Below are 68,043 nucleotides of genomic sequence, written 5' to 3' on the forward strand. Positions count from 1 at the left end.
AAGAGCAACAATTCCATTTAATGTTAAAAAATCATTATTAGAGTACATATCAAGAATATAAGTATCCAACGACTATAATAAAATTTTCCTACGTTAACATACGAAAAGTTCTATCGTAGATAAAAGGTAGTATTTTTGAGCATGTTGTTACGGCTTTTGTCTCTAAAATAATGAGGCTTTGGTAACACTTTTTTCATATTATTAATAATTATTTAAATTTTATTATTGAGTATATTATAGCACTTGTTTGTAATTACAAATGATTGTAGCTAATCCTTTGTAAATGCTATAAATTAGTTTTTTCATAACATTTTTAAACTGTTATAGTTTACTTTTTTGTAACGTTTTTAAAATGCCATAGATTTGTAATCTATAACATTTTTAAAATGTTGTAGATAAGTTTTTCATAACATTGTTAAAATGCTATAGAATAATTATCAATGAAAATATAATATGAGAAAATGAGAAGAGAGAAAAGTTTAAAAAGTGTTAATTAATAATTCATTTGATAGGGTCAACATGAAAGTTAAATAAGGTGAAAATGATAAAATCTATAAAATATTAATGGGTGCATTTGGTTTCATATTTCTACCCATATTCCTAATCTTATTCCCCAAATATTGTTTGGCACATTATTCGAGAAATATTACTATATTTTTTTAATTACTTTTAGACTCCTTAAGTTTATTAATTTCATAAATACCCCTAGAAAAATGTTTAAAAATTAATAAAAACACCCCCACCGACGCATACTTGCCAGATTCCAGAAACTACCGTCGATGATAGCCAAAATCTGTCACAACGGCCTACACCACAATCGAAACTGGTCGGTAATTCACCGATCTGGTCGGAAAATACCAGATCTAAATGGCCGTCGTTGACGGTCAAATCTTAGCCATCATTGACCGACAACGATGACCAATATTATTCCTAAAATTTTATTCAAAATAATAAAATAAATGGATCCAATGTTTTTTTTTTAATTTTTGAAAAGTTTAATGGGTTCAATTGAATCCACAACTCATTATATGATTACGTGCCTGCTCGTATAGGGTAACAGTTATAGTAATGTGTAGTATAATAAATTAAACTCTGTTATTACTGACTATTTGTGTATAAATTCAGTTTCTATTGAATTAAATCGTCATTTAGATTCAACATCGGACAGAATATTATCTTCAACATCGGAGTATAAAATATCGAGAAAAGAAATTTTAATTACCAGAGGAAAATGGATCCAATTAAAATCAGATTTGACAGATGACAGCCTCTCATCAGCTCACAGCATGCATGAAGTCCACGTTCATAGACCACGTGTCACGGCCATATCATTTGATAAACGGAACCCTCCTCAATAAGAGCAACTTAATTCTAACCTCACCGATCACAATTAGACGAAACAATGGCATCAAATCTCACCCCAGCATTTGCCTACACGGTTTTGTACGTGAAGGACGTTACAAGATCAGTAGCTTTCTATGCAAAAGCCTTTGGTTACTCTGTACGCCGCTTAGATGAATCGCACAGGTACAATTACAAATACAAATTATGCATTTATTTTAATGTCATTTTTGGATTAATTAATTATATAAATACGTAGATGGGGAGAACTCGAGAGTGGACAGACAACGATTGCCTTCACCCCTCTGCACCAACACGAGACCGATGACCTGACTGGTTCGGTCCAGACACCCAAGTCCGGCAGTGAGCGACAGCCGTTTGAGGTTTGCTTTGCTTATCAAGACGTTGATGCTGCATACAAGGTATTTGTTTTGGCACATAATATATGCTTCATGAAACGTGAATGGAAATTTGGATGTTGTTACTCATGTTTGAATTAATGTCTCACACGAATGTCTTGTTAATTTTAACTAGTATTGTGGTTTGATTTGAATCAGAGGGCAGTGGAGAATGGTGCAGAGGCAGTGAGCGAGCCAGAGGATAAAGAATGGGGGCAGAAAGTTGGGTATGTTCGTGATATAGACGGGATTGTTGTCAGGCTGGGTAGCTACGTCCAAGCACCGAAAAAGGGTTGAATAATTTAAAAATGAGAAATTTCAACATTTTAGCAAATAAAGAATGTAATCTCCTATGCCTCCTTAATGAAGAAAACATAGTGGCATGGCAGGTTTGTAGTAATTGAAAATAAACATTTTGTTGCTAAAGAAATTAGTTCTGATAACAAGGAACTAAAAAAAACAAGGAACCCAAAAATCTAATGAAAAGAGCAAACTTCCATGACCGTTGACCAATCCGTAAAGAGTTAAATTTCAAGTTTTTATTATACCACATCAGAATTTAGTATTTAGTGCAATATGAAGATAATTTTGATCAATCCAAGTCTTTTTGAACATATCCTTGTAGCTAGAATGTTAAATCACTGTAATCATGAAGTGAAGAAGGTTGCATTACAATCTTAAGTATTCATACAACTGAAACAGAAACTTTCAACAGCAATTTTGTGGCCATAGGCCATCGAGGATATTCAGCCGTGGTTGGGTATGTGTTTTAGAGAGGTTACAAAAGCCAAAAGACAAAAAAACAAAAAATCCGCTGGCTTGTGAAAGGGCAAACCATCCATAAGGCAGACAACAAACTTACTCGCAAAACTAAAGACAAAGAGTCCATACTTGAAGAACAAAATCCAAGGTAAATAGAAACTAAACAGATGACATCAAATGAATATGAGTCAACAAGAACGACCTTTTGCCATCAAATCTATGAACCAAAGCGCTTTTGAATACAGAAATGCTTTGGTTATTACAGTGACTTGATCATACGGAGAAAAAAGTGAAAGAGATATGGGTGTGAGAAACTTCAAATGGCACCATTACAAGGACCACCCAGCATATATTAACTCAGTTGAACCAGTTCCCCCACACAATAAATCAAGACATTCCTGGTACACATGAAGTAGGTAGAGAAAAAGTGCCTGCAGTCAGTTTATAGCATTTCTTGCGATTTTCGCACACAGCGGCTAACCTTTTTCTTGAAATCGTCTCTCCTATCTCTCCATTCCTTCTGCAAATTAAAAAGCAAATACATGTCTCAACAAACAATAAATTAAATTAATACCATAGTCAACTTTGCTACAATCACGCAGGCCAATAATGTCAAATAATCATTAGGAGGAATTGCTCAACATTCGAAGCAACCATTAAACTTGTAAAAGGATTCATCCACACTTAAAAAATTGAGATGGGATCATGATTAAAATACTCCAAGATCCAACTGGCCTCATGATGTAGGTTTGCCCACATATATCATAACACAACTCCCAGCTCAAAAAGGAGTAAGAGATTAGATAAGCAGACACAATCTATCTGAAAGAGCCATTACATCATACATTATTTTGAATGTTAATAATATAACTTCATTATAGTTGAATCTTAAGAGGGAAGAAAAGATCATGCCACAAGGATAAAGAGGCGAAACAGAAGCAGAAAGAACCAATAAATATATACTGAAAAAGCAAACTGGATTAAAATAAAGTGCATAGCAAGAGCACATAAGAAGGCATCATGAAGACGTAATGTGGAAGAAATCCCAATTGAAAAACCCATGTTATAAAGAATCATTACTATCTCTCAAAAACAACAAAAATTCTATCAACAATCAGTCAGGCTCACTGTTAATAAGCAATCTTCTAAATTATAGATCAATAAATAAACTGCTAAAAAATGCTTCATCAAACACTTTCAACACAGGAAGTTTCTTTTGAAGTGCCATGAAAAGCACTCCCCAAATACAATCATCCGCCTCTGGTGAATAAAGAACTGCATACCATCATAACACTGAATATGAATTCTTTGCAAAAGAAATTTAACACACAACAAATGCCATTTCAGAGATGGACTAGCAAATAACAAAAGTCTAAAAATTTAATTAGGAAAATAGTTATCTCAAGCAAGTTCATATATAAGGTAAACCATCAACGTCAAAACTAGAAGTTAATATCCAAGGAGGCACGACGGTTGGAAATCTGAGAAAATTAGCAAACTATGCACACCAATAAAGAAATCATCAATTGGTTTGTTTTGTTTCATACCTAAGATTATACACTATAAAATCTTCCACCAGGTGATGCCATAACTTCAGAGATACTTAAAAATACACAACATATATCGACAAAATTAACTAAAAAATTGACCGATGGAACAACAATTAAATTCAGTTAAGATCTTCATTTTCAAGAAAATCAAAAGAAAAAACAAAATGAGTATATTTAATCAAAAATTTACTCAATTTGCAGATATAAATTATGTGAAACACATCTCTCTGACCATTATAAAACTAATCCTCCCATTCAATTTAACTTAAATTTATTGTTTCAACATATGATCCACCAGTTATAAGTTTGGTTCACCATCGTCATGTTGGCCACTTAAAACTTTGTATGTCCACAAATCACGAAATTTCTAATGATTCATGCATGAATAAATAATAGAATTCAGACAGCTGCTGAAAGAAGTAAAAAGGTAATCATGCTGAGGGAACCAAAAAAAAAACTGAATATTTTAATGTCAGGAAAACCATAGATAACTTACAGCAGCTTCAACATTTGCAGGAGATTCGTCATTAGGACTGGAAAGCATTGATATGATACTCAAAACAATACTTTCAACCTATCACAAACAACCATTCGAACATTAGTGAATTCATGATCATCGTCCGAAATTGATGTATAATAGCAGGAAAAACACAAAAAATTAACAATTTATTAGAAACTATTAAAGCTTATGCAAGCAAAAAAACCATTACGACCGGACCATAAGCATATAGATCCAATCTTAACAAACTGCTCCCTTTTTCTGGAAATTAGAGTTAGCATGACCATAAGCTATGTGCTCTGTAATTTGGTTTCCCTTTCAAAGTAAAAACAACAGCATAGACTATACCTTTATATTTTCACATAATGCATTACATTATGTATTCACTATTTCCCCAAACCTTCAACAGTTTCACCTCCTCACTTTCCCATAACAAAATCTTTTAAAAAAATTTCCAACCTTTTTTTTTACTGCATACAATTTTAATCTGTTAGTTTAGTCATTTTTTTATCTCCAGCAGTAAGCCTATTCCAGAAAATCTGAAATTTTAAGCTACATGCCACATATTCATAACATTCAAATATGCACACAATAACCGTTTCCGTTATGAAGGCACACATGGATAACGAGTTAACATATAAAAGACATACAGTATGGACGGGCATCCAACGCTCACTTGCAAGCTCATAGCCATTAGGGTCATCGCCCGGAGGATGAAGAATTGATATGCACACACGCCCATCAGGATATACTGGAGTTCAAGGAAAAAAAAAAAAAACAATTCATGCAATGATCCAAATACAAGTAAAAGATTGACTATACCCTTGTTATAAACAATAACTGACCATTAGGATGCCAAATCTCTGTGGTAAACTTCACTGTAGGAGGGCTATTAGGATAATTTGATGGAAAGCTCATAATGGCATTGAAAAATCCCCCCTCACTGCGTTTACAATAAAGACCAAACATCTGAAAATTCAGTCCTTGAAACAACTATCTTAGACAATGCTGTCATAAATGTCACAACCACACATCCAGAGAAGCAAATTCATAGAAAGCTCAAATTAAAAAATCAAGACAAGAAAAAAATCTAAGTTACAACTTTTTCAACAAAAATATATATCTAGAACCAACAAACATTAAATATTTTGGTAGTCAGTAATAGCCTGAAGTCACAGCAATTCACGCACATCCAGTATAGTCTCTCCACATGACAAAACTACTGATTTTCACATCCTCCAAACAAGGTTTCAAATGAACCAATTCAGACTGAATTTCACTTCAGATAATAGAACTTAAAACTGTTAACATTCTCCTTTATTTTTCAACGTCAAGATACAAGGACATGAAACACCTTACAACCAATAATTTGATAGTTCCAAGTATCAAAAATAAGCCAAACCATATCTCAAGTATCACCCATCTATAAAACCCTGAAACAGCAAAAGCAAATTAAAAAGTTACACTTCCCTAAACAGCAGCTAAATTAGTCAAGATTTGACTACCAAATAAACTACTAATACTTGACACCAAATCATTTGACAAACCGCCAATAAGAATAACCTTAAAACAGTACCAAGAACCAGCTATATCCAAAATTAACATCTAAAAAAAATGAAAGATCCGTTAGCCACTAAACCAAGTAAAAAAAAAAAGAACCCAATCTCAGCAGTTGAACCAACAATCTCATCAAACACAATCATCCAAATTCATACAAAACCCACATCAAAAAACCCTTGAAACAAAATCTTGGAGCAAATTAAAGAGCTAAAAGCACATACTAAAGAGTATCTGGCGGTCCAATAATTGTAACACTCCATTCAAATATATTAGTCTCATCTACCAAGCCAGCCGAGAACCCAGCAACGGGGTTCTTACAAAGATCTGCACACACGGTAACCGATCAATCAAAATCAAGGAAAAAGAAAACATATATAAAATCTTGATCAAAATGAATCGGTTTCTTTGACTGATGGATACCTTTAAGTTGTTTTTGGAGGAGGAGGCTTGCTTGAGATGCTGCCATGGATTTTATTTTAGAGAGGAGAGAGCTGAAATGGCTCTGAAAATTGGTGAGAGAAGGAAAGAGAGGTTACAATAGCGGACAGTTGTTGGCATTTATAGATAGAGCTTTAGGAGAGAAGGTTCTGATTTCTGAAAACGGACTCACGTGGGAGTTCTAATCGTCTGCGATTACTTTTTTTAGAGTAGTGATTATGACCAATAGTATGAAGGCACGTATGTATATTTTTGGATGGGGCGGTTGGCCAATAGTGAAAGAAAGATTCATTGGTACTTCAATGGGGACAGTGGGTTTTTACCGTTTTGATTTCAGCTTCAGTTTTGTCGGGTCCACTGTCAAAGAAAAGGAAAAGTTGAATTAACTGTTGTAAGGTGGCCTATGCCTTATACGACCAAATGATAATGTCATATGTGCTCTTTAATAATTAATTATGGAACTTCTCTTTGATCAACCACCACTGGTGGCTTGAATTTAGGGGTATAAACGAGTCAAGTTAAGTTGAGTTTTGGGTTNAATGGGGACAGTGGGTTTTTACCGTTTTGATTTCAGCTTCAGTTTTGTCGGGTCCACTGTCAAAGAAAAGGAAAAGTTGAATTAACTGTTGTAAGGTGCCTGATGCCTTATACGACCCAATGATAATGTCATATGTGCTGTTTAATAATTAAAGATGGAACTTCTCTTTGATCAACCACCACTGGTGGCTTGAATTTAGGGTATAAACGAGCCAAGTTAAGTTGAGTTTTGGGCTAATTAAGCTCGGTTCATTTATTACAGTTTTGAACTTGAGATTGAAAATTCGAGTTCGAGCTTGAACTCGAGCTCACAAAAAAAAACTCTCCAGTTCTACATTTTTTTGCTTTTCCAATTGAGCATTTCAAGCTCCAGGCTAAGTCGAGCTGAAATTTGGCAGGCTCAAACTCAGCTCGACATTGTAGCCAAACTGAGCTAAGCCGAGCTTGAGCTTTTACCTACTCGGCTCGGCTAATACCCTTAAGCATGATGGTAAAATAGTAAAGGGGTCTAACATGAGTTATTGAGTTCGAGTCCTTTCGGACACTAATAGGAGTGACCACTGAGGGGATTTACACAATCGTTCACTTCGAAGTCCCGGAGATTAATTGAGGTACGTGCAAGTTGACTCAAACACCTTCAATCACCAAATATATATATATATATCCTTGTCCAACCACTCGGCCGCCCAAGGGCGGTTTTGAATCCTTGTCCAACCACTCGGCTGCCCAGGGGTGGTTTTGAATATATTCAGTTGAAACTTCCTAAGCTTAAACTGTGCATATTTCCTCCAAATTCCATTATTATTCAAAACTCAAATCAATTCATAATTCACATTCAAATATGATAAACCATTGCAATTATCGATCAACTTTTTGAAATTTTTTTAACTCACGGATTAGTGGTCATTTTTCTCGTTTAGTAACTATTTGGAGGAGTTAGTAATGATTTAAGGTTAACAATTTATGCGTAAACCATGTTTAAAATTACTTGGGTCTTGTTTTAAATGAAATTTGAGGCAAAATTATGTGGATTTGGTGCGAAATTGTTAGGCTTTTGGTGTGTCATATGTCCACAAGTTTCGCACGAAGACAAAGGATGTCGCAACTAGCGCCCAACTGAGTCAACTGACGGTGTCGGGTGAAATAATAGTAGATATTTTATACAATATTTTGTGACTATTGTCAACATCTTTCTTTCGTACATCAATAATGCTTGAGTTACCGATTAAACTATCGATTTGACATATTGATTGAGTTAAATTTTGAAATTTAGATAATTGAGACAGGTGGGTCAGTATGTGAAAATCAGTAGCTTAATCGGTAAATGTAGTATTATTGTTCGTACATTATTTAGGCAATGCATAATAAAGCACAAATGGTCGCTCTTTCTTTTTTTACCTGAAATGCACTACCCAAATGTAAATCTCCGCATAACATATATATAGATATTATCTCGTATTTCCTATTTAATATAATTTCTAATCAATTTATGGTTTGAGATGCACAGAACACATCTACTAAATACTTACAAATTAAACTTTATTTGTAAATTTTGATGCATAAAACGAATTGTCTCATTATTATACTATTTCGTTTACTTTTACCAAGTGTATGAGTCAAAAATCATAATAGGCTTCACCAGGTTCGAACACAAAACATCTATACAGTATGGCTCAAGACCATGATCCAATTCCGGTTGAGTCTAAGTTAAGATCCATAGTACAAGTTAGGCCATTACACCAACCAAACTACTCACAAGTTAAATCATCAAATTACTAAAGCCTAGCCCCAAATTGGGCCTCGTCATTAGCCCACTTAGGCTCAAACCCATCGGCCCATGGCCGTTCCAATGAACCCAGGGTTTTATCCATATCCTAATTCATCGACACCCTATTTTATCTACATCATAATACTTCTAAGATCCTAAATCTTACATGAATTAGGATTCTTACTCCTACAAATGCAAGTGAACCAGAATTTTCTTTTTTATTGAAACTCTACTATAATAAACTCAGAGTTCTACTAGGATTCAAGCTCCTAGGCTCACTATATAAACAGAGGTCTGACCTCTCATTATTCACTCAATCTCAATGCCACCTATTTCTCTTAACGTTCTTGCTCCCAAGAACTATCGTAGTCTTCAACAAGACTCTAGTAACCTTTCCTCCCCTTAACCCTTACTAAATTGCCTTTCCCAACCTCACTGCTGACTTAAGCGTCGGTTTGCCTATGGTAGACTCCACATCGATGTTCCCTGTGAGCTTCACGCTTAATTCCACTTAATTATTTGTGTGTGTAGGTCATCAGTAGCCTTAATCTCATAGGATTCGTCCATTATGTAACTGTAGATTTTACCATCTACACCAAGTTTAATAAGTTAATTAACTACTTAATATATACAAGTAATCATTGATTTAAACTAATAGTAAAAAAACACTTTTTATACTTTTAGTGTTAATAACTTAAAATTATTCAATTTTTTTTTTATCTTTTCTGTATTTTTCTAATAACTAAACCAAATTTTAAGTTAGAAGTAAAAAACATCCACTAGCTTGTGAAAGGACAATAACAATGAACTGACGAAAGTCTATTTACTATAAACGGGCGTTCACCTAGGATTGACGCCCGTCCATCATTTAAAATAAAAAAAATTTAAAACAAAAATCATAGACGCCCGTCTATATATTATGGATGGGCTTCCCAATTAGATGGACGTCTATCCATTATTTAAATTAAAAAAATTTACACACAAAAATCATGGAATGGATGAACGCAACGCAATGAAAAGTCTCAACAAAATTGTAACAACAATAAAAGTATATTGGGTGGATCTTGGTTTCATCAAAGGATCAGAAGAATTCCCAAACTATATGCTTTTGATTATAACTGAACAAGATGTGAGAACATCTCCAATGGTGCTCTTTATTTTGAAGAACATCTTTCATATAAATAAAGAGTACCTTCATTAATTTTTAAATATAAAGAACATAATTTTTATTCAAATCAAATAAACTCTTTAAATTTAATGAAGATGCTCTTTATTTTTTAAAAAGAGGCTTAATGGGAGAGAGAATTAATAAATAAAATGCATAGGAACTTGTAGTTTATTAATTAAAATTAGGATAGAGAATAAAATTTGACTCTCTAAATATGGAGAGTCAAACCTACTCTCTAATTTATATTTTAAAGATAAAGAGCCTATTGGACTTTTATTTTTATGAATAGACTTTTTATAATAAAGAATTTGGATCATATAAAGAGTCATTTGAAGATGCTCTGATGTGGATAAAATAAAGCTTTGCTCTCTGTACGCATGTATTGACTAGTTAATATTTCAGACCATAAAAATATAAAATAATCCTACTGCTGTTCACGATGTTCATCAAAGGAAAAGATTCAAGGCATAACATAATCAAGATTTTGGTTTTAAAAATATTTTAATTTAAACTATGAAGGCGTCCATTCTAGGTGGACGCCCATAGTAAATGGACTCCCGTCTATTGTTATTTTTCCATGAATTAGAATCCATTTAAAATGTACGGGCGTCCAATAATCACGGATGGCCGCTCATTCGCGAAATATTTATTAATATGCTACATGGTTGCATCTACTCAGTTGACACATCGTTCGGTGTAAAATTTCAATACAAATCTTTGGTGTCCGTAGCATTATTGCACAATACAATGATACACCAAACATGCTGATATAGTATAGTATTATAGAGTACTATCCTATAAAATACAATATTGTTGTATGATCTAATTTTGAGAGTATCTTTTATATAATAATGTTTTATATATATACAAAGTTAACATTTCTAAAATAATACTACTCTTATAAAATGTATATACAAAATATATTATATAAAATGATGCGTCACAATATATGTTTGAGAGGGTAATTAAAAATATACTATTCATATTTTTACTAAATACCGCAAATTCTCTTCTGTCTTGATTCAAGTTTTATTTATTTGTTTATTTGTTTCTGTTTTCCGTCTGCTCTTACTTTTCCCTAATCTTATCTCATTTCTTAATCAACTACAAATCTCGAACTGCAGCATGCCTTATATAGCCAAACAACATAGTCAACTAGGCCGCTGCATATTCTTATTAGGATTATTTTATTCTAACCTCCTTTGTTTTGTTTTGTTTGTGCAAGCTCGCTCCCATTCCATCTCCCCAGGTTAATCTATGGCGGACGTGAAGATAATATTACCTAAAAGCAAAATAAGAAACAAGACTATGAGATCTTCGTTTGGTTTTTCGGAGTTTTTAATAAAGAGATTGAGTGTTTGGTTGGAGAGAAAATTAGAAAACATTGACAAGTGCCAGAAAGAAAACACAAACATGAAACTATTTATGATTAGATCGAGAAACAGATGTGTTTTGAATTATTTTAGAGGTTAATAATTAAATTTGTTTGTTGTACGAGAATAATGATCAAGTGATTGAAAAAATCTACGGAGAGTCATCATTTATCACGGACCTTCAAATATTATTTTACTCTAATTGCACGGTTATCATTCTTTCACAGTACTTCCAAATCAAGCCAAAACAAAAACAAGAACTGAAGTAAATCTTGTTCCAGATTCTTGTTTAAGCAGGGAGGGATTCATGGAGAGAAGTGGTGTCCTGTCTGAGTGGACGTGAAGACCACGCAATCTTTATCTGAAAACCACACCATTAGAACAAATCTTTATCTGGAATAAACAATTTATGCCCCCATTGATATTTGAAGCAAAAGCTGATCGATTTCTAATATCGGGGACTGTTAACTGTTTAAGTGCTGTATTTGCAAACAATAAAGAACGGCCACCAAAATGCTATTGGGCCTTTGGTCCACAAAGAATCCAAGGGGGTACGAGCTTTAATGACCTTAATGAACATGCGAATAAAGCAAGGTAGGATTAAAGAATATTATTTTAATTTAATCGCAAAAAGGAATACTATTTGATAGTTTTCCTGACATAAAGACCATTCAGAGGGAAAAAAACACTACTTTATTGTTAAACTCAATGAAGCATATCGAATTAAATACTTTTTGGATCTCTTGAAAGCAAAAGTTTTATCCACTTCATGAATGTTGTATTAAATATGAAAGCCATAAATATAATAACAATAAATATTGGTTCCACGATATAATCCCATAAACTTTATTTCATAACTATAACGTGGTAATTCATAATTGAACAAGCAAGATCCGTTGTGAGCTATCACGTTTAAATTGTGAGAGAAAATTTATAAGATTAGATTATAAAAATAGTATTACCCATATAGTGAAACCCTGTGATATGTAAAATTAAAAAATATAATAATAATCTAAGAGCTTATATAGAATTCAAATTTACTATATAGAATTGTACATTGGGATTATTATTTTTGTTAATTTCATAAACTACTAAATTATATTTATATACAGTCACGTTCATGCAATTTAATTATATTGTCTATATATTTGTTTTAAAATTAAAGGTGCATCTCCTCTGAGGTTTGTGTTTCTCTAAGTGCCACCACATGAGCTTAAAATAGCAACCTTGACCTCTCCTTAGATTTTAAAAATTCTCTCAAACCTCCCCTCTGCACCGTTTGTTAACAGTATTTGTTAGGTCTATTATATTTTCCTTAAGATTAAAGTACATAAAACCCCTATAAATATATAAATATTAAAAAAAAAAAAAACACTCAAGTATATATTTTTTCTGTATTTTTAAAAACATTAAAAAATATTTATATTTTATTTTAGTGAAATTAGGGATAAATAAGGTATTTAATTGGTTTGGGAGCTGAGAGCAACTTGGTTTTATTGGCAAGGGATCGAGAACAATTTTCAATATCTAGGACCATTTCCAACCACAAACACTAAATTGATACAAGTTTCACACCAAATTGGTGTGATTTTTTGTGTATTTCATTATTGCATCTCCAATCCATTGCATCAGATATTACAAAAAAAAAGAATATTCTATTTTTTTTCCATTAATAATCAATAATTAATCTATTTCACTAATATTTTTGTATATATTAATTAAATATTTTTATTAAATAATAATTACTTTGAAAATTATACTAATTTAATAAAATTAAGCATTTATTTAATCAAATAAATATTACATTTAATNTGTGCTGAAACTGAACGAAGTGGTTGTGCCAAATCCGAAAGATTGGTCTCATAGTTAAGAAAATTTGTTATCTTTATTGACTTTTTAGGTTTCAAATCATTTTGAAACTATCTACTATATTTATGACTTATCTTTGAACATTAGAAACTCTGAAATTAATGGAAGTAGGCATAAACTAACCTCAAATTATTAAAGAAAAAAAAAAAATTGGTTGTGACCCTGGCACCAATTATTTGAACAGTGACGTGACGTGACAACTGGCTGTGATGAATGACATGGGATAAGTGAACCTTAAACATCTCCAACTATAAACACCAAATTGGCATAATTTTTAGTATATTTTACTATTGCATCTCCAACCCATTGCACCAAATATTAAATCAAAAAGAATATTTCTTAAAATATTCTATTTCTTTTTCAACAATTAATTTATTTTACTCGTTATTTTTGTATATATTAATTAAATATTAAGAATGATATTTTTATTAAATAATAATAACTTTGAAAATTATGTTAATTTAATAAAAAGTAAGCATTTATTTAATCAAATAAAAATTACATTTAATATAAAAAAAAATTACATCTAATATAAAATGCAAAAAAAAAAAAAAAAAAAAACACCACAAAAGTAAAATTTCATATTTATAGTAATTTAATTTTCCAAATTAGTATATTCTTCCCACAAATAATCAATTAATGTATTTCAAAGAGCATGGTAAGTTTATGTATCCTTGATTTGTCTATGTCGAGAAGGAAAATTTTGAAATCGGACTTTTTCATCTACAACAATTTCAACTTAAGGAGTTGACGCTTCCATCTTATTTTCAATCGATGCATCAACATTATGATCATTTTTTGATTTTTCATTATTTTTTGAATTATATAATTATTATGAATTTATTATTATAAATATAAATATAAATAATAATCAAATTAACATAAATACGAATAACAAAAATAAGAAAATAAAATACATTTTATAGTATATGAATAGTGTCACACCAAATTGATTTAAGTGAATAGTATCACGTGTTTGGCGTTGGGTTAGAACACATTTTTTACACCATTTTGGTGTTTTGGCGTTGGGCTGGAGATGTCTAAAGGGCTTTTTAATATAGATATACAGAGGGGGTTTAGGGAATTTTTTATTAAGACAAAAACAATAAACCTAACGACAAACAATAAACGGTAGACAGGGGGCGTTTGAGGGAGGTCAGCGTGATAAGCCTAAAATTAAAAAAAGTAATGATTTAGCTAATTCTGTATTTTAGAAAGATTCATTATTATTTTTAAAACTTCAAACATGCCTTTAATTTATTTTTTAAAATTCAAATCTCAAATAATGCTTAACTCCTTGTTGATGCTTGATTTTGGACACTGACGACTCGCACGTGCAAAGTGCTAAGAAAGTCTTAGAAATTACACGTGATTGATCTATGAGATTGGAATATGGTGCTGAGATTATATATGTTGCAGAAAACATAAATAATAGACTAACAAACGAGGTTTTTATAGTGGTTCGGATGCTTAAAGCAAATCCTACATCCACTGTTATTTTATATTCTCTGGCTATTTTGTATGATATTGCCCATAAGACATATAAAGATGGAGAAATATTTTGTTTACAGAGAAAAATAATGAAGTTCAAATCTATGTCTAGCTCTCATATGCCCAACCTCCATTTTTGTGAAGAGAATTGTCAATTTATACACCTTTGAGGTTAATGAGTGTTTTGCAAGTTGTCTTGACACATGGAAAACTCTCATTCATTCATCTCTTGAAATGAGATAGGGTTGGTATGAATATCTTTGAGGTGATATGGGGTTGGCAACTAGTACAAAAAAGACATTTATTGAGCTGACATCAGCATGACTTTTCAGGCATAATAGAAGCCCCCTAGTTTTTGGAGTGCGAAATCACGCTTCAAAAATTTAGGTCTTTGATCTGAATGGCTATTGCACTATAGGCTGCAATCTCGAACTGAAGAGCTCGAATTATGTCTGGCGCGATCGAGTGCTGAGAGCTAAGATTGCGATTTGAGAGCTTGGAGCGATCTGAAGCTAAGCGCGATCTGATAATTGACATGAAATGTCCAGTAGATGAGTTCCTAGAGGGAGCTAGCGTCAGAAGCCCAAACACATGGCTTGGAGGCCTTAAACGGATAAGCCAACTTAAAACAGCCATAACTTTTGATCCGAGAGGAGTTTTGGAGCCTGTAAGATATCCACGAAAAACTTGTTCCGAGCTCTACGTCGTGGGGAACTGGGGAACCTGGTTGGGCCCATTTTCAAGGCCAAAATCCACCATTTCGGCATGTCTATTTTGAGTTTTCTAGACGTTTTTTCTGACACCGGCAGCTGGTCGCAACCTGAGAACTAAGAACTGATCGCGATCTGAGTTGAGAACATGACCTAAGGCTGTTTGCAATATCAGAGCTAAGAGCTGATCACGATTTGAGAGCTAGGAGCTGATCACGATCTGATAGGAGCTTGACCTGAGAGTCTGAGGCATGCGATCTGAACGATCTAATGCACAATCTTAAGTAAACGAGTGAGCTTATGAGCTCAATCAGAGAGCATAAGGAGCTCGATCAGAGAGCAAAAAGAGGCCGATCAGAAAGCACGGAAGGAGTTCGATCAGAAAACGCGAAGCTTGATCTGAGAACACAATGAGTTCGATCAGAAAGCACGAAGCTTGATCTGAGAACTCGAGATCAACGATCTGGCCACTCGATCGGAGAGCTAAAGATTAGCGATCTGGCCACGCGATCGGAGAGCTAAAGATCAACGATTTGGCCTCTCGATCTGAAGCTAAAGATCAGCGATCTAAGCGTGCGATCCATGAGATCGGAGAGCTAAAGATCAGCGATCTGAAGCTAAAGATCAATGATCTAAAGTTGAAAATCAAGACGATCTGAGCGTGCTATCAATCGATTTGTCCACATGATCGGAGAACTCCGATGCGTGCGATCAACGATCTGACCACGCGATCTGAGAACTCTGATGCGTGCAATCTGCGATCTGATCATGCGATCAAAGAACTCTGATGCATGCGATTTGCGATCTAGCCACGCGATCTGAGAACTCTGATGCGTGTGATCTGCGATCTAGGCATGCGATCGAAGAACTCTGATACGTGCGATCTGTGATTTGGGCACGTGATCTGAGAACTCTGATGCATGCAGTCTGAAGCGGAAGATCAACGATCTGAGTGTGCGATCAGCGATCTGGCCATGCGATCTGAAGCTAAAGATCAGCGATCTTCAGCTTCAGATCAGTAATCTGAGCGTGCGATCAACGATCTGGCCATTCGATTGAAGAGCTAAAGATCAACGATCTGAAGCTGAAGATTAGCCATCTGAGCGTGCGATCAGCGATCTGAAGCTGAAGATCAAGACGATCTGAGCGTGCGATCAGCGATCTGGCCACGTGATCTGAAGCTAAAGATCAGCGATCTGAAGCTGATGATCAAGACAATCTGAGCGTGTGATCAACGATCTGGCCACGTGAGAATAGTATCTTATTAAATAATAATTACTTTGAAAATTATACTAATTTAATAAAATTAAACATTTATTTAATAAAATAAATATTACATTTAATATAGAAAAACATTACATCTAATATAAAATGCCACCAAAAAAAAAAAATAACAACACAAAAGTAAAATTTTATATTTATAGTAATTTAATTTTCCAAATTAGTATATTCTTCCCACAAATAATCAATTGATGCATTTCAAAGAGCATGATGAGTCTCTGTATCCTTGATTTGTTTATGTCGAACAAGAAAATTTTGAAATCGGATATTTTCATCTACGCCAATTTCAATTTCGAGAGTTGACACTTCCATCTGATTTTCAATCGATGCTCAACATTACGATCATTTTTTTTATTTTTCATCATTTTTTTAATTATATAATTATTATAAATATTAATATAAATAATAATCAAATTAACATAAATACAAATAACAAAAATAAGAAAATAAAATACATTTTATAATATATGAACAGTATCACACCAAATTGGTGTAAGTAAACAGTGTCACGCGTTTGGCGTTGGGTTGGAAATGCCCTAAAGAGCTTTTTTTAATATAAATATACATACGGGGTTTAGGGAGTTTTTTATTAAGACAAAAACAATAAACCTAACGACAAACAATAAACAGTAGAGAGGGGAGGTTTGAGGGAGGTGAGGGTGATAAGCCTAAAATTAAAAAAGTAATGATTTAGCTAATTCTGTATTTTAGAAAGATTCATTATTATTTTTAAAACTTCAAACATGCCTTTAATCTATTTTTTAAAAAATCAAATCTCAAATAATGCTTAACTCCTATTGTTTTTTTTATTTTTTTTTATTTTTAATAATCAAGATGTTGGAGGAATTTACACATATTTTAAGTAATCTTCAAAGTCTGAAAACTTTAAAAACCCAAATAAATCAATAAGTAGTTGAGTTTCGGATTAATCCAAAAAGCCCAAACCTCCTTGCTTGGGGTTCTAAGTTCTAACTCCTATTGTTTGAGATGACATTAGAGACTATTGGCCGATTCGGTCATTCATGGACATCGATATTGGATCATAGCACCCCTCTCTCTCGGCATTGCAAAAAAGTGTACTACAAATTATAATGTGCCCTAAATAAGGCAAACCAATCACGTGAAAAGCACTGCAAAATACGAGATAAAGAAGACGTCAAATTTCGAGAAAAAAGTATTTCAAACGTGTGCATTGCATGGTTTATCAAACACGGATTACCAATACCCTATCCTCATCCCTGCTCCGTATCAGACCTTTCCTCAGAGATTCCCGTCCTTTTGCTTAATAAAGAACTGCAACGCACAGTACCCACCGCACATATTGCTTTTTACACTTGCCACAGAGTTCATTAATTATCCAATATCAAATATTAAAGTCTAAGCAAATCACATAATATAACATATTTAACCATTAAGAGAACAAAATACATCAACGGATTACATTAATTCCCACTCAAACACACCACAACAGTACTCACTCCACAATTAATTGAAAACCAGATGCTTACATTTTTTTTTTTTTTTTATCATTTTTAATTTCATGAAGTGGGATTCTTCTATTGCTAGAACAAAAGACAAGCCTTGAGTGGGAATCAAACCCACAGCTAGCTTTTGCTCTCACTGTCTAGTGACAGAAAATGACTTTGAGCTCACGTGGCGAGGAACACTCATGCATGAGAGAGGGACTGTCATGGGCGTAAGTAAACGTGGAAGGACACGCGTGCTTGAAAAACTCAGAGAAACTCGACGCCCGACACGTCTGTGGACTGTTGTAGTGGTTCCGGCAACATAGTTCGTCCGTACCAAACGCCTCACACCCGCTCTTGCAACCCACGACCGACCCGTGACCCGGCGGTGATCGCACCTGTAATCTGTCGGGACACGTGGCAAGAAGGTTGGCACGACAACCCACAACGGGACACACACCTGTGCCTTCATGTGGGGTCACGGTCAAGGGAACGTTGAAACCGTCGACGAGGGACACGCCGTACGAGGAGAAGTCCTTCTGGCCGTGGTGTAGGCTGAACTGTGCCAGCGTGGCGGGGGTGGCCCCACCTAGGCCGTTGCATTCTAAACGGTGGCCGCAGTCACCTGTCACGCACGAGAAGTAACCGTTGGAGTGTGTGCAGCCGGTGCGGGCCCAGATCCGACCGGACCAGTGTTGGGCCGGGCCGGGAAAGGAGCGGTGCGTGAGGCTCTGGAGGGGGAAGCCGCCGCGTTCAAGAACGGGGTGGCCGGCGTTGGGCTGAATGGCTGGCCAAACAGTGAAGGGACAGTTGTTGACAAGAGTAAGAATGAGGCCGGGATGCTGCATAGCATTGGCGAGGGTGCACAGGATGAGAAGAGTGGCTGTAGTGAAAATGAGAGAGGAACTTGAAATATTAGCCATTGTTGTAGAAGAAATATGGAGTTGTGAGGAAAACTGAAGGCGCTCTGGTTGCTTCTTATAGCAAACGAAGCAGTGCTTTCGATTCTATTGAATAATGAAATGACAGGAACACCCTTTTTCGTGAAAAATGTGTCAAAACAATACTACTCCTGCTCGTATAGACTATAGAGAGTATTATTATATCAAATTTGTTTGGTTACAGTCTTACAGAGTGGTGCAGCGGTCAGAAATAAGATGAGGACACCAGTCACGCTGCAACACCTCTGACAAAGTTAAATATACTTTGTTTATGGTTTTAAAAAAAAATATCAGTTTCTTTAGAGGAAATGAGGGCCAAGGAAGAGATGAGTGGTCTTGCTTGAGGACTGAAATAGTGAAACGACTTTCCATAATGAAGAATCAAATCACGTCAAAGAAATGGTGCTAAAGCTAACCTGAAAAATATCTAAAGTTTGATGAATTGATTACTTTTTATCAACAATGAAAGACAGTTGTTTGGCCTTGGGATAGATGCATGTAACTAAACTAGTAATTGAGAGTGAATTAATTCAGTTTGGCCAAGGGATGATGCATATAGAATTAATATGTACTTAATGGCCATTAGTGAAAAGATGATTAACACACACATATAGTAAATATATAACTGCAGACTTTGGAATTCTTAACCAGGAAGGATGGTAATTAACAGGAAAAACGTACACGTCAACTTGGAAACCAATCTGTAAAGACAAAAAATAAAAATAAAAATAAAAAGAAGATAAAAGTTGTAAAGATGGAAAGAGTTGAGAGAAAAGAACAGAACAGAAGTAGGTAGTAATCGGAAAAGAAGATACACAATGGAATCACTTGTAAGAATTTTATATTACTTTAATGTAATATTTAATTATTTGTATTATGGGGTAGGTTTTCCGAGGGAGGGCCTGGCATGCTCGAAATTGTAGACCAGTAACTAGAATCATCTAAACGGTGGCGTTTATTGAAACTTCGAGGTGGAGTGAACGGTCACGACAAGCACGTTGGGTAAAGTGGGGAGGGGCAAGCATTAAGCCATTAAGTAACTACGCCATGTACGAGGTCCCTGTCGTTTTTTGCATACGTTTTTAAGAAAACTCCAGAAGCTATTAAATAAAAATTATATATTCAAACAGAAATTTCAAATTTCTGTCAATTAATTTAACTTAATATTAACGTGGGCTCTACCTAGTTTAATTGATGGGCTCTTGTATGCCAACAAGGCTTTTATATGATTTGGGCTTCTAGGTTTAGATTAGGGAATAAACACAGAGGAAATTATCTAAACCCCTGAGGTATAGCTTCTATCAGTAAACCCCCACTAGTATCAGTAATAGCTCTCAACCCCCTCCCGTTTGTGAGAGCCCTGATCCTGACACCTACAGAGCAAGTAAATTCGAGGGGATTGGTGGATTGCTCAAATCCATTGCAGGTCTTGCTGCCTAAAGGCCCTTAACCATTTTGAATTATAAAAAAAAAACAAAGAAAGAAAAAAGGTGCATATAAATGAAGGGCATATGAATGCCTTGATACATAGAGAAAATGAAGTGATATGCCCTTCCATGAAAAAGTTATATTATTCATGTGCTTGTTTAACAGTATCATGAAAATCACATCATATGTTCACCTATTCAATATCAACAAGAAAAATGCCTTAATACATAAAGGAAACGAAACATAATTTCATAGATCAATTAAACCCTCTCAAAGACTTGCTTAAAAATAAAACAGATGGTGATGTGGATAAAATAAAGCTTTGCTCTCTGTCATATGTATTGACTAGTTAATATTTCAGACCATAAGATAATCCTACTGCTGTTTACGGATGTTCATCAAAGGAAAGATTCAAGGCATACAGAATCACGATTTTGGTTTTAAAAATATTTAATTTAAATTAAGATAGACGCCCATCATAGGTGGATGCCCAAATATATGAACGGGGCATCCATAATTTTTGTTATAATTTTTTTAATTTAAAACATGGATGGGCGTCCATTCTAAGTGGAGTCCGTCCATTGTTATGTTCTCATGGACGAAAGGCTATTTAAATAAATGACCGTCCAATAATCACAACGATCATCCATTCACTTATATTTGTTAATATGATACATGGTTGCGTCTACTCAGTGACATGTCATTTGGTGTAAAATTTCGGTATAAGTCTTCGGTGTCCATAGCATTATTACACAATACAATGATGCCCCAAAATGCGATTATAGTAGAGTACAATGTGTATGATCTAATTTTGAAGTGTTTTATTATACTAATTTATATATATACAAAGTAATATTTCTAAAATAATACTACTCTTATAAATGTATATACAATATATATTATAAAATGATGCATCACAATATATGTTTGAGAGGGTAATTAAAATATTAATAATAGACAATGTTACGTGAATTTATTCATATTTTTACTAAATACCGCAAATTCTCTTCTGTTTCCGTTGCTCTTACTTCCCTAATCTTATCTCATTTCTAATCAACTACAAATCTCGAACTGCAGCATGCCTATATAGCCAAACAACATAGTCAACTAGATCAATTGCAAATAACGCCGCTGCATTTCTGTAAGGATTATTATTCTAACCCCTTTCAAGCTCGCTCGCATTCCATCTCCCAGGTTAATCTATGGCGGACGTGAAGATATTATTACCTAAAAGCAAAATAAGAAACAAGACTATGAGATCTTCGTTTGGTTTTTCGGAGTTTTTAATAATAGATTGAAGTGTTTTGGTTGGATAGAAAATTAGAAAACACTGACAAGTGCCAGAAAGAAAACACAAACATGAAACTATTTATGATTAGATCGAGAAACAGATGTGTTTTGAAATTTTAGAGGTTAATAATTAAATTTGTTTGCTGTACGAGAATAAAGATCAAGTGATTGAAAAAATCTACGGAGAGTCATCATTTATCACGGACCTTCAAATATTATTTACTCTATTGCACGGTATCATTCTTTCACACGAACTTCCAAATCAAGCCAAAACAGAACTGATGTAAATCTGTTCCAGATTCTTGTTTAAGCAGGGAGGGATTCATGGAAAGAGTGGTGTCCTGTCTGAGTGGACGTGAAGACCACGCAAACTTTATCTGAAAACCACACCATTAGAGCAAATCTTATCTGGAATAAACAATTTATGCCCCATTGATATTTAAAACAAAAATTAATCTCACAATCTTACTAACATCTTATTATCCTATGATATAATATAAGTATATATGATAATATCTTACTATAATTATATTTTATAATATAGTAAAATGGTTAATAAGATTAAGTAAACGTGTTTTAAACTATTTAAGTGCTGTATTTGCAAACAAAAAAGAACGGCCACCAATGCTATGGGCCTTTGGTCCACAAAGAATCCAAAGAGGTACGAGCTTAATGGCGTTAATGAACATGCCAATAAAGCAAGATAGGATTAAATAATATATCTTAATTTAATCCAAAAAGGAATACTATTTGATAGTTTTCCTCACATAGAGACACGTCAGAGTAAAAAAAACACTACTTTATGTTAAACTCAATAAAGCATATCGAATAAATACACTTGGATCTCTTGAAAGCAAAAGTTTTATCCCTTCATGGATGCATTGTTTCAAAACCCGGACAGGAGGATAACCCATTTTACTATCTAGGTCATAGGTTAATCGGTCCAATCAATTGGATCGATGATGTCAATAATAATTTTATTTTTAAAAAATTATTATAATCCTTCAAATTTTAATATATATAAAATTCTTCTAAAAAGTTTAAATTAGTCCCTAAAATTGTATTCATTTAAAATGCCCCCAAAAATTACTAATTAATCCCTAAACTTTGGAATATGTCCAAAACACTCCTATAAAATTCAATTAACCCTTATAATTTTAAATATTACAAAAGTCCCCCTAAAACCTAAATCGGACTGGAGAAGCACGGTCCTGTCCGACCGACCAGTCCGGTCTGATTTTTAAAACAGAGCATGAATGTTGTATTAAATATGAAAGCCATAAAATAATAACAATGAAGATTGGCCCTAGTATAATCTTACAAACTTTCTTTCACAACTCCGACGTAGTAACTCGCAATTGAACAAGCAAGACCATTGTGAGTTATCACGTCGATATGTGAGAGAAAGTTTGTAAGATTAGGTTGTAAGTATAGTATTGCCCATATAATGAAACCTCGTGATATATGAAATTAAAAAATATAATAATATTCCAAGGGCTTATATTAATTCAAATTTACTACCGAATTGCACATTGGGATATTATTTTGTTAATTTCATAAACTATAATTATTTTATATACAGTCACGTTCTTGCAATTTATTATATTGTCTTATATTTGTTTTAAAATTAAAGGTTTATGACGCTCACTCCTTGAGGTTTGTGTTTCTCTAAGTGACCCCACATGAGTTTAAAAAAGCATCCCTGACCTCTCCTTAGATTTTAAAAATTCTATCAAACTCCCCTCTCCGTCGTTTGTTAACAGTAACAGTATCGGTTAGGCTACTATATTTTCCTTAAGATTAAAGTACATAAAACCCCTAAAGTATATAATATTTCAAAAAAAAAAAAAAAGAAAACCTCAGTATATCGTTGCCGTATTTTTTAAAACATTACAAATATTTATATTTTATTTTAGTGAAATTAGGGTAAATAAGGTATTTAATTGGTTTCGGAGTTAGAGAGACTTGGTTTTATTGCCAGGGATAAAGAACAATTTTCAATACCTAAGACCATTTCCAACCACAAACACCAAATTGGTGAAGTTTCACACCAAATTGATGTGATTTTTGGTGATTCCACTATTGCATCTCCAACCCATTGCATCAAATATTACAAAAAAAAAAAAAGATATTCTCTTTCTTTTATTTCTATTAATAATCAACCATAATCTATTCGTTAATTATTTGTATATATTAAAAATATTAGGAATTATATTTTATTAAAATAATACTTTGAAAATTATACTAATTTAATAAAATTAAACATTTATTTAATAAAAAATATTACATTTAATATAGAAAAACATTACATTAATATAAAATGCCACCAAAAAAAAAAAATAACAACACAAAAGTAAAATTTTTATTTATAGTAATTTAATTTTCCAAATTAGTTATCTTTCCACAAATAATCAATTGATGCATTTAAAGAGCAGATGAGTCTCTGTATCCTTGATTTGTTTATGTCGAACAAGAAAATTTGAAATCGGATATTTCATCTACGCCAATTCAATTCGAGAGTTGACATTCCATCTGATTTCAACGATGCTCAACATTACGATCATTTTTTTTATTTTTCATCATTTTTTAATTATATAATATTATAATATAATATAAATAATAATCAAATAACTAAATACAAATAACAAAAATAAGAAAATAAAATACATTTATAATATATGAACAGTATCACACCAAATTGGTGTAAGAAACAGTGTCACGCGTTTGGCGTTGGGTTGGAAATGCCCTAAAGAGCTTTTTTAATATAAATATACATACGGGGTGTTAGGGAGTGTTTTTATTAAGACAAAAACAATAAACCTAACGACAAACAATAAACAGTAGAGAGGGGAGGTTTGAGGGAGGTGAGGGTGATAAGCCTAAAATTAAAAAAGTAATGATTTAGCTAATTCTGTATTTAGAAAGATTCATTATTATTTTTAAAACTTCAAAACTGCCTTAATCTATTTTTTAAAAAATCAAATCTCAAATAAGCTTAACTCCTATTGTTGTTTTTTTTTTTTTTATTTTTAATAATCAAGATGTTGGAGGAATTTACACATATTTTAAGTAATCTTCAAAGTCTGAAAACTTTAAAAACCCAAATAAATCAATAAGTAGTTAGTTCGGATTAATCCAAAAAGCCCAAACCTCCTTGCTTGGGGTTCTAAGTTCTAACCTATTGTTTGAGATGACATTAGAGACTATTGGCCGATTCGGTAATTCATGGACATCGATATTGGATCATAGCACCCCTCTCTCTCGGCATTGCAAAAAAGGTACTACAAATATAATGTGCCCTAAATAAGGCAAACCAATCACGTGAAAAGCACTGCAAAATACGAGATAAAGAAGACGTCCAATTTCGAGAAAAAAGTACTTCAAATGTGTGCATTGCATGGCTTACCAAACACGGATTACCAATACCCTATCCTCATCCCTGCTCCGTATCAGACCTTTCCTCAGAGATTCCCGTCCTTTTGCTTAATAAAGAACTGCAACGCACATTACCCACCGCACATGTTGCTTTTTACACTTGCCATAGAGTTCATTAATTACCAATATCAAATATTAAAGTCTAAGCAAATCACATAATATAACATATTAACCATTAAGAGAACAAAATACATCAACGGATTACATTAATTCCACTCAAAAACACCACAACAGTACCACTCCACGATTAATTGAAAACCAGATGCTTACTTTTTTTTTTTTAATTTTTAATTCCATGAAGTGGGATTCTTCTATGCTAGAACAAAAGACAAGCCTGAGTGGGAATCAAACCCACAGCTAGCTTTTGCTCTCACCGTCTAGTGGACAGAAAATGACCTTGTCTTTAATAATTAATTATGGAACTTCTCTTTGATCAACCACCACTGGTGGCTTGAATTTAGGGGTATAAACGAGTCAAGTTAAGTTGAGTTTTGGGTTAATTGAGCTCGGCTCATTTGTTACAGTTTTGAGCTCAAGATTGAAAATTCAAGTTCGAGCTCGAGCTCACAAAAAAAAACTCTCCAGTTCTACATTTTTTTGTTTTTCCAATTGAGCATTTCGAGCTCTAAGCTAAATCGAGCTAAAATTTGGCAGGCTCGAACTCGGCTCGACATTGTAGCCAGGCCGAGCCAAGCTCGAGCTTTTACCTGTGTGGCTCGACTAATACCCCTAAGCATAATGGTAAAATAGCAAAAGGGTTCAACATGAGTTCTTGAGTTCGAATCCCTTCGGACACTAATAAGAGTGATCACTGAGGGGATTTACACGATCGTTCACTTCAAAGCCCCAAAGATTAGTTGAGGTACGCGCAAGATGGCTCGAACACCTCCAATCACCAATATATATATATAGTTGAAACTTCCTAAGCTTAAACTCTGCATATTTCCTCCAAATTCCATTATTTTTCAAAACTCAAATCAATTCATAATTCACATTCAAATATGACAAACCATTGCAATTATCGATTAACTTTTTGAATTTTTTTTAACTCACGGATTAGTGGTCATTTTTCTCGTTTAGTAACTATTTGGAGGAGTTCGTGGTTAGCAATTTATGCGTAAATCATGTTTAAAATTACTTGGGTCTTGTTTTAAATGAAATTTGAGGCAAAATTATGTGGATTTGGTGCGAAATTGTTAGCCTTTTGGTGTGTCATATGTCCACAAATTTCGCACGAAGACAAAGGATGTCGCAAGTAGCGCCCAACTGACGGTGTCGTGCGAAATAATAGTAGATATTTTATACAATATTTTGTGACTATTGTCAACATCGTACATTATTCAGGCAATGCATAATAAAGCACAAATGGTCGCTCTTTGTTTTTTACCTGAAATGCACTACCCAAATGTAAATCTCCGCATAACATATATATATATATTATCTCGTATTTCCTATTTAATATAGTTTCTAATCAATTTATGGTTTGAGATGCACATAACACATCTACTAAATACTTACAAATTAAACTTTATTTGTAAATTTTGATGCATAAAACGAATTGTCTTATTATTATACTATTTCGTTTACTTTTACCAAATATATGGGCAAAAAATCGTAATAGGCTTCATCAGGTCCCAACACAAAACATTTACTGTATGGCTCAAGACCATGACCCAATTCTAGTTGAGTCAACATTAAGATCCACAGTACAAGTTAGCCCATTGCACCAACTAAGCTACTCACGAGTTGAATCATCAAATTACTAAGGCCTAGCCCCAAATTGGGCCTTGCCATTAGCCCACTTGGGTTCAGACCCATCGGCTCATGGTCATTCCAATGAACCCAGCGTTTTATCCATATCCTAATTCATTGACATCCTATTTTATCTTACATCATAATTCTTCTAAGATCCTAAATCTTACATGAATTAGGATTCTTACTCCTACAAATGCAAGTGAACCAGGATTTTCTTTTTTACTGAAACTCCACCATAATAAACTTAGAGTTCTACTAGGATTCAAGCTCCTAGGCTCACTATATAAACAGAGGTCTAACCTCTCATTATTCACTCAATCTCAATACCACCTATTTCTCTTAAAGTTCTTGCTTCTAAGAACTATCACCACCTACTTCTCTTAAAGTTCGTGCTCCCAAGAAGTATCGTAGTCTCCAACAAGACTCCAGTAACCTTTCCTCCCCTAAGCCCTTAGTAAATTGCCTTTTCCAACCTCGTTGCTGACGTGAGCGTCGGTTTGCCTATGGTAGACTCCACATCGATATTCCCCGTGAGCTTCACGCTTAATTCCACTTAATTCTTTGTGTGTGTAGGTCGTCAGTGACCTTAATCTCATAAGATCCGTCCATTCTGTAAATGTAGATTTTTATTGTCTATACCAAGTTTAATAAGTTAATTAACTACTTAATATATATAAATAATCATTAATTTAAACTAATAATTAAAAAAAAAAACACTTTTTATACTTTTAGTGTTAATAACTTAAAATTATTCTTTTTTTTTTCTGTATTTTTTCTAATAACTAAATCAAATTTTAAGTTAAAAGTAAAAAACATCTGCCGGCTTGTGAAAGGGCAAACCATCCATAACAAAATAACAATGGACTGACGGGAGTTTATTTACTATAGACGATTATTTAAAATAAAAAAATTAAAATAAAAATCATGGACGCCTGTCCATATATTATGGACGAGTATCTCAATTAGATGGACATTTGTCCATTGTTTAAATTAAAAAAATTTACACATAAAAATCATAGAATGCATGAACGCAATGCAATGAAAAGTCAACAAAAATTTAACAACGATAAAAGTATATTGGGTGGATCTTCGTTTCATCAAAGGATTGGAAGAATTCCCAAACTAGATGCTTTTGATTTTAACTGAACAAGATGTGATGTGGATAAAATAAAGCTTTGCTCTCTGTACATATGTATTGACTAGTTAATATTTCAGACCATAAGATAATCCTACTGCTGTTTACGGATGTTCATCAAAGGAAAGATTCAAGGCATTACAGAATCACGATTTTGGTTTTAAAAATATTTTAATTTAAATTATAGATAGACGCCCATCATAGGTGGATGCCCAAATATATGAACGGGGCATCCATAATTTTTGTTATTAATTTTTTTAATTTAAAACATGGATGGGCGTCCATTCTAAGTGGACGTCCGTCCATTGTTATGTTCTCATGGACGAAAGTCTATTTAAAATAAATGACCGTCCAATAATCACAAACGATCATCCATTCACTTAATATTTGTTAATATGCTACATGGTTGCGTCTACTCAGTTGACATGTCATTTGGTGTAAAATTTCGGTATAAGTCTTCGGTGTCCATAGCATTATTACACAATACAATGATGCCCCAAACATGCGATTATAGTAGAGTACAATGTTGTATGATCTAATTTTGAGAGTGTTTTTTATATACTAATATTATATATATACAAAGTTAATATTTCTAAAATAATACTACTCTTATAAATGTATATACACAATATATTATATAAAATGATGCATCACAATATATGTTTGAGAGGGTAATTAAAAATATTAATTAATAGACAATGTTACGTGAATTCTATTCATATTTTTACTAAATACCGCAAATTCTCTTCTGTTTTCCGTCTGCTCTTACTTTTCCCTAATCTTATCTCATTTCTTAATCAACTACAAATCTCGAACTGCAGCATGCCTTATATAGCCAAACAACATAGTCAACTAGATCAACTTGCAAATAACGCCGCTGCATATTCTTGTAAGGATTATTTTATTCTAACCCCCTTTCAAGCTCGCTCGCATTCCATCTCCCCAGGTTAATCTATGGCGGACGTGAAGATATTATTACCTAAAAGCAAAATAAGAAACAAGACTATGAGATCTTCGTTTGGTTTTTCGGAGTTTTTAATAATAAGATTGAGTGTTTGGTTGGATAGAAAATTAGAAAACACTGACAAGTGCCAGAAAGAAAACACAAACATGAAACTATTTATGATTAGATCGAGAAACAGATGTGTTTTGAAATTTTAGAGGTTAATAATTAAATTTGTTTGCTGTACGAGAATAATGATCAAGTGATTGAAAAAATCTACGGAGAGTCATCATTTATCACGGACCTTCAAATATTATTTTACTCTAATTGCACGGTTATCATTCTTTCACAGAACTTCCAAATCAAGCCAAAACAAGAACTGATGTAAATCTTGTTCCAGATTCTTGTTTAAGCAGGGAGGGATTCATGGAAAGAAGTGGTGTCCTGTCTGAGTGGACGTGAAGACCACGCAATCTTTATCTGAAAACCACACCATTAGAGCAAATCTTTATCTGGAATAAACAATTTATGCCCCCATTGATATTTAAAACAAAAATTAATCTCACAATCTTACTAACCATCTTATTATCCTATGATATAATATAAGTATTATATGTATAATATCTATACTATATATTATATTTATATAATATAGTAAAATGGTTAATAAGATTAAGTAAACGTAGTTTTAAACTATTTAAGTGCTGTATTTGCAAACAAAAAAGAACGGCCACCAAAATGCTATTGGGCCTTTGGTCCACAAAGAATCCAAAGAGGTACGAGCTTTAATGGCGTTAATGAACATGCCAATAAAGCAAGATAGGATTAAATAATATTATCTTAATTTAATCCCAAAAAGGAATACTATTTGATAGTTTTCCTCACATAGAGACACGTCAGAGTAAAAAAAACACTACTTTATTGTTAAACTCAATAAAGCATATCGAATTAAATACTTTTTGGATCTCTTGAAAGCAAAAGTTTTATCCCCTTCATGGATGCATTGTTTCAAAACCCGGACAGGAGGATAACCCATTTTACTATCTAGGTCATAGGTTAATCGGTCCAATCAATTGGATCGATGATGTCAATAATAATTTTATTTTTAAAAAATTATTATTAATCCTTCAAATTTTAATATATTATAAAATTCTTCTAAAAAAGTTTAAATTAGTCCCTAAAATTTGTATTCATTTAAAATGCCCCCAAAAATTACTAATTAATCCCTAAACTTGTGACATATGTCCAAAACACTCCTATAAAATTCAATTAACCCTTATAATTTTTAAATATTACAAAAGTCCCCCTAAAACCTAAATCGGACTGGAGAAGCTATCGGTCCTGTCCGACCGACCAGTCCGGTCTGATTTTTAAAACAGAGCATGAATGTTGTATTAAATATGAAAGCCATAAATATAATAACAATGAAGATTGGCTCCATAGTATAATCTTACAAACTTTCTTTCACAACTCCGACGTAGTAACTCGCAATTGAACAAGCAAGACCCATTGTGAGTTATCACGTCGATATTGTGAGAGAAAGTTTGTAAGATTAGGTTGTAAGTATAGTATTGCCCATATAATGAAACCTCGTGATATATGAAATTAAAAAATATAATAATATTCCAAGGGCTTATATATAATTCAAATTTACTACACGGAATTGCACATTGGGATTATTATTTTTGTTAATTTCATAAACTACTAAATTATATTTATATACAGTCACGTTCTTGCAATTTAATTATATTGTCTATATATTTGTTTTAAAATTAAAGGTTTATGACCGCTCACCTCCTCTGAGGTTTGTGTTTCTCTAAGTGACCCCACATGAGTTTAAAATAGCATCCCTGACCTCTCCTTAGATTTTAAAAATTCTATCAAACCTCCCCTCTCCGTCGTTTGTTAACAGTAACAGTATCGGTTAGGCTTACTATATTTTCCTTAAGATTAAAGTACATAAAACCCCTACAAGTATATAAATATTTCAAAAAAAAAAAAAAAAGAAACCTCAAGTATATACGTTTGCCGTATTTTTTAAAACATTACAAAATATTTATATTTTATTTTAGTGAAATTAGGGATAAATAAGGTATTTAATTGGTTTCGGAGTTAGAGAGTAACTTGGTTTTATTGCCAAGGGATAAAGAACAATTTTCAATACCTAAGACCATTTCCAACCACAAACACCAAATTGGTGAAGTTTCACACCAAATTGATGTGATTTTTGGTGTATTCCACTATTGCATCTCCAACCCATTGCATCAAATATTACAAAAAAAAAAAAGAATATTCTCTTTCTTTTTATTTCTATTAATAATCAACCATTAATCTATTTCGTTAATTATTTTTGTATATATTAATTAAATATTAGGAATTATATTTTTATTAAATAATAATTACTTTGAAAATTATACTAATTTAATAAAATTAAACATTTATTTAATAAAATAAATATTACATTTAATATAGAAAAACATTACATCTAATATAAAATGCCACCAAAAAAAAAAAATAACAACACAAAAGTAAAATTTTATATTTATAGTAATTTAATTTTCCAAATTAGTATATTCTTCCCACAAATAATCAATTGATGCATTTCAAAGAGCATGATGAGTCTCTGTATCCTTGATTTGTTTATGTCGAACAAGAAAATTTTGAAATCGGATATTTTCATCTACGCCAATTTCAATTTCGAGAGTTGACACTTCCATCTGATTTTCAATCGATGCTCAACATTACGATCATTTTTTTTATTTTTCATCATTTTTTTAATTATATAATTATTATAAATATTAATATAAATAATAATCAAATTAACATAAATACAAATAACAAAAATAAGAAAATAAAATACATTTTATAATATATGAACAGTATCACACCAAATTGGTGTAAGTAAACAGTGTCACGCGTTTGGCGTTGGGTTGGAAATGCCCTAAAGAGCTTTTTTTAATATAAATATACATACGGGGTTTAGGGAGTTTTTTATTAAGACAAAAACAATAAACCTAACGACAAACAATAAACAGTAGAGAGGGGAGGTTTGAGGGAGGTGAGGGTGATAAGCCTAAAATTAAAAAAGTAATGATTTAGCTAATTCTGTATTTTAGAAAGATTCATTATTATTTTTAAAACTTCAAACATGCCTTTAATCTATTTTTTAAAAAATCAAATCTCAAATAATGCTTAACTCCTATTGTTTTTTTTATTTTTTTTTATTTTTAATAATCAAGATGTTGGAGGAATTTACACATATTTTAAGTAATCTTCAAAGTCTGAAAACTTTAAAAACCCAAATAAATCAATAAGTAGTTGAGTTTCGGATTAATCCAAAAAGCCCAAACCTCCTTGCTTGGGGTTCTAAGTTCTAACTCCTATTGTTTGAGATGACATTAGAGACTATTGGCCGATTCGGTAATTCATGGACATCGATATTGGATCATAGCACCCCTCTCTCTCGGCATTGCAAAAAAGTGTACTACAAATTATAATGTGCCCTAAATAAGGCAAACCAATCACGTGAAAAGCACTGCAAAATACGAGATAAAGAAGACGTCCAATTTCGAGAAAAAAGTACTTCAAATGTGTGCATTGCATGGCTTACCAAACACGGATTACCAATACCCTATCCTCATCCCTGCTCCGTATCAGACCTTTCCTCAGAGATTCCCGTCCTTTTGCTTAATAAAGAACTGCAACGCACATTACCCACCGCACATGTTGCTTTTTACACTTGCCATAGAGTTCATTAATTATCCAATATCAAATATTAAAGTCTAAGCAAATCACATAATATAACATATTTAACCATTAAGAGAACAAAATACATCAACGGATTACATTAATTCCCACTCAAACACACCACAACAGTACTCACTCCACGATTAATTGAAAACCAGATGCTTACATTTTTTTTTTTTTTTTATCATTTTTAATTTCATGAAGTGGGATTCTTCTATTGCTAGAACAAAAGACAAGCCTTGAGTGGGAATCAAACCCACAGCTAGCTTTTGCTCTCACTGTCTAGTGACAGAAAATGACTTTGAGCTCACGTGGCGAGGAACACTCATGCATGAGAGAGGGACTGTCATGGGCGTAAGTAAACGTGGAAGGACACGCGTGCTTGAAAAACTCAGAGAAACTCGACGCCCGACACGTCTGTGGACTGTTGTAGTGGTTCCGGCAACATAGTTCGTCCGTACCAAACGCCTCACACCCGCTCTTGCAACCCACGACCGTCCCGTGACCCGGCGGTGATCGCACCTGTAATCTGTCGGGACACGTGGCAAGAAGGTTGGCACGACAACCCACAACGGGACACACACCTGTGCCTTCATGTGGGGTCACGGTCAAGGGAACGTTGAAACCGTCGACGAGGGACACGCCGTACGAGGAGAAGTCCTTCTGCCCGTGGTGGAGGCTGAACTGTGCCAGCGTGGAGGGGGTGGCCCCACCTAGGCCGTTGCATTCTAAACGGTGGCCGCAGTCACCTGTCACGCACGAGAAGTAACCGTTGGAGTGTGTGCAGCCGGTGCGGGCCCAGATCCGACCGGACCAGTGTTGGGCCGGGCCGGGAAAGGAGCGGTGCGTGAGGCTCTGGAGGGGGAAGCCGCCGCGTTCAAGAACGGGGTGACCGGCGTTGGGCTGAATGGCTGGCCAAACAGTGAAGGGACAGTTGTTGACAAGAGTAAGAATGAGGCCGGGATGCTGCATAGCATTGGCGAGGGTGCACAGGATGAGAAGAGTGGCTGTAGTGAAAATGAGAGAGGAACTTGAAATATTAGCCATTGTTGTAGAAGAAATATGGAGTTGTGAGGAAAACTGAAGGCGCTCTGGTTGCTTCTTATAGCAAACGAAGCAGTACTTTCAATTCTATTGAATAATGAAATGACAGGAACACCCTTTTTCGTGAAAAATGTGTCAAAACAATACTACTCCTGCTCGTATAGACTATAGATAGTATTATTATATCATATTTGTTTGGTTACAGTCTTACAGAGTGGTGCAGCGGTCAGAAATAAGATGAGGACACCAGTCACGCTGCAACACCTCTGACAAAGTTAAATATACTTTGTTTATGGTTTTAAAAAAAAATATCAGTTTCTTTAGAGGAAATGAGGGCCAAGGAAGGGACGAGTGGTCTTGCTTGAGGACTGAAATAGTGAAACGACTTTCCATAATGAAGAATCAAATCACGTCAAAGAAATGGTGCTAAAGCTAACCTGAAAAATATCTAAAGTTTGATGAATTGATTACTTTTTATCAACAATGAAAGACAGTTGTTTGGCCTTGGGATAGATGCATGTAACTAAACTAGTAATTGAGAGTGAATTAATTCAGTTTGGCCAAGGGATGATGCATATAGAATTAACATGTACTTAATGGCCATTAGTGAAAAGATGATTAACACACACATATAGTAAATATATAGCTGCAGACTTTGGAATTCTTAAGCAGGAAGGATGGTAATTAACAGGAAAAACGTACACGTCAACTTGGAAACCAATCTGTAAAGACAAAAAATAAAAATAAAAATAAAAAGAAGATAAAAGTTGTAAAGATGGAAAGAGTTGAGAGAAAAGAACAGAACAGAAGTAGGTAGTAATCGGAAAAGAAAATACACAATGGAATCACTTGTAAGAATTTTATATTACTTTAATGTAATATTTAATTATTTGTATTATGGTACTAGGGGCAGGTTTTCCGAGGGAGGGCCTGGAATGCTCGAAATTGTAGACCAGCAACTAGAATCATCTAAACGGTGGGTTTATTGAAACTTCGAGGTGGAGTGAACGGCCACGACAAGCATGTTGGGTAAAGTGGGGAGAAGCAAGCATTAAGCCACCGAAAATGATAGAGCTATCGAAGGTCATACACTGAATAACGTGATAAAATCTTAATTATTGATTAATATTAATTGATAATAAATCAATGATTAAGATTTTACCACGTTATTTGATACGTAAATTCGGTATATAACTTTAGGTGGTTATAGCATTAGTCTTAAGCCACTAAGTAGCTGCACCGTGTACGCGGTCCCTTTTTTTGCATGCGTTTTTTTTAAAACTCCAAAAGCTATTAAATAAAAATTATATATCAATTAACTTAATATTAATGTGGGCCCTATCTAGTTTAATTGATGGGCTCTTGCATGCCAACAAGGCTTTTGTATGATTTGGGCTATTAGGTTTAGATTAGGAAATAAACCGAGGAAATCATCTAAAGCCTTGAGGTATAGCTTATATCAGTAAACCCCCTCTAGTAGCAGTAATAGCTCTCAACAACCTCCCGCTTGTGAGAGCCCTGATCCTGACATCCGCAGAGCAAGTTAATTCAAGGGGATTGGTGGATTGCCCAAATCTATTGCAGGTCTTGCTGCCTAAAGGCCCTTAACCATTATGAATTATATATAAAAAAGAAAGAAAAATGGTGCATATAAATGAAGGGCATATAAATGCCTTAATACATAGAGAAAATGAAGTGATATGCCCTTCCATGAAAAAGTTATATTATTCATATGCTTGTTTAACAGTATCATGAAAATCACATCATATGTTCACTTATTCAATATCAACAAGAAAAATGCCTTAATACATAAAGGAAACGAAACATAATTTCATAGATCAATTAAACCCTCTCAAAGACTTGCTTAAAAATAAAGAGGAATCACATACAAATACCATGAAATAACGTTTAATCCTACTCATGGGGATTATGTAAAATTCCATTCTGAAAATAAAAAAGTGAAACAACTAGGTCTTTTTAGAATATTGGATGCAGTTACTGATTCATGATCTAGCATGTACAAAGTAAAAACCTCATTCTTGATTCTACGAGAATTTTTATGAAATCATCTAATAGAGTCATAAAGAGTTTTAAGTGAAACAAACATAATCATATGAGATACGGACATTTATTCAAAACAGACAACATAAATGTGCAGAAATTTTAATCGGGCGAGCAGATGACATATTCTTTCATATTATTTTCCCATTTTCCAGACCAAAGACATTTCACATTTTTCACAAGCATGAGATAGCTGCAAGGCCATTGCTGTTTCAGAACACAAGCTCAATAGTGCTCTAGTGGTCCATCTTTCTGCATTAGGATTTTTGTCTATGACATAGTAAAATGGATTCTCCACTAGACTAGAATCAATGGGTACAGAAACGCAAGAACCTAATAGTTGCACTGTGAGTGTTCAATGTTATTTTTGACCAAGAATAGACCACCAACCTGTAATAGTTTTCATGATCTTGTTGGATCCTCTACCATTGGTCATTTGTCACATAAAAAAGAACTTGATAACCATCTAATTGACTAAAATTTCTCTGAATCTTGGGATAAGGTATTGAGGCTATCCTCACCACAAATTGGATGAAATATATGTTCCACAGGAAACATATTAGAACTTTACCCTTTTGAATAAAATGGGTATAAACTTGACATATCTGGAAGAAAATTTACGAGAAGGGTACTGATATAGATTGATCTCAGTAGGACATTTATTTTTTGTCCTCAAAAAAGGCATCATTTGTCATAAGTGTGTTTATAGAAACACATTTAAGGCAAAACCTTTAGTTTTATACGAAAGAGAACTTTGTCAATTACTGTGTTATTCTAGTTAACTTGTAACATGTAACCCCGGGAACGAACCTCACTTCTTAAGGAACATTTCTCTGAACTCATTATTTGACTTCGGCTTCTCATCTTCCACTTCCCCGGCTTTTGGATTTGTCAGGGGCACACCAAGTGGTCTGACGTTCCTTGGCACTGCAAATGTGTTCCTACCCTTCAGCTGAATGTTATCACTACGTTTAATAGCAGCAGAGTGTGGCGCTCTAGACTCCCTGAAAGTCTGATTACTACTTTGCGCTGCCATTAACCCAAAGGAGTAAGAAAATAAAATGCAGGAGTGGGAAACACAAACATGCAAACGTCTATAGACTGGATTGCATATAAATAACACACACAAGTAATAACAAATATGAAACATAATTCTGCTTAGCCTACCATGTTCTCCAGAGGCCCCATGATCAGCAGAATCCTTTCTCTTTTGCTTCGGATTTGACCGTGCAATGCTTATCCTCTTCCCAAGAAACATTTGATTGTCCTTTCCTATAGCTGCAGCAAGGTGTGCATCATCGGCAAAATCCACATACGCCAGGCCCTTCAAAACTCGATCAGAGGATATTATAAATTAGTATGTAATGGTCCCAGAAAGATGCTTTACATTTAAGGGCAAGCTGGAATATGGGTAAATCTGTATGGGACTATGGTTGAGTCTCCTAAGCATATCACTTGCTATCAAAATGGAAAAATATGCTCTTAGACAGTTAAGACTCTTTATACATATGAAAATTAACCAATTTTACCATAATTATGGAATTCAACCCTCCTGCAGGTTTATTTGAGACTGAATAATCGTCTCTGGAAAGGACATTCATCTTAACAGCAAAAGCATAAGAACTAAATGATTGATTGACAGCATGAAATGAAGAAATGGAATTGAAGTTTCAGTGAGCACCCTTGAGAAATTTGATCAAAGAGAATGGACTGCATTTAGCAGTTTCTATCTCCCTGCACCATGAGCCATGCTGATCTCCCAATCTCATTAAAATTAGTTTCTTAGGGCTAATTTCTGTGGTACAACAGTCCACATTATGCATAAACAGGTTGAAGTTTAAAGGTCAGGTAACGTTAAACTAGGATTTGACTGTAAGACTGATGTGCACATGGAAGGTCCAGTGGATAGCTTCCCCTTTTTCATTTGAAGCATAAAACACTAAGAACATTGACAAATAATGAATGAGAGAAACATAGTCACACCCTTGACTTTCCGGTGAACTTGTCCTGCAGAATTCGAACAGATTCAACCCCACCAACATCGCTGAAGAATTTTTTCAGGTCTTCAGAAGTTGCCTGAAAAAATTTAAAACCATCAAAATTATCTCTGTGTATTTGCCTATCCAGTGTTGAAAAAGAAGAAAAGCAATCTCTCTCTGAAGTGCGAGAGAATCTCTACTTGCCCTGAGGTTAAGGTGTTTTACAAATGCAGTACACTCGTCAGTGTATACTTTGGCTCTTCCAGTGGTGGAGTCTTTGATGTGCTGGTCATTTGGATGCTCTTCAAACTTGGGTTTTGCTTCTTTTACTTCATTTTCTTTAGTTAAGTTCTGTGCTCGTCCCTTTTCTTTCCCATGCACTTTCTTTGGGTTTTGGGCAGTATTTTTCTGCCGCTTAGCTGGAGACTCTTCGTCAGTTATGTTTGAATCTGTTTTTCTCTTTCCATGATCACTTTTCTTATACGACTTCTCTTTCTGATCGATTAGTTTAGGAGCAGATTTGGCTTCCTGCTGTAACCTAAATAACTGCAGCTCCTCCAAGCGGGGTGTAACCTGAGAAAGGGAGCAAAGACAAGCATCTTTATGCATTGAGTTAAAATAGCAAGGATTGCATACATTCAATAAATACTAAGCATATGCATCCTCATTCAGTGACATCTTTGACAATGTTACGTAACAACTGGACTTAAAAGCTTAAATTGATAGTTAAGCGTCCAACAACTACACTTAAAAATTAACAAAATCTCGTGTTCTGAACACCCACAATCACAACCATAAATATAACATAAATACATATACATATTCTAAATAAGAGCCCATTTGGTGTAAATTTAAATAGTGTTTTGTTTTCGAAAACAAGGAATATAAGGAATTTTATGAAAACACGTTTGATTAAAATAAGTTGAAATGTTTTCAAAACAATGTTTTTGCATATAATCCTAAAATTTAGTGTAAAATTAGAAAACAAGAAAAATATAATTTTTCAGTCTTTCTATAGTTTTCAACTTTGAAAAACAAATTTGAATACCAAATATATTTTCAAATATTTAAAATACTGAGATAAAACTTAAATTTTTTAATTTTAACTTAGTTTTTCAAAATTATTTTTAAATCACAACCTAAACTGGCCCAAATCTCATAGAGAGATTTTAAACACAAGACTGTGAGGACCACCTTGCTACAATACTCTATTAAGTTATCACTTAAACTAAAAATTTAAACAGATAGGCAATGATCCGCCAGTAGTATTTAAGCTCTGACAAGAAGCAAAGAGGTCAAAATATGTACAGAGGCACATAAACACAACTCACTTACAAGCACACCATTTGATGTCATCGAAGACAACTGCTAACATGGCACATTTAGTCAAGCACATATGGTTACTAGATAATGCAGACATCGGAACCAGCTAAAATATCATTAGTTAAACACTTCAATTGTTTTTTAATAAATCTATACATATTAATTCTCAATAGCAATGCAAATGCATTATATACATTAGACTGAAAAAAGAAATACGTGATTAATTGACACTTAAAACAAATAAATTAAAACTGCAGCAGGAATGTGTACCTTCTGTGCAGCGTGGTCAAAATCTTCAAGTGTCCCGTATTCCCTCTCAAAACGCAACCAGTTGTGGCATATGTCCTGAATAATTCTGTTTTTTAGGAAAGGAATATATCAACAGATCCAAAAGGCAGTACATAACAAATGAACCAAGTCACCCTGGAGTTGTGGACCCAAAACAATATTTTCAATATCATAAAATCAAGAAGCAAGAGTTCTCAGTAACTTTAGATGATGTACTGAGATCATCAATGAGATCATATAATATGAATGGGAGCGGGAGCAGGAGCAGATAGTTGGCAAACAATCCGATTAAATATAGTAAGGCCAATCAAGATAAGATGAAAATAACAAGGTTGTCTTTATCAAACTAAATCCTAAATTGATCATGGAAAAGAGAGAACTTAGATGACTATATGATAGGTCACATAAATTATTTACATCAATAAGCCTTCTTTAACCTATACTATATTTTGACATGAAACTCAGAAAGTAAAGCTTGACTTAAGAAACTTTTCTTCAAACATATTGGAAAAAATAAGCCAAGTGGAAAAAGATATCAGCCTATTGTGTTTCAAAAACTACTCTGCTACCTATGGTTTAAATGTGCTTGCTTCATATATGCCATAATTCCATCAGAGTATCAGTAACTCCAACGTTAACAGAAATTAGAAAAAAACGTCATGGATTTTCAATTAGCCTGACCCCTAGAGAAACTGCCATATATTATTTAGTATGATTTGGAAAAATTATTCAAAAACTATTAAACCATTGTGATTCTGGTGCCCAAGTAAACAGGTTGACCCATTGAAAGGTGCTTCAGAAAAAATTCCAGCTGCAGAGCATGATCTAATTAAGAGTTCAAAGATCCCTATAATGCCTACTGATAAACAACATTTTAACAACCTTGAAACTAAACTCATACTATACTTTTTGTCTGGTTTTAACTTCCATCAGCAACAAAAAGAAATAAAGAAAGAAATGATTGCATTCCAGATGACAAATATCAATGATTAAATAGAGCCGCACGTATACTACTAAAAGCAACAATTTTCAAAAGGAAAAAATTGAGAAGAAGGGAGAAAGAAAAACAGTTTAAAAACATTCAAATTCAAATTCTGTCCATAAATCAATCTAGAATAATTGAAAGCAGCAGTGTAAAAGAATTATACCTCTGAACCTGTCCCACTAAATCTTTACAATAGCATCTCCTATAGATGGACCTAGTTCATTTAAATGACCCAATTCAATTTCCATAGCTATATAACCTGCCAGGCTTCCAACATTGACCCGCTGCACAGACAAAAAGCAAGTTTTATGGAAACAATACAAAGATGAATCATAAATAAATCATATTGAACTATACAGGATAAGAGAAAAAGATGAATGGGTCAAACCAGATCTTAACCAGGCTCTCCCAAACACCACGGCTGCAGCTTGATCTTTTCCAAATTTAGCTCCAAACGAGCCCCATAAGCATACAAATGCAGCAAAACATCGTTATCTTCCTGTTGAGATAAGTAATCTGATGCCCGCTGAAAGGAAGAAACTGCACAATTAAGTATTCAAGGATATATAATACATCCAATCATACAGAGCCTGCAATTTCGATGGTACACTAAGAGACATCAGGCTAATTGTTTATAACACAAATATTGAAGACAGCCTTATACAACAACGGTGTACCAGTTGAAAATGACATGCAAATTTTATAAATTCACAGATCCATAAAGATATCTTCTGTGCATGCACTCCAATGCCGAATGAGAAATCTTTAGCAAATGACACTATCCATGATAAAACAACTAACAAAGGTAACAATTAGCAATTAGCAAAAGCCATCTTGGAGTATGACTATGCAATGTACATTATAATAAGTGGTCATAATGGTACTATACAGCACACTAAGTGAAGTTTATTAATAGACTTCTTCAGAATCTAAGGGTAGAAGCACTTGATACACATTCGTCAAAGATATATGCCTGGACCCTGAAAGAGTAGACTAGCTACAAGGTCCAAGATTTCTTCATCCAAAATTCACCATGAATAGAGATATACAAATGTCTTTGAGAAGCTTCAAGTTCTGACATTAAGTAAAAACAATTTTAACAAGGAAAATAAACAGTATACATATACAAACCTGAAAGGTTTCCCTTACAATGAAAAATTCAGTGCATCTCTTCTGCTCCAGGCAAAAGGATTCTTCGTCTCAACCCATCCACTCGAGTGAGGAATAAGTTTAGGTACTGAAACAAAGAGGGCCCAATTAACAAAGATCTTTAATGCATAGACTAAATGAAACAGTAACAAGTTAAAAAAAGCAGTAAGTCAAGCCTGCAAATTAGAGTAAAGAATATCTTTACCTCCTCAAGGTCGGAAAAGTGCATAGAAGGGACTTCTCAAAGACCTGATATGATATAAAAATCTTTTTAAACAACAAGAGTACCTCTGTATTTGTAAAAGGAGCAGAATGAAATTCCAACACTAAAGTTTGTGAAACTTCATGCTCTTAAGCTAATTATAAAAATCTCTGATAATTCTTAACAGATGAAGGTAACAACTGAAACTTACAGTAGATCTCTTTCTCAGGCGCATGGCAACGTTCCAAAGCAAGCAAAGATCGAACCCAAAGATCACCAACCCAGGGACAATTTTTCCTAGCCCTGGAATGAACATCCGCACAATATTTCCTACTGAAGGGAAAAGGAGATGATTAATTGCTAAAATTACAAATAGCTGAAACATAAAGAATTGGAAAGAGAAAATATGAGGTAAAACCTTAAAGGTTTATCCAAATAGCGAGTATAATCAAGCCAGAGATCACTTGATACAGGAAACTCAGTAATCGCCGTTCATAGAGAAGTTGAACACGGGCTAGATCTCCAGAAGAAGTTCAAACTTCAAGTAGATCTGCAAACATTTCAAATTAAAATAATAGTATTAACACTTTAAAGAAGGAAAAAAAATAACCTTTGCCACATGTAAGTTCTTATACAACCCCACCTCAGGAAAAGAAGAAGAAGAAGAGAAGAGAAGACCCAAGTTTACATAAAGATTACTTATATAGAAGCAAGAAAGACCACCGAAATTGAAATATAACGAAATTGAACAGCAATTCTGTTGATAAACAACTTGACCTAAAAGCTAAGCTGAAAAGGTAAGGCACAACAATGGTATTAAGCTCTAAACAGGCATCTTCGGGTGTTACATAAACCAAGTCCAAATTCAGACAGAAAGACCAACCAAATACAGCAGAATGTAATAGATGGGAGATTCAAATCATGGCCTCTACTTTAATATCATATTAAGTTACCACTTAACCTAAATGCTTAAGGTATATGTAAGGCCCAGCATTATTATTAGCTGTCTAAAACAAAATCTGATAGTAAATGACTATACCGCGAATTGTTGAAATTTTTCAGAGTCAGATATATCCTGCCTTGCAATCTGTTCTTCAAAATCAGTCGAGCATTATACATCTCCAATGCCTTTTGGTATGCTGAGGCAACAGTAGAAGGAATCCCATCTAAATACCTGATTCAACATCTAAAGCAGTCCCATTTCCACCTCCCAAGACTTGTAGGCAAGAAGAGTTGACCTTAAGTAGCAAGGGGAACAGACAACTGACGGTGAAATATACTTCGGATGCGCTGAACCTGTTTTCTTTTTCCTGCAAAACAGCAGTAATTCCAAAAATAATTTGAAAACAGATAATTTTTCTTGGTACCATAGCACTTCATAGGGAAATGAAGAAAAAAAATTTATGAACTATACTTAATGATGACAAAAAGAAAAAAAAAGTTCCTAAAATAAACAGGGCATGCAACTTGAGCATGGTCTAGGAAATATAAAGGAAGACCCACAAAAGCATTAAAACCATGATACCAAACCAGTAGGATGGAATAAGACTTTAATAACAAGTGAATTGAAATAGAATGCATCCTTCGGGAACTTTTCTAATAAGTTTCTAATATATATATTATAAATTCTTACCTTAATGTTGGTCTCATCTATGGTATGGAGAATGGCTTGCACAAATTCCCTGTATGCTTCCCATATTTACTGCCTTCAGCAACATGCAAACCAGCAGCAGTTATAGCACGCCGAATAGATTTCTTGCTTCGCAATACCATCAGGTGAAAATTCACGTATAGAGGATCATATTCTTGCACAAATCTCAAGTAGTCACACCAAAGTGAGACAGACTGCATCAGAACAAGTTCTAGTCATTAATTTTAAAAACTATTAGTTAAAGGAACTCCAAAGAATGGAATATATTTTCATCCCTTGATTCCACATATATGCAAAATTGACTGGAAGTATCAAGAACTTAATTTGCCACAGGGAAAAGATGAAAACTTGCAAGTGAACTTCCAAAATGCATTGCCACTTCAAAAATAGATTTCCATCCCCAAGAAGTTTGAAAAAGTTTATCCTATCACCCAATTTGGTAGAAACATTAGATGATGCATCAAAAAGGAACAGTGTCCTAAAAACACCATCACTAAGTAGAATATTGATATCCATTCTGAATTGCAAGGCCTACAATCATCTCTACCATACGATGAACTAATGAGCCATTTTGTCATTAGTAATACATTATTGGAATAATCAGCCAGTCAAAAGTGATGAACGGCAAGCTTATTATTATTATTTTATTTTTTATCAGAATTTTTTTTTTAGGAAAATAACTAAAAATAGCACCAGTGAGAATTCTTATGATCACTATGTTTAATCCATAAAAAATGCATAAAGTAATTCAAAATCCATAATGAAACAAGAACCCACCAGATAATCAAAACTCTCTTTCATAAATCTTCCAATCCCCAGAAATGCCTCAGGTCTGCAAAGTTGAAGCAAAGAATCAGCAAGAAACTACCTAGCATACACAACGATAAAATATTTAAGTATATCCAAAGCTTTAGTATCAGTCATGTATAACAAGAAAATATCAAAATCTTAAAATTTAGCTGACCACCCTTTTATTTTTTTGCTTTGGGGGTATCGTTCATCAGAAGGTACACTTACTGATTTTCAACATTGGAGAAACAGATACGCTTATACTAAGAGAAACGAGTTTTGCAAGAGGGCAAGCAAACTGTCCATTAAAGCAATGACAAGAGGAAACTCAAAATCTATAAACAAACAAAATATCAGAAAACAGCAAATTATCGAAAAAATACCTCAAGTAACCATCACTGCTTCCTAGTTGCAACATACGAAAAAAGGTGAAAGAAAGAAAGCCCGAAACATCATCTGTTACTCAATTAAGCGAACATTTGAGCTAAGGTTCAGTAGATAGAACACATAAACTTTAATTCAAATCTTTTTCACCGTTTAAACCCCAAACGATATACACTTCCTCCTTTCAAATGAATCCATTTATTTTCTCTTAATACTTTCTCGGGTAACCATAAACCCTAAGCGATCAAAATTTGATCATGAAACCAATAACAAGAACACAAATTGCAAAAACTAAAACACCCAGTTGAAATTGAAGCTTCGTCTCGAGCCCACTCTGCACATAACAGGAGTCAATGGAAAAATCTCATTCATAGCTCTCTTGCCGGCTAAGCTTCTCAATCTCACCCATCTTCCTCAAAACCCTTATGTAATGAAACCAACAACAACAACAACAACAAAAAGCAAAAAAATGCTATTACTACAAACAAAAATCCAAGAACTGGGTATTGAAATTATATTCAAATTGATATAAAAAAACGTACTTGAACAGGACCATAGTGGAGGGCTCATTGGCGAGCTGGGACTCGATGTTTTGAAGCTCAAATTTTTGCGTGCTTCATCTTCATCTTCTGAGTCCGAGTCATTTGACTCACTCGAGTCTGGAGAGTTGGGCTGTGTTGCTTGGGTTTTCATTAGTATCCGCCATAGCCGGTGCTGTGACTTCTTCTTCTCGGGTTTTTGGGCTAGGGTTTGATCTTCTGGTTCCATTCTTTTGCTTCGTTTGCTCTGTGTTTCTTCACGTGTACCGGGAAGGGTTCGGTTTATTGCACTGCCTTTGGATTTGTAGATAATTCCTTTCTAGAAAACATAAATTATCCAGGAGGACCAGGACAGATGCCACGACTAGTTGCGTTTGGAGAGGGGGACGGGACATTCCTGCTGCAGTTTTAAGTGCCAATTAATAACCCTTTTTTTTTTTTTTTTTTTTTTTTTTTTTTTTTCAGTCTATTGCATTCAAATTTAATTTTGAAAAACTAAGTTACAATTCAAAAATATTTGAAAATATATTTAGTATGCAAAAATTGTTTTAGAAGTTAAAAACTATATAAAGACTGGGATCATTTTTCTTGTTTTCTAATTTTACATTAACTTTTAACATTACACGCAAAAACATTTCAACTTATTTTAATCAAACGTGTTTTCATATAATTCCTTATATTCTTTGTTTTCAAAACTAAAATATTATTTAAGCATGTATATGTATTAATGTTATATTTATTGGCTATGATCGTGGGTGGTGTTTAATTTTAAGTATGGTTGTTGGAAGCTTAACTATCACTCTAAGCTTTTAAGTCAAGATGTTACGAACCATTATTACAGGTGTCACTGAATTATGATACATATGCTTAGTCAAAGATGTATATATAAAAGAATTTAGGTGCAGATGTAATTCAATTAATTTTTGCATATGTATGTTTGCACCATAAGGACTTGTGTGTGGTGGGGGAGGAGATGGGCTGATGGTGGTTAATGGAGGACGAGTAATATTATACCAACAACCCTCTCTTATAAACTCTCTCACAACTCTAACATAGTAGCTCGCAATTGGTCAATTCGTAATTAATTAGTGGGCCCATTGTGAACTAACTAATTGTGAGCTGTCACGTCAGGGTCATGAGGATTATTGGTGTAGTATTATTCAAGACGAGTAATACTACACTAACAACCTTCTCTGACATGACAGCTCGCAATTGGTTAGCTTGTAATTAATTAGTGAGACTCATGTGGGATCCGTTGTGAACTGACTAATTATGAGATGTCATGTCAGAGTTGTGAGAGAGTGTTGTTAGTGTAATATTAATGGCCATGTTTGGTTTATTATTTTTATCTATATTCCCAATCCTATTCCCCAAATATTGTTTGACACATTATTCCAGAAATATTACTATATTTTTTAATTACATTTAGACCCCTTAAGCTTATTAATTTCATCAAATACCCCCAGAAAAAAGTTTAAAATTTAACAAAAACACCCCCATCAACCCATACTTGCCAAATTCCGGCAACCACCATCGGTGGTAGTCAGAATTTGTACAACGGCCTACCTGCGGACCAGAAATGGCCGGAAGTTAACCGATCTGGCCTTTTCCAGCCAGATCCACATGGCCGGAAAATGCCAGATCTGGCTGTCAACGACAACCAAAGATGGACTTTTTTTTACGTTTTCCGACAGTTGATGGCAACATTTGGCCGTAGATCTAGCCTTTTCTGGCCAGATCCGTGGTGGATCTAGTTGGAAAAGGCCTTAGTGACGCGTTACGATACAGATCCGACCAGTCTGTGTCGTAACGAAATTTTTCGGCCAGATTCCGGCGGTGGTGACCGGAATCTAGCACTGCAGGTGGTATGGGTGTTTTTGTCATTTTATATATTAGGGTCTTTAATTAAATTAGCAAACCAATGGATTTTTTCATAAATTTTTAAAGTTTACCTCGTAATACTCCCCTATCTAACTACCCAATATTATTCCCAAAATCCTATTCAAAATAATGAACCAAACGCACCCATTAATTTTCTTAAGAAGCCTAAGGGTATAAAGGGACTTTTGAAATAAAAAATAAGGGTAGAATGGGTAATTACTTGTTCTGCAGATGTCAGGGCTCTCACAAACGGTAGGGGATTGAGAGCTATTAACGATACCAGAGGGGGTACACAGCGTTAGGCTATACCTCAGGGGGTTTAAAATAATTACCTCAATAAACATATATTTGTACGGGCCTTCTTTGCTGGGTTAAATAGATCTTCGAATCTTGGGCCATTTTATATCCAAAGTACAGGTACCTAACCCGTTTGAACCCTTCCATATTTACGAATGGTTGAATAATTTTGAGATGATAGGGTGAAGTAAACTATTATGTTATACTATCACTAATCGTGGTTAATCTAACAAGTTTAGAATACACATCATTAATGGATTTGGTTAATCTAAAGTACAGGATTAATGGCAGGTACCCTATCACTATCAAAAGCAAAAATAGGCAAAAATAGGGTGAGATTTGTGTTGCTTTCCACTAATTATTTTACAAACTAAGTGAAAGGTGAAACTTATAATTAACTTCTAGGTGGTCGAATTTGAGTTCGAATTCTTCCTTAACCATTAATAGGAGTAGTCGTTAAAACTCTTACTCTACGAATTATTCTACAAAATGAGTGGTAACTAAAACCCGATGAATACTTGAAGGCTTCTCATGACGAATGCTTGGGTGAGTTTATCATCCCTGCAATGAATGGTATAATCCTAAGAATCCGGAAAAAAGGGAAAACAAATCTCCATTGACAACTTCCATTAATTGTAGTTACTTTATTTTTATAAGTTAAACTAGTAAGAGTCTTCTTCTTAATCATAATGAAAAGGGACAGCACGCTGGCTCTTCCACTTTTAAGTCAATTCCTTCCCTTAATAAAAACACAAATGTATTACAGAAAACACCAAATACGACAAAGCGATAATATTATTAAATAATACATCTGATGTAGTGTAAGCAAGTGAGATATTGGAATTATGTAATTGCGGGGTCGGGGAGACGGCCATGCCGACACCAGGGATGAAGCACTCAAGGGAAAATAATAGCAGCTACTTATAAATTTTTTTATCATGGTTGTAATGATTAACTGAGAAATGATAACAGTCAAGAAGTCAATTCATAATGAGGAGAAAAACTCAGATTCCTGACCTTATCAAATATCATTTCACCATTTAATATCGCATTGGATTCTCAACCAACATTCCCACCATTTTTTTCAAGTTTGGTTATCATTATAAAACATGTACCATTTTCTATATAAAAGCCACACCTTCATAATTTTTCAAAGTCCTGCCTCAAACATCACACCAACTCAACTCACTTGTACCATTGCAATATTCCAAACCCAAAATGAGAAAACTGATTGTTACCTCTGTTTTCTTAACATGCCTCTTGCTTGCAGCTTCCCAGCAACAATATTTCTCCCCCAAAGTCATGGTTCAAGCTATTGGATCAGGCAATTTACTAATGCTCTTTCTCCCTCTCCCTCTCTCTCTCTCTCTCTATATATATATAGATATATGTTTTGTAGCTAAAATTCTGATGGAATTGTTTTTGTCTCTTGCTGCCAACAGTTGAATTCAATGCTAGAACTGCACAACCTAGCTCAAGGGCACATACGGGGAAAGTTTTCCCTACTTGGGTAAGAACTAATAACTTCCATTTATCTTAGATAATGGTAATGGCTTGTACCTGAATTCCTTCACTCTTGGCCATGGAATGACAAAAATTGTGTACAGGTTGAGTGGAAGAAACTTCGCAAAGCTCCATCTGGGCCCAACCCTGTGGGAAATCAATACCCTCCATCTAGGCATTGAATGGAAGCAACTCTTTGTTTCTTCAGCTAAGGAGTAGAGTTTTCCTTTTAGTTTTTACGAAGTTAGATCAATGTATTCATGCACGTTGGAGAAACCCAGATCCTTAGGTTATTGTGCATGTACAAAAATGGATTTTACTTTAAGATTCATTTGTCTGAAAGCAGTTGTAACATAGACATTGCTACTTCTTAATTAACTCTTAATCTTTCATGATTCTAGCTGTCTAACCAACTACAAAACCCACAGAACTGTTAATTTAAACAAGAATCATATATTGCAGCTGAAAGGAGCACGGTTTTCCGCAGTTCCAGTTAGTTGAAGCGTTTGGTTTCTCTTTCTCTCGTACAATCACTCATTCAAAGATCCTAATGAAATATTATTGGAATTTGGGTAAGAGCATGATGAACACAAAACATACATCCAGTCATTTTATAACTCCAGCAACTCTGCTTCATGAGATTTTCCAGGAATAAGAATTGGCATTATCAGGCAAACAGTTTCCTAGTTCTATCACAAGTTTACGCAATTGCTTCATGGACTATGTAGAATGCAAAAATGTTACTAATCAGACAAAGATTACATGATTAATGAAAATGCCTGCATAAAAATGGCTGTTATATATTCACTAAAATTAATTTTGTTGAGATATACAGGACTCACATTAAACTACAATCGAATCAGTATTCTGTTTTCTCATACAGCACGCTTCCGCTTTGAACGCTTGCTTTTTCTTGGCCGAGAAGCATCTGGTACCTGTTTGCTTACACTTGAAGCATATGCCCCTTCCAGAACCCCATCATCCTGTTGGGACATGTAAAATAGTTCAGAAATTCAGATTTTAACAACTTTTGATGGTACAACTGGACATCCCATATATTAGGACTCTTTTGAGTACAACTGAGTTGGGGCGTATAGCAACAAACAATGAAAATTGTACATAAATAACAAAACAGATGCTTTAATCAACATGTATGCTTCCTAATTTGCATCCTCTGTAGGTGAAAAATTGAATTTTGTTTATATGATATCAAGCCAACATCTAAAATTGACCTAATTATCTGCAGGTGAGAAATGAAGTAATTATCTTACAAATTTAGATTAACTTTAACAAAAAATAAATAAAAGTCATTTACACCTAGCAACACAGTTTCTAGTGTTGATGGTACTGCAAGATAATACTTCAATTTTATGTGAATGGATGGTGTTCCATGGTGGAATCAGAAGCCGTGGGCTTCCCTTTAGGCTAGCATAGAAGTTAATCATACGAAGAAAGCTCCACACATGATTGTGCCCAAACACAGAGACCCAAAAAAAAAAAAAATGTCTGTACTCCTTTAGACTGTTGAGTTTACTTCAAGGTTCAATCAGTGTTGGACAGTGGAAACCACCTATGATTGCCACAACAAGACAGCAATATCATGATCATGTTGCCATTAACATTCTGTGAGAACTAAACTTTAAACTCTGTCCTACAAAGCCAACTTTTGTGTCTTATTGCTCATTTCTTTTTCATCATTCCTACTTCACAGAATTTCAAAGAAAGCATGCATGTGTGCAGAAAAGGAATAAAATAATGGTCATTTGAGGCACTGAAAAAAGTGTAACATGCAAGGAAAGTTCAAGCCTTACAATCCATGGTCCCACAAAAAGCTTTTTGGTTAAAGATTTCCGCAAGCAACTATTATTTGCATATCACATAGCAAATTCAACAAAATTGTAATCCTCATATGGTAGCACTTTTGCCACTGGGGATAGCTGTTTCCTATACCACTGTCACAATTGTGAGTATAGTATAACAATGAAAAATGCAAACTTCTTTTTTAAGTTTTTTTCCCCTTTTAACCCTTTCTCTCATTGACAATGAGACTAGACTTTGTAACAAATAATAAGTTCCAGAAGATTTTTTTCAGAAGAGTCATCTTTATATCATCAAAATCTAATTTTTACCTTGTTTGTGGACTCAACATCGGATTCCTCTTCAGAATCAGATGCAGAATTCAGATTTTGAACCTCTTCTTCGGCTAAAGCCTTGTTCAGTTTCTTCCTCTTCTCTTCCTCTTTTAATTGCCGGAACCTGTTGATTGCCATTTTTATAAGTGAGACACTGTTGAAGCAGCTGGAGAAAAAAAAGTTTCTGAACAGAAAACTGACCTATCACCAGCCCGAGATGGCTGAGAAGCTGATCTTTTTGCACGTCCAGCAGAGATGATTCCACTTGCATTCTCATTAACAACAGGCTTTGCACCACCTAATTTGCGTAACCACACTTGCTGCGCTGTGCTGAGGACATTATTTGTGAACCTAAAAACCGCATGGTGCACATTATAAGCTAATTTACAGAAGAAAGCTCTTTGAAAATACAAATTAAGGGTCCACCATGAACAACTAAACAAGGGAGATGTATTTCTTCAACTGCATCCATGGAGAGTGTAGTAGTTTGGCTGAAATAAAATTTCACAATACATAGACTGAAGTGCAGAAAACTAATAGCGATAAAGAATGCAAGGCACCCTAATTGGTTGGAGGAAGGAGGAATATCTTTTTCGTTTTATTTATTTATTTATTTATTTTTTGAGCCCAGGAAACCCATAAACCCACTTAGAAAACTTGAGTTCGAAGGCAAAGCATTAGATCTAAATGACCATGTGCACGACTAAGCACCATAACAAGAGAAAACATTAAGATATTGGAACTCCTATATATATATATATAAGCTTTGGTTTGAGAGCCCCACATTTTTTACAAATTATTTAAGCCATTTGATTAATGCGTTTGAATTCCTAAACTTCAATGTGCAAGTCTCATTATGGACCTAAGAGAACTTCAGTACATTAAGACAGTTCAACATCCCACATTAGAGTCACCATAATCCGACATCCCGCAACAAAGTCGGTGACTCCAGTGCACTCCCCCCAAAAATGGGTGACCCTGAAAGACTGTAGAGCTCTTGGATTTCAAAAAAGCTCAGCAACATATTTTGCGCTTATGGGGCTCTGATTGGGAGTTAATCATTTTGAGAAAGAGTTCTTTGCTTGGTAAGGATAGGATGGTAATCTTAAATTGACCAGAACATCTTTCTTTTAGGAAATGACAGTCTCACCTATTAAGCCCACACTATCAATCTATGGCAACTGGTTGCTAAAGATAAGGTAGAACATATTCCTCAAATTCAGCACATGTCAACAGAAATGTAGCCCAATAACCGGCACAAATTGCATATAGAGCACATGGATTTAAGTTAATTGCTTCAGAAATATTGCTGATAGGAAACGAACCAGTAAATTGATAACCCTGATGGAACGGACAAGGAAAAGTAACCAATCATAAGTGGAAGAAACTTGAAAACAAGAAGTGTGTTCTTTTGAGCTGGATCATCTGTCTGTCAAAACAAACCAACCCAGGACTTCAACATTATTTGAAGAAGAAACAAAGCAGATTCAAATGGTAAGTAAAGAGAATTCATTTTTCCAACCTGGGGAGGCTTCATGAGCTCCATTGAGACATACTGAGAAGCAACAAGAAGGACAGGCAAAACAAGGTATGCAGCTGTGTCTTGCCAACCCAGCGGTGGATGGCCATCCTGCGTTTATATCACCAAATTCATTGTAAGTTAAATAATCAAATTTAATTCACCAAAATCATGAATGACTAATGCCTTAATAACTAAGAAAAAACAATTAATAATTACAGTTAAATCAGGAAGATAATCTATTACATTTATGCAGAAAGTTCTATTCAGCACTCATGTTTCAGTACACGGGTACTCTCTATGATTCCCATTTATCCACATGCAGCAACTATATGTAAAGACACAACAATCTGAACCATATAAGCTAGCACATCAAATCAAAGTAGTAACAACTAACCTACCAGTTGTAAGAACTAAATGCTTTCTAAGATACCAAGGAACATCTCTCCTGGATATATAACAAGAAACTAATTTTTAACAAGAAGGTAGAAAACAGGAAGAAACATCCTTATGAAATAAGGAGCAAAAAGACAAGTGCCTCAACAGCAGGATACTTGCTACGAGTTAGCTAAACAAAAATGACAGAACAAAGATCATCAATTTCCCTAAACATATAAAACCATCTGCAAATTTATGAATAATCATCCATCACTATTTCCCAACAAGCCGTAGATCTAAACTCAAGACCCAGTAAAAAAAGGAGTTGACCTCACCAGAGTCCACCATCCTGCTGGGTATAATATGAAATGGGTTTGTGTACGTCCCAACATCAATGACCAGCACCCAACTCAATAAAGTACATATCATTACTTAAAAGTTAGCTAGAATGAGGAGATCAAGGCAAATGATGACGAACGTCTTTCAAAGAATTACAACAATGCAATTGCTTTAGAATCCTTCAATCTCAAAACTCATGAAGAAGAATTCACACAGTTGAAATCATACTTGACTCAATGCTTTAGGAACTGCTACTGAAAGACGGCATTTGTTTTCCTATGAATGATGTGAAAAAAGGCTAGAGAAGCAGAATATCAGAACTAAGAGCTTCTTCATTGACACCCACCAGTAAGGGAAAATAAACTGAAGGAATTAAGTAAGAAGAACATCCCTACATACCTCTACCAGTTCAAAGAGGAAACTTGAATACAAGGACCACAAACAGGAAACCCCCCATTTATGTGTCAAATTCAGTTCACAGGAAGTAAAAATATAAAAGAAACCTGAGAACCGACAATGAGTAATGCTACACCTTTTTAATGAAACAAAGTGCAGCATACAAAAGCTGCAGTCATGCTTTTATAAGGTTGGCTCTTGGCTTAGAAAAGAAAGAGAATAATATTAGATTATCTAAGTTTCTACAATTAATAATAAGAATAATAAATAAATAAATAAAGCATGCAAAGTGAAGCATCTGCAAACTGCAATTTCATATGCTTATGCAAGTTTAAAGATTCTATAGGAGCTCTAGCAAAATTATAAATAAACAGTATGTATACATGTAGAAGGTTAAAGAAATCATTTCCGCTGTAAAATGACTCTGCTGGACTTGTACATATCATAATTGTTTCAAGTTCAAGCTTCAAACTAAAAGGGGAAGTCACATGATAACATCAGCAGCATCATAAAGGCTTGGAAAGGAAAAAAATTATTAGCTTCATACATCTGGAAAACACAAAGTTTTATTACCACAAATGGAAAGAGCCAAGAAATGCCAGATCCACTTTGTCGAGCAGCAATTGTTGTTGGCCCACCCAATGAAGGTATCCAAAAGAAACCTTCAGTTAACAGTCCCTTAAATTTAATAGTTTACAAGTGTCAGAAATAATGTAATGATTCTGCAATTTTAAAAGTAGAATCACATCAGTTAATAGTAATGATTATCAACCTATTAATTACCTCGTTTGCAACATTTGAAAGTGCTTGATACAGACCTATCCAGACAGGTATAGTTGCCAATGTTGGCAAACAACCTAGATCAATGTTTAAAAGGCATTGATATGGATTAGCTAAATAACAAAGAGTGCACGTTTAACAGCTATAAAGAATTGGGAAAGGATAGGACAGACAAAAGTGTTAAGACCTAGATAGAAAATTGAAAACATGCAAACTCCAACTCTGAAACAACCTTTAATGAAGTGCATACTACATACTTGCATGTGATACTGATGATAGTGACTTCTCAAAAGAAAATGATTGACGAGATTTTTATCCTGGTTAAAAAACAAGAAGAAGAAGAAGATGAAAGAAAGAAAAAAAAAACTTGTGCATTTTCAACTTTTCACTTAAAAATCAAAACGCAACAGTTATCTCACAACTGGCAAACAAAGCATCAACATCACTTTTTTACTAATGATTTACTGGACTTAAAAGCCGAAAGCAATTTGTGGAAGAAAAAAAAGTAGATCGAACATGAAAATGAAATGCAATGTCCAATGATAAATTAAAGGAGTACCTGCTAATGGATTAACCCCGGCCTGCTTATATAAACGAGATGTCTCAAGTTGTATTCTCTCCTGAAAAGTGGATAGCAAAAAAGAATCATATTAATATCAAAAGAAAAAATGATTGCTCAAGCTCAAGCTCAACCTCAGAATTTGAAGAACTCCCTTCTACTGAGAATATGCCTCACCTGATTGCCAGCATATCTTTGTTGAATAGCTTTGATCTTTGGTTGAAGGTTTTGCATAGCTAATGTTGATTCCACCTACATTTTCATCAAGGTCAAACAACACCAACATTGTCAAGAGCAGCCAAAAATTACACATTCCCCTAGGCGTACTGAATCTCAATGAATTAATCATTTGCAAAACCAAAAAAAAAGAATATTACATACAAAAGAAAAACAAGGCAAGCATTTTGTCAAAAGCGTTTTTGTATGTATTTTATGCTCACCTGTTGCTTTGTTAAGGGAAATGTGACAACTTTAACAATAACTGTCAACAAAATAATAGCAAAACCATAGGCATAGGGCACATGCACAGCTGAAAGCCCATCCTTCAACACCTGAAATATGATTAAAATGTAATAAAAACATTAGCAAGCATAAGTATACCGACATGTTTGCTGCAAATAGTTAAAACTTAAAAGGCTTAATGAAAATCTTCCACCAGTCACATCAAAATATAGCCTTCAACATAATGATAAACCCAGGATCCGTCCAGGAGTATTTTAACATTGTCAAAAGTGTTTAGTATCTATTTTATGATGTTTTATTCAAATACACAAAAAATGGTTCGAGATCATAAAAGCACTTCGAGTGTTCCCTATAAAAACATCTGAAAACAATTTTATAGATAATAAAAGTAACTGGAATGCTTCTTTTCCCTCACGACATATCCACAAATCAGTATAGCACTTCCAAAAAGACAAATCATTGAGCTGAAACGTAGAGAAGCTTCTTTTCTCTCAAAATATATCCGATACTCTAACAGCCAACTCAATGATTCGTATATGATTTTATAATCCACAAAAAACTCACCAATTCTCACAAATTTCAAAAATTAAAATCATCAAATAAACTCGTAATCAATTCAGTAACCATCATTTCAAAACCCAACTCCCTAATACACGTGTATTTATATACGTTTATCCGTACATAAATGCATAGAATTTAAACTACCTTGAGAACAAACTCCATGGCTTCGGAGATAAAGCCGAACCACCCGCCATTTTTCTGTGTAGCAGCGTCTGCTGACGTGGAGGCGCCGCCGCCGGAAGCAGAATCAAGTGAAACGGCAGCATCTGCAATCGTGTAGAGCAAGCTCTCGGCTCGGCTATAAATTGAGCTGAAGTCAACTGACGAGTCTATGGAATGAATTGGAGGAATTTCTTGGAAGCTGAGTTTCACTCTGGTGGAGGCGAGTCTACGGTGAGGGAGCGGGTGGAGACCATGGCGAGAGAGTGAAAATAATGATGATGATGATGATGATGGGAGCGGCACGCCGATGAACGGTGGTGATGAAATAAGAGTCTTCGCCATGTGATGTGGAATTATGTGCTCAGCTTCTCATGAGAGGTGGAGATGAGGGAAGGCTTTGAAGTGGAGGAGGTGAGAGTGATTTTTCGAATTATCCGTATCTTTATTATGCCAACTGAACTATAAGGATCTCCAAGGCGGGCTTTTTGTCTATGGTGATCCTTTTAACATATAGATGAACGCCACGTCACCACTAAAAGGTTTTGTGGTCATTTTGTTTGAGAGTCGTGGATGAGTGTCAGTGTGATTATTTAATTACTGACGTGGCATAACTTGGTTAGTAGTACTTTTTTTTCGGTTACCTAACTTATAAAATGTTTACACAATAGTTAAAGCCAGTACTTAATGCCTGTGGCCTAATCATACATGAAGTAATCTTACAACAATCGAAGGTTGCACATTGAATCTGTATACCGAATAACGTGATAAAATTTTAATTATTGATTTATTATAAGTTAATATTAATCAACAATAAGGATTTTGCTATGTCATTCAATGCACAGATTTAGTGCGCAATCTTCGGTGGCTCTATCATTTTCGATCATACATGTGACTTCAATTTTTGGTATGCAAGTATCATATATCAAATGCGTGATAAGGCTGGCGGATTGATGGGCTTTTACGGGTCAAGTTTTTGTGGAAATATGATATGACCCAGTGGACTGGTGCATCAGTATCGATCTATAGTCCAAGTTCAAGTAGATTATTTACAATTTTAGATGAAGATGAAAAAAAAAATTGATTTATTAACTACTCTCAGTGGTCGAGTGGTTGGATAAGAATTTTTTCGTATATTATTTAAAAGATTTTAAGTTTGAGTCTCTCTTTTTATTGCTTGTGCTAATAAGAGTAACCATTGTAACTTTTACTAGTCGGTAATTCAAAGGAACCAAAAACCAAAAAAACTTTTGGCTTATTTGATGCTTTTGCATTCGCTTTTAGCATATCAGACTTGACCTTTCATGGAGTCTAGTTTGTGTCTTTGTGATATTTGTAAGCAATATTTTAAAACCCGACCTGATCGGACCGATTTAACAGGTTCAACCGGGACTTGGAAGCTTCAACGGGCTGGGTTTATATCTTTCCTATTCACCCAAAACCCTAGGATTTGGGAGGATGATCGACGAACAATTGACAGCCGAGATGTTAGGGCTTTTGAAGAGAAAGTGTCGGCGAATGCAATGGTGGTGATAGAGTTGATTTTCGGTGAGTAATTCGACCGAAAATCGAATAAAACTGGCAACGGCGACGATTGATGAGGCTAAAGGGGGTGGGGTGAGGTGAGTTTTGGTCGGGAGGAAGAAGAGAGTAATTTCTGGGTGATGGGGAGGGTTGTCGACATCGGCGTCGATGAGATCTAGCCTAGAATTTCGACGTGGGCATCGGTGAGATCTTGCCAAAATCGAACCTATTTTGGCCAGATCTTGGGTATATTTTAAGGGGAATTGACTCAAAGGACGATTGGGGTTGCATCTGGGGTGTCGTCGCCGGCCGATTTGCATTTGGGGTGTGTTTGCTAAATTTCAAATCTATAAGGACTTAACGAATTTTTAGGGGTCAAACCGGTCAACCCAGGACCCGACAACTTTGCCAAGTTTCACCCCCGGTTGGGTTTTAAAACATTGCTTGTAAGCATAAAAAGCACAATGTGATATCGGCTTGAAATAATTAAACATAAAGTATAATTATAGATGATAAAGGAGCAGGCTTATTAGAAGCAATTTTTTTTGGAAAATAATAGACACTAGGAGTAGTGCACTGAATCTGTGCACCGAATGACGTGACAAAATCCTGACCATCGATTAATTATAATTTAATATTAATCAATGGCCAAGATTGTGTCATGTCATTTGGTGCACAAATTCGATGCACTACTCCCGGTGTCTGTAGCATTACTCAATTTTTTTTTATGTTTATGACAGTATTTACTATTGACTACTGCATATAGTGATACAAGATGAATATTAAAAAAAATCCATTGCTTCTTTTCTTTTAGTTTATTTACCATCATATTCTAAAATCCACTTTAAAAGATTACATTTATTTCCTCTTATCACGTCAGATAAAATATTAAACTATAGTCTAGACAGAAATTTTTAATCAACGGCTCATTCAAGAGTCCAATATATAATTTGATACAGTTATATTATGAGACAATATGAGTTAAGAATTTTTCCCACCCAAATAATGACTTAAGGATATGTTCCCATCCACAAACTTTTAAAATACTATTTTATTACCTATATTTATATTTTGACTGCGAATAAAGAGCAAACTCAGTCCAGACTGTTAGGGCTTTTGAAGAGGAGAGACCAATTAGTCTTTTGGTAGTAGAATGTTAGATTTTTGGTGTTTGAGATTTATCAAAATTTGACTTGGGAAGGACGACTGCTCAAACCCTAGTTACTTGATTGTCAGCAAAGGATGGGTTCGACAAGAGTAGGTTTGAGGGGCTTTGATGAGTAAAGATCAAGGAAAAGAATAGTGGTGGTGTTGGAGTTGCAATAATATAATACTAGGAAACGGAATATAAATTTAGATAATAAAGTGGTATTTTAAAAGCTTATGGGTGAAAAAAATGTCATTAAACTATTCTTTGGGTGAAACAAAAAAAAAATTGTTTAGTCGTTGGGGCCGTTTAGATCAGGGGTAAATAAGATAACGAGAGTAATATTCGTTTATTTTACAAGATTCCTGTGTTTGGTTTGCAAGTAATAAAATATTACGGTCATCTTTTATTGCAAATAGTAGTTACTGTTGGTAATGTGGGAGGTAATCTTATTACCTTGCTAGAGGCTGTTATTAAAACATTACCCGGGTAATATGGTTTTTTTCCTATTTTACCCTTAATTAAAAATCATTTCGGACACAATTGCCCTCAAATGTCTACCAAATAACAATTACCCAACCTCCTACATTTGAGAAATTAGCTAAAATACCCTAGTCACAAAAAAGTTTAAAAGTTAATAAAATACCCTCAGCCACCCAAGACCACCGCCGGTCATGACTCACCACTGTCAGCCGTCCGCGTAAGTCGTCGTAATGGTGCAAGACCGACGAATTATGGCCGATCGTGCACCGGTAAGGCCTTTTCTAGCCATGGATCACAAACGGCGAAAGATGTGACCATGAAACGGAGGCCAAATCTGTGGTTGTGACATTTCACGGCCAAAGATCTGGCCTTTTCACTGCCAAAATCAGTGGCCGTTTCACAGCCACATCTTTGGCTGTGAAATGGCCATAGATCTAGCCATGAAAAGGCCATGGATTTGTGATTGATGGCCATTTCCGGCTTTGTCAATGCATGACCGGCCATATACGACCAGTTGTGCACCATTCCGTCAACTGTCGGCGACGGCCGACGTTGGTGACTGGCTGCCGACAGTGGCTTGGGTGGGTGTGAGTGATTTTGCTACAAATTAAAGTTTTATATAGCTAGGGTGTTTTAGCAAAATTTCAAATGTTGAGGGTTAAAAGAAATGATTTAAAAAATAATAATAAAAAATACTATTATATTAATATTTAAAAAGGAGGGCAATTTAGTAATTTATATAACATACACATCAATTTATCATTTCAACTAAACATATTATTCACCAATTTATTCGAACTAATCAAATACATTTTCTAAACATTTTCAGTAATCTTCAAGGTGATCTTTCTTTGCGTTAATATAATATACTCTTATAATAAAATATTATATGATCTAAACGCCCCCGTTATATTATAGATTATTTAAAAAAAAAATTCATATCAAATAATGGGTTAATAGAATTACCTTAATCTAGAAAAGTACGACTTATAATCGTTATAGCTGTGATTTCGTAGAAGAAATGTGAGTGAATGTCAATTTTAGTTAATATTAACTTTCTTTTTCAATTATAGACTGTTTAATTTAAAAAAGAAAAAGAAAAAGCGAACGATGAGACCGCGCATACTTTCCTTACGCAATTAAAAAATTCCGAAAAAATTGAACAATAACTAGACTCATCCAATCACACAGCATTAACAAATAAAAATCAACCAATGACAAAAGATTCAAACATGTTACGGCTAAGAATCTACGGCCACGTGACATAGAAATCTCTCGAACCACTAGAATTCCAAAAAGAAAGCAGGGAAGACATTGGAGCACCAACGTTGAAGGATATCGTTTTGATAAGTTGTCTAATATAATGCTGACAGTAGCTTATATGGCATCAAACAATGAGGAAGATTGTAATATATTGATGGAATTTATGATTGACATGAGAAAAAAGTTGGAGCAAAAGGAAAGTGAGGGAGGGCTTGGTAGAAAAGTAAACATCTCTTTCACAACCGGTTTGAGTAGTAAAGATGGAAACAGTCCTCCGAAAGAGGGGAATAGTCTAATTATTAGTTCACAGGCAGTTTGTAGCAAGAGTCGTCCTCCATATAGAAAAAAGCAATTGAAGGTTGAAGAAATTGTACATAGGGTAAAAAATAAAAAATTACGAAAATAAAGAATTGGTATGAGTTATGCACCTACTCTTACATGATATTTATTTTTGAAACATTATTTACTTATTTGAAGTTTATAATAATATCGACTTGATTATTAATGTGTTATGCTACTTTTTAGGAAAAAGATCATCAGTAGAGCGAGAAAATGAACAGTTTCTTTCATCTACTTCCGTGGCCGATGCCTTCCCACATGATTACATCAACATTGTTGAAAGTATACCGGAAACTCAAGTATTATCGAATGATGTTGTTGCTACCCAGGTATGTGTTATGTATGTTGTATAATTGTAATTGGCTTAAGTATTCTATAACGTGTGCTAAATTGTGGTTGTTAAACATTGGCAATCGTCCACTGGTCTGGTTCATAATCTTGTAGGAAAAAGTAATTTTTGTACTGGGCAGGAGTTTGTAAATGATGAACTTGGGAGAGATTTGATGTTGTTGACAGGTTGAAGCATATAGAATTGTAGTTGGTAGAAATTATTCATGCTTTGGTTAATCTCTGACGAATGTAGTTGAGTTATATGTTGATTCAGTTGTTTTGTTTTTAGTATTTTGGTCGTTGGTTGTGTATGAGTAGGCTATCTTTGTAGGGTTGTGAATTCATGATAATGACTTTAATGGAATTTTGGATATGCATTTCATTTGAGATTTGAATTTTGATGTCTTTTCGTATGTCTAATATTACATATACATATGCATTCAAAAGAGTAGTTGAGATATGTATAAACAAAAGACAAATATATTTATAAACAAAAGGCAATATTTATCAAGAACATCTGCTGAAATCAATCTTTAACAATTAACATCTTTATAAACAAAAGGCAAATATAATCTTCGTACATAAAACTTAGTATTTGAACCACACATAATGACAATTAACATTCATAGTGCATTCTCCAAGGACGTTGACAAGGAAGACGCTATTGAGAAATTCTTCATCATGGTGCAAGGGGTGGAGGTTGACTAGATGAGGAGGAAACTGTTGAGAAGTTCTTCATCATGATGAAAATTTATGTCATACGTTCCCCAAGGATGTCAACTGTTTCCTCTATTCTTGATGCGAACGAGTTGAAATCACTTTGCAACTGATCTTGTTGTTCCTGCATTTTCCTCTCAATACGTGAAAAACGCTCATCTTGAAACTTTTCGCTCTGCTCAAATCTGCTTACTATTTCATCTAAAGTATGAGAAGACATATCTTGTACATTATGAGATGATCCAAGTTCAATACTCGTTCTTCTTCTTTTGCGCACATTCACTTGTCCTTCAATTACCCCTTCTGGAACACTAACACCTTCTTGAACCGTTGCATCTCCTTCTATTTCATCTCTAATCACAAACCATTCTCCTGCCATATTCTTTTTAATCAAACCCATTTTACACAATGTCATCCCCTAACAAATTATTTGCAGAAAACTTAATCTTATTTGCTTCATCATTAGGGTTGATCTGAATACCCAACGTCTCATATATTAACGTAACAAGCATCTCCCAATATATTTCTCTTTTTTCTGCTTGAATCTCTCTCAAATTCTTAATCAATAACTTCACTGAATTTACTTGCCTCCCAGCTATTGCTGCTTCCATGAACATTAAATCTTTAATCGTCACATTTCCATTTGTCTCTTTCTTACCATTAAATGTGTAAGTCAGATATCTGTGAAATACTCTCATAGCAAGATTCTTTTACTTTGTAGATTTACACCTATGTGGATGGTAAATCCCTATCCCAGAAACATCCATCCAAGCTTGTTTGGAATCCCACATTTTAGATACGTTATCCAAACCTTCAAAATCAAATCCTATCAAGGTTGCTAAATCTTGTGGTATCAGTACAAAGTTCTGATTCTTTAATCTAAAAAACATTGTATATGTTGGAAACTCATCAATATCTGTCTCCACAACTTCCAAACTACCAAAAAATTCATAGATCAAATGCTTATATCCATCATATCTAATACTCACCAACTGGTCCCATTTCAAATTATGAATCCAACCATTCATTTTATCAAATAAACCCAAACTTGTTATAAGTCCTAAATCCAAACTTCTTCCAAGGCAAATATCTCTTTTCGACACCTAATCGTATTGTTTTTTATGTCGCAAGTCTCAAAATTGGATTCCAGATGACGATATATCTTCATGAGGAATGGTTGTGTTTTTTGCTCTTACAATTTTCTGCTTTCTTCTAATACCTGTATACATAAAAAATTCATCATCATAATCAATCATAACTAAAGAAGTTTGAAAGGTGCAAAAGTGTCAATAAGAATGGTAGGTAAAGATTCCTTCATTTCTCATAATGTCTGAATATTACTTCTATGCATAGTTAAATATACTTCTTTTGCTGCTCTTATTATTTTTAAAATGGAAGGTGTTGGCTGACATCTTTAGATGTAGGTTTGTGTATTAAGCCCCATCTTTCTTAAGATTCAGGTTTATATTTAGGACTGCCAATACCGAAACAAGTCAATTCTACCAAGCTGATACCATAAAATCCTTTAGAAAGTCTTGTCTACTTGACTCCAAATCTAATAACAATCTTTATGTCATTTTTGACAAAAGCAAAAATCAATGGAAACCCTGTCAAGTTTAAATTAACAAGCATCAAATTGTGTCTCCATACTGTAAATCAACAACAATTGACCACAAACACATTCTCTATTCTAGCCAGCAAAGTTCTCAAAATCCTTTATTTACTAACTTTCAAGCTCAACCTTCTCATGATTTTGATGTTCTAAGCTATCCTCTAAATTAAATTTTGATTTATCTACCCTTGTCAACCCAGATTATGAAGGCATTTAGTATTCATGTATAAGCTTATCAGTTTCCAGCCAGGGTTAGAACTACTTGCTTTGTGAAGATTTCAACCTCAGATGATGAAGCTAGGCTCAAAAGAAAATTGACTCTGATTTTAAATAAAACGATTCCTCCAAGGTAGTGTACAATCTATGAATGATAGTAAAAGTTGGTTACTAGAATTCAAAAATACAAAATGACTTAAGAGATACCATTGGGTGATTTAACAACCATAAAATCACACTTTTTAAATGGCACAATCCCTGATCTTGAAAATGGGCTTCCTTGCAAAAAGGAAGTGATGGTGAGAGACCAATTTAACAGGTCTTTGTTTGAAAAATAAAAGCCACCGTTTGGTACCTTTCTATTCCGTTTTAGACAATAAAAAATGACAATGATGATATAATTATAATTATAACAATAACAATGACACCTAAACTATCAACAAAACAAGTTCAGTTTGGTTGCCATAACCCTACCACTCAAGCGCCCAGCAACACCAGTAGTTGGGCAAACAAGTAGGAAATCCATGCACTTGGGTTTCTTCCTGAATCATATAATTGACTTCAGTCAATGTAGCACCAGATTCAATCCAACCAGATTCATTCATCATAACAATATCAATTGATGGTAAATTAACGAAATCAACAATAAAAACACATAACCCAATTTACAATATGGATCCCACCGGCTTCAATCCAACCACATTCATCTTTCATAACAATATCAATTAATATTAAATTAAACATGTCAACAATAAAAAAACACATTCCCAATTTACAATCTAGATCCAACAAAATGTACAAATTATCTTCTGGCTAACACTGCACACAATACTTAAGGGTGAAAAACTTGCAGGTGAAAAATCTTCATCATTTTCTACAAGGTCAACATTTTCTAACTAGTAACTAAACTGTTTTTCAAAAAATATACACTTCAAAAACAAAATGAACACATCACACCAAGACAAAGAAGTGAACGCTGTAAAACAAGCTCAATCATCAGTCAAAACCAATAAAACGTGATGAACAAAAATCAAATAGACTAAAAAACTTACAATAATAATGGCAGATGATGAACTTGAAGAAGAATAGCAGTAGATGAAGAACTTCGACGAAGAAGAAGAGCGGAGATGAGGAATGAAGACAAAGAAGAAGAGCGGAGATGGGGAATGAAGACGAAGAAGAAGAGCAGCTTGCAGTTTTTTAAAATTAATTTGGGACCCAATTTAATTTGACCTAAATTTCATTTTAGGTGACACATTAAACATTTATCAGGGACGCCCGTCCATAACGTATGGACGGGCGTCCAAAAATTTTGTTTTATAAGTTTTTGTTTAATTTAAAGGATGGACGGGCGTCCACTTCGTCCATAACATTTGAACGGGCGTCCATTAATTTTGTTTATAATTTAAAGTTTGGACAGGCATCCATTAAAGGTGTTCGCCTATCCATTAGTATGGACCCCCGTCCATTGAATATAGACGGGAGTCCATGATTTTTGTTTTTAAATTTTTTAAATTTAAACTATGGACGGGCATCCATTATAGGTGGACACCCGTCCATCATTCATTTCGCATGGACGAGCGTCCACCTTTGATGGACGTCCGTCCAATAACAGTGAACGGCCGTCCATAGTTGATGAACGGCCGTTCACTCGCAAAATATTTGTTAAAGTGATATGTGGCTGGTCTGATTCAGGTGACACGTAATTCGGTGTAAAAATTCGGTGCACAGTCTCGGTGTCTGAAGCATTATTGTTATTTACCACCATATTCTAAAATCCACTTTAAAAGAGTACATTTATTTCCTCTTATCACGTTAGACAAAATATTAAACTATAGTCTAGATAGAAATTTTTAATCAACGGCTCATTCAAGAGTCCAATATATAATTTGATATAGTTATATTATGAGTTAACGACTTTTTCCCACCCAAATAATGACTTAAGGATATGTTCCTATCTATAGATTTTTAAAATACTATTTTACTACTTATATTTATATTTCGACAGCGAATAAAAAACAAACTCACTCCAGACTATTAGGGCTTTTGAAGAGGAGAGACTGATGAGTCTTTTGGTAGTAAAATGTTAGATTTTGGTGTTTGAGATTTATCAGAATTTGACTTGGGGAGTGTAACTACGCAAACCCTAATTACTTAATTGTTCAAGAGTAGGTTTGAGGGACTTTGATGAGTAAAGATCAAGGAAGAGAATAGTGGTGGTGTTGGGGTCGTAATAATATCAAAATCGAAAACTGAATATGAATTTGAATAATAAAGTGATATTTTAAAAGCTTATAAGTTAGAAAGTGACATTAAACTATTGGTTGGGCCAAAAAAAAAAAAAAAAAAGTTTACTCGCTATATTATAGATTATTTTTATAAAAATATCAAATCAAATAATGGGTTAATAAAATTACCTTAGGGTTTGCTTAGGAGTTTTTTTTTCACTGGTTTTAGGGGGTTTTTAATTAGACTAGTTTTAAGGTGTTCTAAAACCATTACTTGCCAGATTTTTTATGAATTGGTTTTGACTAGTTTAAAAACCCCTCAAAACCAGTGTAATATATTTTTGAGGGGTTTATAAAACACCCCAAATCAGGGTGTTTTGACTAGTTTAAAAATTTTATCCCAAAAAAACCCTTTTCTACTATTATATTTTCTAAACAGTTCTCTTTCAGAGTTTGCTGTTCTTGTATGCTAATAGTGCCAGCATAACGAATGTCACCAATTAAATTACATATTTTACTGATAACATACAAATAAATTAAATAATATACAATGAAAAAACTTACAAATAAATTAAACTTGGAAGGAACTTTGATACTAAGTATTGGTAATTAAAAAAAAAAATCTCCAAAGTCTGGTTGAAGTTGGGTATTTTTATAGGCATATATGTAAATTTATTATTTTAAAAATTATCAGAACTGTTGAAAAATAAACTCTCAAACACAAATTAGGTGTTTTAAAAACTGCTACTAAAAATTGTAACAATAATTTACTCTCAAAATTATTACAATAATTTACCCTTATAATCATTACTATAAAACTCCCAAATAGACCCAAGTACGGCTTATAATCGTGATAGAGGTGATTTCGTAGAAGAAACGTGAGTGATTGTCAATTTTAGTTAATAATAACTTTCTTTTTCAATTATAGACAGTTTAATATAAAAAAGAAAAAGAAAAAGCGAATGATGAGACCGCGTATACTTTCCCTACGCAATTAAAAAATTCCGAAAAAATTAAACAGTAACTAGAATTATCCAATCACACAGCATTAACAAATAGAAATCAACCAATCACAAAAGATTCAAACATGCTACGGCTAAGTATCTACGGCCACGTAACATAGAAATCTCTCGAACCCACTAGAATTCCAAAAAAAGAAAGCGGGGAAGACCTTGCCTGTCTTAAGCAGTAATTTTAATCCAACGGTTCACACTCCACGATCAGAACCTTCCAGAAATCAAATTTTATTTATAAACACTACCCTGCTCCTTACCTTTCACAGAAAGTGAATCAATAAACACCACAAAGCGAAGCTATCAAATCCTCTGTTTTCTTTGTTTTCCTCGAGCTCTGGTTAGCTATTCTGCGCAAGCGATGGCTGGTAAAGGAGAGGGTCCTGCCATTGGAATTGATCTGGGGACGACGTACTCATGCGTAGGTGTCTGGCAACACGATCGAGTGGAGATTATAGCTAATGATCAGGGTAACAGAACGACGCCGTCGTATGTTGCTTTCACAGACACCGAGCGTCTGATCGGTGATGCAGCGAAAAATCAAGTGGCGATGAACCCCACCAACACTGTTTTTGGTACGTTTTCAACTGCTGCTTCTTAGTTTTTCCCGCGAATTTGAATTTATGTTATGTTTTCTTTACTTTAGTTCCGGCTCTTAGGTATTATCTCTTCTTTTTGTAGAAGATGAGAATAGTTAGGGTGCTGTTGTATGAATTTAAAAGAATACAAATTTAGCAAAATTAAATCTTTGCAATATTCAGGAATTTGATAATTATTGACTATACTATTTAATATTTGCACATCAAAATAGCGTAATGGATAGGTAGTGTGCCCTTTTTTGTTCTTTAATATTTGGAAGAATTGAAATTTTTTCAAGTTGTTGAAACTATTATATGGCTGACATATTAAAAAAAAAAAAAAAAAAA

General features: G+C 34.3%; 6 protein-coding genes, 1 long non-coding RNA gene and 1 pseudogene across 7 annotated transcripts; 2 read left to right on the plus strand and 6 right to left on the minus strand.

Annotated features, from left to right (window-relative positions):
* Positions 1-1,402: 1,402 nt before the first annotated feature.
* On the plus strand, positions 1,403-2,201 carry LOC116126655 (uncharacterized protein Mb0911c). Its single transcript, XM_031412327.1, has 3 exons — positions 1,403-1,527; positions 1,601-1,763; positions 1,899-2,201. The coding sequence occupies exons 1-3, from the start codon at positions 1,403-1,405 to the stop codon at positions 2,034-2,036; spliced, it is 426 nt and encodes a 141-aa protein (XP_031268187.1). The 3' UTR covers positions 2,037-2,201.
* A 188-nt stretch (positions 2,202-2,389) lies between these two features.
* On the minus strand, positions 2,390-6,691 carry LOC116126676 (ubiquitin-conjugating enzyme E2 7). Its single transcript, XM_031412354.1, has 6 exons — positions 6,531-6,691; positions 6,332-6,434; positions 5,396-5,493; positions 5,201-5,301; positions 4,548-4,625; positions 2,390-3,021 (listed from the first exon to the last, which is right to left on the minus strand). Exons 1-6 carry the CDS (start codon positions 6,574-6,576, stop codon positions 2,944-2,946), a joined length of 504 nt encoding a protein of 167 aa, XP_031268214.1. The 5' UTR covers positions 6,577-6,691; the 3' UTR covers positions 2,390-2,943.
* Positions 6,692-18,131: 11,440 nt separating this feature from the next.
* Positions 18,132-19,173, minus strand: LOC116126683 (osmotin-like protein). The gene has a single exon (XM_031412363.1). The coding sequence runs from the start codon at positions 19,132-19,134 to the stop codon at positions 18,370-18,372; it is 765 nt and encodes a 254-aa protein (XP_031268223.1). The 5' UTR covers positions 19,135-19,173; the 3' UTR covers positions 18,132-18,369.
* Positions 19,174-32,919: 13,746 nt separating this feature from the next.
* LOC116126680 (osmotin-like protein) lies at positions 32,920-34,017 on the minus strand. Its single transcript, XM_031412361.1, has one exon. The coding sequence runs from the start codon at positions 33,930-33,932 to the stop codon at positions 33,168-33,170; it is 765 nt and encodes a 254-aa protein (XP_031268221.1). The 5' UTR covers positions 33,933-34,017; the 3' UTR covers positions 32,920-33,167.
* Positions 34,018-36,706: 2,689 nt separating this feature from the next.
* LOC116126635 lies at positions 36,707-44,083 on the minus strand (annotated as a pseudogene).
* A 276-nt stretch (positions 44,084-44,359) lies between these two features.
* LOC116126654 lies at positions 44,360-45,169 on the minus strand. Its single transcript, XR_004127511.1, has 3 exons — positions 45,041-45,169; positions 44,585-44,654; positions 44,360-44,399 (listed from the first exon to the last, which is right to left on the minus strand). It is a non-coding gene; the product is annotated as an uncharacterized LOC116126654 (long non-coding RNA).
* Positions 45,170-48,601: 3,432 nt separating this feature from the next.
* LOC116126653 (CLAVATA3/ESR (CLE)-related protein 46-like) lies at positions 48,602-49,402 on the plus strand. Its single transcript, XM_031412326.1, has 3 exons — positions 48,602-48,781; positions 48,900-48,967; positions 49,065-49,402. The coding sequence occupies exons 1-3, from the start codon at positions 48,676-48,678 to the stop codon at positions 49,140-49,142; spliced, it is 252 nt and encodes an 83-aa protein (XP_031268186.1). The 5' UTR covers positions 48,602-48,675; the 3' UTR covers positions 49,143-49,402.
* A 98-nt stretch (positions 49,403-49,500) lies between these two features.
* On the minus strand, positions 49,501-56,705 carry LOC116126652 (inner membrane protein PPF-1, chloroplastic-like). The gene is made up of 11 exons (XM_031412325.1): positions 56,231-56,705; positions 55,504-55,614; positions 55,241-55,315; positions 55,064-55,124; positions 54,508-54,581; positions 54,298-54,402; positions 52,615-52,722; positions 52,418-52,521; positions 51,294-51,443; positions 51,090-51,216; positions 49,501-49,943 (listed from the first exon to the last, which is right to left on the minus strand). The coding sequence occupies exons 1-11, from the start codon at positions 56,588-56,590 to the stop codon at positions 49,836-49,838; spliced, it is 1,383 nt and encodes a 460-aa protein (XP_031268185.1). The 5' UTR covers positions 56,591-56,705; the 3' UTR covers positions 49,501-49,835.
* Positions 56,706-68,043: the final 11,338 nt, after the last annotated feature.

Source organism: Pistacia vera, unplaced genomic scaffold, assembly GCF_008641045.1.
Source record: "Pistacia vera cultivar Batoury unplaced genomic scaffold, PisVer_v2 Contig182, whole genome shotgun sequence".
Lineage (NCBI taxonomy): Eukaryota > Viridiplantae > Streptophyta > Magnoliopsida > Sapindales > Anacardiaceae > Pistacia > Pistacia vera.

Bases quoted from the DNA above. Each gene is read 5' to 3' on its own strand.
- LOC116126655 (XM_031412327.1), top strand. From the start codon at position 1,403: ATGGCATCAAATCTCACCCCAGCATTTGCCTACACGGTTTTGTACGTG. The intron at 1,528-1,600 runs GTACAATTACAA...ATAAATACGTAG, and splicing joins CGCTTAGATGAATCGCACAG to ATGGGGAGAACTCGAGAGTG. The intron at 1,764-1,898 runs GTATTTGTTTTG...GATTTGAATCAG, and splicing joins ACGTTGATGCTGCATACAAG to AGGGCAGTGGAGAATGGTGC.
- LOC116126676 (XM_031412354.1), bottom strand. From the start codon at position 6,576: ATGGCAGCATCTCAAGCAAGCCTCCTCCTCCAAAAACAACTTAAAG. The intron at 5,302-5,395 runs GTCAGTTATTGT...CTTGAACTCCAG, and splicing joins AGAGATTTGGCATCCTAATG to TATATCCTGATGGGCGTGTG. The intron at 3,022-4,547 runs GTAAGTTATCTA...TTTAATTTGCAG, and splicing joins CTGCAAATGTTGAAGCTGCT to AAGGAATGGAGAGATAGGAG.
- LOC116126683 (XM_031412363.1), bottom strand. From the start codon at position 19,134: ATGGCTAATATTTCAAGTTCCTCTCTCATTTTCACTACAGCCACTCTT.
- LOC116126680 (XM_031412361.1), bottom strand. From the start codon at position 33,932: ATGGCTAATATTTCAAGTTCCTCTCTCATTTTCACTACAGCCACTCTT.
- LOC116126653 (XM_031412326.1), top strand. From the start codon at position 48,676: ATGAGAAAACTGATTGTTACCTCTGTTTTCTTAACATGCCTCTTGCTT. The intron at 48,782-48,899 runs GCAATTTACTAA...TGCTGCCAACAG, and splicing joins GGTTCAAGCTATTGGATCAG to TTGAATTCAATGCTAGAACT. The intron at 48,968-49,064 runs GTAAGAACTAAT...AATTGTGTACAG, and splicing joins GGAAAGTTTTCCCTACTTGG to GTTGAGTGGAAGAAACTTCG.
- LOC116126652 (XM_031412325.1), bottom strand. From the start codon at position 56,590: ATGGCGAAGACTCTTATTTCATCACCACCGTTCATCGGCGTGCCGCTC. The intron at 55,615-56,230 runs GTAGTTTAAATT...ATCATATTTCAG, and splicing joins CCATGGAGTTTGTTCTCAAG to GTGTTGAAGGATGGGCTTTC. The intron at 52,522-52,614 runs GTTGGAAAAATG...TTGTTTTGACAG, and splicing joins AGCTCATGAAGCCTCCCCAG to ACAGATGATCCAGCTCAAAA.